This window comes from Helobdella robusta (assembly GCF_000326865.2).
Source record: "Helobdella robusta unplaced genomic scaffold HELROscaffold_1, whole genome shotgun sequence".
Taxonomy (NCBI): domain Eukaryota; kingdom Metazoa; phylum Annelida; class Clitellata; order Rhynchobdellida; family Glossiphoniidae; genus Helobdella; species Helobdella robusta.
Genome location: NW_008703570.1, coordinates 2,857,607 through 2,927,559, shown reverse-complemented (window position 1 = coordinate 2,927,559; position 69,953 = coordinate 2,857,607). Strand labels below are relative to the sequence as shown.

Sequence of the window (69,953 nt, the reverse complement as noted above, 5' to 3'; positions counted from 1 at the left end):
TATTTCAATATTTTATTGATACAAGGTAACATTTCTTCATATTTTACATTTTCATATTTCTAATTTTCTAATTACAACGTCATAATTTTATTTCTTGTACTTTTCATTAAATTTCTTGATTTTAATGTTTAAATTATAATTCAATTTTTGATATTTCGTAAAACCAGGCTCTGATGATGACTGTATGTCGAAACAACGTTGTAAGCCTAGGATGACACATAATGATAATAAATATGAATTAAAACAGCTTCGTGTTGCCGAAATCCATATTAAAAAATTAATTGATGCAAAATGGGCAAAAATATTTAACGATATTTGCATCAAAGAAAACCTCGTTCCAAAATATATATGTATATATATATATATATAATATATATATATATACAATATTCTATAAAACCCACCCAATGTTTTGCGTTAATATATTTGTAGTTCGTTTTTTCGATTTTTCTCAATAAAGTTTTTTGGAGAACGTTTAGTTTATTAAAATTCAAAATAAACTTATTTTCCGAATTCTTGCTGCAAATAAGGCCATATTTGTTGATTTATATAGGGAAATATTGACTTTGTGAAATGAACTTAGATGGAAATTAGGTGTCAGGTTTCTTAATTGGCTGGTCATCTTCTTTGGTCTCCTTTTTTTCATCGATAGCATCATATTCTTCTTTGTCACTATTTACGATGCTAGTTTTTATTACTTCTTTGTTTTTGTTGTTGGTTAAGCGCCGGGTTGGAAGTGAGGTTGTCATTTTTTGTTGTATATTTATTTTTGGTTTATTGATGTCAATTAGTACTGCTTTTGCAATTTTAAGATGCGTGTAGTTTGTGTTCTGGTATATTACTTTGATGTTGCTGTCGAGGATTTCACGGCTTATAGTATTAAGTGTGTTGGGTCCAAAGGAGATTTGATAGCACTACTCTGTTTATGCATCGTAAGCCTTCTAGTCAGTGAGGTAATAGTAATCCCGATATATGATTTATGTTGACGTGCACAGCCGTCAATTGGGTTGGTTGGTGTGACATTATAAATAATGTCATGAATAATGGTTCCATCACTAACATGAATGATGTGACCTATGTAGCTGGGAAGATCTCTAATTCAATGAATGTACTTACTGATAGATCTTGTACATTGAATAATTTTGATGATATTGATACAATAACTAATCGTGACTTTTATTATTCTGATGGGTTTGATCATTAATATTCTATTTGTGAAACATGAGTGAAACATGGGTGAATAATGACACTTTTTATGGTCCCATACTTTCATATTTCCCTAATCATAATTTAATCCTAAATAATAAAGAAAGTAAAAGGGTTGGAGGTACTGGCTTTTTAATTGATAAGCGTTTAACTCATAATGATTTAAATTTCAACTTTTTCATAATTTGGGGTTTTTTGAATGGTCAGGCTTCTGGTTACACTATGTTAACAAAAAATATATTTTCTTGTGCATTTATAGACCACCCATTGACAGGCTTGCTGTTTTTTTTATGTATTCTATGAATTTCTTTATAACCTTTTTAGGTGTCATTCCAGAAATATTGTATTCATAGCTGGTGATTTCAATATTAACTTGGCAACAGAGGGCCAGGTATCCTTTTCATTCTTGAACCTCATGGCCCTTTTCAATTTGCATCCAATAATCTTTCAATCAACTAGGATAACGGATAATCATTCATCTACAATTGATAATATTTTTACAAATTATAATAATAGAAATTGTTTAAGGGGAATTTTATATAGTGATATTTCTGATCATCTGCCAATTTTTATCTGCTGTCGGTTGTCAAATGAATCAATTAGTGGCAAATCCTCTTGCATTAAGACCAGACAGGTAAATGCAACTAATCTGAAAAAAGCAAATGATTTGCTTGAAAGTACTCATTGGAACAGCTTTTATGCTGAGATTAATTATGAATTGAGATTTGAAATTTTTTTTAAAGGTTATTTGAAAAGCGTTGACTTGGCATGTCCTTGGTGAACAAAAAAAACCGTTTTTGCAAGGTGTGGATGAAGGGTCCAGAAAAGAGCAACAAAGTCGATCAAGGCCTGCAAACATATGAAATATGAAGATCGTCTAAAATTTTTGAGCTTGCCAACACTGAAATACAGACGCATTAGAGGGGATCTCATCATGATGTATAACTTGTTTAGATAAAAAAAAATTGAATATATCCCAACCTCACAAATAGCCAATGTCACATAAAGTATCATTTGCCCTCCAATCATACATAAATCTGGCAATCATAAGATAAGTATCCAACTTTTTTTTAAATCATTCACATTATCAGCATTCACAACATCGACACCCAGATTGTTCCAGATACAAATTGATCTATTGATAAAGTATTGTTTCTTCAAGTTCTTATGGAATGGAAGAGCAGTCAATTTCATTTCGTGTCCTCTTGTTCGTCCCCCAGCTTTCATCATTACTGGAAGGTCACGTCGATCTTTAGCTCTAAACAAGTTATACATCATGATGAGATCCCCTCTAATGCGTCTGTATTTCAGTGTTGGCAAGCTCAAAAATTTTAGACGATCTTCATATTTCATATGTTTGCAGGCCTTGATCGACTTTGTTGCTCTTTTCTGGACCCTTTCTATCACCTCTGTTCCCCGTACTGTCCACGGAGACCAAACACAAGTTGCATACTCTAGTTGAGATCTGACTAATGATTTATAAAGCATTATAAAAATATGATCACTAACACCTTTAAAATTTCTAATTATTAAACCTAACAAAGAATAAGCTTTTTTAACATTGTTATGAATATGATCAACAAATTTTAAAGAATTATCAAATATTACACCTAATTCCTTAATACTATCGACATTATCCAATGTATGATGACCAATTTTATATTGAAAATTATTTTCAGGTATGTTATACCCATATTTCATTGCCACACATTTTTTTTCATTTAATTTTACATTACTCTTTGCACACCAACTAGTCAAGTCATTTAACCCATTTTGTAATACCATTCTATAAATATCATCATCTGAGCTAACAATTCGACCTGAAAAAGGCTTTTGATGTGATTGACCATGAAATTTTGCTTCGAAAATTGTTTAAATATGGGTTTCGTGAAATTGTTCTTGATTGGTTCAGATCTTACTTAACTGATCGTAGTCAGTATGTTTCTATTGACAATGTTGTGTCGTCCCCTTTAAGGATTCTAACAGGTGTCCCTCAGGGTTCCATATTGGGACCTTTGTTGCTTATAATATTTGTGAACGATATCTTTTCTCTATCCGATAGATGCACTGTGATGCTATTTGCTATATATTATAAGAAAACTTGTATAGCGACTTTTATAGAACTATCCAAAGTCGCTATCCAATATAACCAAAAAAAAATTTTTGTCCATTTAATTGATCAAACACATTCGATAATAGCTTGGCATTAACATTATCATTTCTTTCGACATGCACGTTCAAATCACCTAATAATATTACATGATCACTCAATAACATTATGTTCTCCAAGATACTGGTCAATTCTTGAAAAAATGCTTTAGAAACCAACTGCGATCCTGGTCGATAAATGGCAAATAGTACAACATTAACTGTCCCTACTGTCAATATAACCACAATTGCTTCAAATGTTAATAATTCCGGCAAAGCTATCCTTTTGTGTTTAAAGAGATCACGAAAGTAAATGATTAACCCCACGTGATATGGATCCTCTCTTCGCAAACAACAAACCTGAATCCATGGGGCATAGCTAGTTTAACCGAAACATCATCTGGTGAACCATGCCAGGTTTCTGTTAACACAAGAATATCTAAGTCTTCATGTAATAATTCATAAATAGTATCAGTCTTTGAAATCATTGATCTTATATTTAAGAGACCTTGACGTAATTTTTTCAAATATCCATCATTAATATCATCAGTCTTACCGCTATCAACTCCATCATCATCCCCGTCACAGGTAACATTAATTCGACCATCATCAATAAATCTACCATCACGTCTATCATCATCACCAGGGTCATCATCATCACCACCACAACCACCCAATTGATCATTCACCATGTTACTTTCCCTATAGATAGATATATATATATATATATATATATATATATATATATATATTGGTACGAGGTTTTTGCTTAAGCAAATTTCGTTAAAGATTGTTGCCCATTTAGCATTTATTAACTTTTTTATAACCGATTCAACAGAACGCAATTTTGCATAATCATATTTATTCAATAATTGTGTCATAGCTAGGCTGACAGCTGTTTCGGCAAAGATGCCATCGTTGGAGCCTTGGGTAATTAAACAAAGTATATTAAATTGTAATTGTATAAAATCAATGCGTTAAATGTAATGTCAAATTGAAACAAAATGGAATAAAAGATAACCTTGAAATTGAGAATTCAACGGTAATAAAATATATATTGTTATAAAGGAAATAAAAATTAAATTTGTTAACTAAGAATCGTATAAAATAATTAAATTAATTAAAACAAAACAGTAAATACTATAAAACAAAATTTTACAATAACGAAAATAAGAAAATTTTAAGTGGCTATTGTACGTATTACAAGCGGGTGTCTTGTGTACATTCTATTACCATGATATTCATCTCAAACGGTTGGTATAGTGCTGTATTGTAATTGTAGCGATGGTGTATTATAGTGTCCGTTAAACTATATATAACTAATATATATGACTATATATAATGAAGATGACTGAAATATATAAATGATAGGGAAAAATATATAAATTAGAATTATAAATATTGTCTCGTTAAGGAAATTAAAATATATAAATTAATAAAATAATATAAAATAAAATAAATAATTCAGGCTTAATAAAATATAAACCAAATTATTATTGAAAATGTTAAATATTAAAACATTAAAATAAGAGATCAAGTGACGTGACCACCATGGACCGGCAACGCTGCGTCAAGAATTCCGTATTAATTGGTAGGAATTCATTTGTAGTCATTCGAAATTCATGCCGTTGTGGTACGATATAATTGCTGGGGTTGACACCATCGGCCGGCATAGGGATTGTGAAAATAACTGTAATGTATGCTCGAAGCTATTAAATTGTTTATTGATTGAAGGTTTGCGTAATACAAGGCCTCTTTGATTTTGAGACGGACTGGATTGTTTTCAAACTCGAGTATTGTCGTATTTGGGTCTAGTATAGCTCTAGTGAGAGGCCTACGGTGTTCACTTTCCATGTGATTTTTAATGGCACCGTCTTGTACGTGTGTGGTCTACGAGAGAGGCTAGTTCGCGTGTGACCAATGTAACTTTCCACAACACTGTGTGGCATAGGACATATGAATTGGTACACGAGGTTCGTCTTCTCTAATGTAGAAGAAGGTCGGTTATTGCTGTTTTTTAAAATGAGGTTGGACGTACGATTGGTGTTGTAGTATATTATTAATTTAAGTCGATTATTGTTGTCGCAGATCGATATGTTGGATTTAATGATATATATATATATATATATATATATATATATCATTAAATGTATATATATCATGTATATATATATATATATATAATATTTATCAATAATTGCATATATATATATATATATATATATATATATAATTTTTATTTAACACAACTGACCAGAGGGCCCAACGGACCAGTTACCAAATCAGGAAGAAAAAAGAAATGTTATAAAGCTAGGCAATTGGCAGACAGATAAAACAGTCAACACAAAAAAAAAATACCAAAAAAAGAAAACATTAAACCGAAAGTTGCATAGTTATACCCGACATTGTCATTAATACATAGATCGAAAAATTAGTAATTTTTAAAACGATCGGTATTTTTTGAAATATTAATACATACGAACATCAGATAATGTATAAAAAAACCATTGTTAAACAAAATACATAATATATTCCATCAATAATTGATTGTTATATGAAAACAAAAATCAAAAAATTAATTCATTGATCAATTGTTAAAAAACGCTTCAAGTCAACAGAGAGTAGTTTGCGTCTAAAAACATCATAAGTTGGAGATGAGACAACTTCATCCGGTAGTGCATTCCACACTCGAACTACTCTGTTGAAGAAGAAATATTTGGTAGTATTATCGCTTGAGTTGCATTCACGAAGTCTCTTGCCATGACCACGAGTTGACAAATAATGATATGGAACAAAATTATCTTTCAAATGTTGAACAGTGAGATTGTTAAGTATCTTGTATAACAAACATAAATCAATCGGCGTTGTTCCAATGTTTGTATTTTGACAAAGTGTAAACGAGACAGATACGGAAGATGGTAGATTGAAGCAATGGCCTTAGTGAACTTTTTCGACATTAATAATTTGATATTTATATTGAGGACACCAGACAGTTGAGTTATATTCCTGTAGAGGACGGACATAAGTGCAAAAAGCCTTGTTGATCGAATCATTATCCTTGGATGTAAAGCATTTAATAATAAGACGAGCACGGGTAGAAGATCTATGCGCAATGTTGTTAATATGATGTTTAAAACATAGTTTATTATCAAATATTACACCTAGATCTTTAAAATATTCGACAGGTGTCAGAATGTGATTATCAATCACATACTGATTTATGGCAGTAACATTTTTTGAACATGGTAGAAATGAGCAAAGAGAACATTTGTTAGGAGAAAGCGGTAGTTGCCATCTTGTTAATATCGTTAAGGACCTGTTGCAGTTGGAATGAATTTGATGAACCGGCATACAATTTGATATCATCAGCAAAGAGCAGCATAGAGACATGTTGAGATGAAAGGCAGTCTTCAATATCATTGATGAAGATGAGAAACAGGGTGGGTCCCAGAACGCTGCCTTGTGGTACCCCACTTGTTACTGCAACTAGACTGGACAGTTTATTTTGAATCTTGACTAACTGTGAACGGTTATATAGAAAATCTGTTAACCATACGAGCAAATTTCCGCCGATGCCATACGCTTTTAGCTTACAGATTAGCTTTGTGTGTGAGACTGAGTCGAAGGCCTTTTGAAAGTCGAGATTGACCGTGTCACATCTTTCCTTTCTTTGGCGAATTAATAACAGATCGCTTAGAAATCTGAGGAGGTTAAACCGTGCTGAAATTTGGATATTAAATTGTTATTTAACAAATAAGATATTATATTGTTCTTGACTATTTTTTCCATAAACCGACAAGATGAGCAGGTAGTGATATTGGTCTATAATTGCTGGGGTAATTGGTTGGACCCTTTTTATGGATTGGAGCCAGACTTGAAGCACACATTTTGAGAAACCTGTTTGGTATTCCATCCGGGCCCACTGATGTTGTATTTTTTAATTTGCGCAGAGTGAGATACACAATCTGTGGAGTGAAGCAAATGTCATTCAATGATTCTGTTGTACGATTTGATAGAGAACAATTGCTTTTATCATCGATGGTGAAAACGGAGGAAAAATACTCATTGAACATATTTGCCATCACAACAGGATCAGTAGTTACATTGCTAATACCATCATTAATATTGTTGTTAATTATTAAACAGTTATTGTTGTTATTGTTGTAACTATTATTAATGCTACCATTATTATTATCACTACCATTAGCAACAATTTTATTATAACTAATTCTATCCTTAAAAATATCAATACCAATACCTACATCCCTGTATTCATTATTATTATTAATGTTAATATTATACTTATAATTATTATCAACTCTGTTATTATCATTATTACTATCAATATTATTGTTGTTATCATTACCATTATTATTATTATCATCGACATTATTAATATTTTTACTACTATTATTGTCAATACTAATACCATTATTATTATTATAACTACTATAGACACCATTACTAATACCATCGTTATTATTACTATTGTTATTACAATTACTATTATAATCACCACCACTACTACTATTAACACCACCACTACTAACATCACCATTACTATCAACATTACTATCAGTATTTTTATTACTATTATTATTTTCATTATCGTTACAATTATTTTCACCATTATTTTTGCCATTATTATTACCATTATTATTATCATTACTAATATTATCACCATTATTACTCTAATTATCATTTTCATTACCACTATCATTATTATTACCACCATTATTATCATCACCACCATTATTGTTATCATTATTGCAACCATTATTATTACCATTATTGCTATCATCATTATTAATATTATAACTATTGTTATCATTACTATTACCACTACCATTATTATTATCACTATTATGATTAATGTTGTTGCCGTTATCATTACTATTGTTATTATCATTATTATTATTATTGCTATCATTATTATTGTTATTACTAAAACCATTACGATTATCATTGCTAAAATTACTATTACCATTATTATTAGCATTATTATTACTATCACCATCATTATTATCACCACCACTTTCATTTTTATTTTCATTATTATTACCAGTACCATTGCCATTACCAATATTATTATTACTATCAATATAATTATCATTACCATTATTATTACCGTTATTAACATTATCATAATTATCATTATTATTACTATTTTTATTAATAATTATTAATAAATTATTATTACTAAAACAATTACGATTATCATTACTAAAATTACTATTATCATTATTATTAGCATTGTTATTACTATCACCATCATTATTATCACCACCACTATCATTTTTATTATCATTATTATTACCATTACCAATATTATTGTTACCATCAATATAATTATCATTACCATTAACATTATCATAATTACCATTATTATTACTATTTTTATTACTATTGACATCACCATTATTATTATCACTATTATTACTATCATTATTTTTATTATTAATATTATTATTCTCCCCACTATCATTATTATTACCATCACTATTATTACTGTTATTAACAACAACAAAATTATTATTATTATTGCTGATATTACTATTTGTATTGTTGTTATTATTATTGTTAATTTGGAGGCTGGCTATCAAGGGTTTAGAAAACAGTTTGTTATTGACGTAGCGATAAAAAATTTTAACATTCGCTTTAGACAACAATTGGTTTTCTTTATTTTTGTGGTGTAGATTGGCTAAGTTGGAGCAGTAACAGGAAATCCTCAAATATTGTTCTTTATCAGCTGGATTTGAACTTGTTCTCCATTTCCTCCAAAAATAAAGTTTAGTTTTGTATAATAAACGAAGTGCCCTAGGAGCTTGATGTTGAGACGGTGATTGACTACGTCCAATTTTGGGAACAAAAATCGATATTGCGTGGTTGATTATTTGTTCGAATGTGTCACAACACATATTGACATTAAAACAGGGCTGAAAATGATAATTCCAATTTATATTAGACAAATAATTATTTATATCATTATAATTAGCACTGTTAAAATCATAGGAGTACGTTTTGATGAATGAGTTGACGTCTGGTGGGTTGTTGAGGAAACAGTTGATTTGAAAAAGTGATGATGTTGTGATCACTTGAGGCAAGCGGACTGATAATCTCCAACTCAGCAAACTGGAATAATCAGAAAGTACCAGGACATTTTGACCTCGAGTGGGCTGATCAACCAGTTGTTACAGACCAAGTTCATTGAAAAGTTGAATAAATGAATTATAAATTGAGTTATTTGGTGAAGAATAATTGGTCCAGTTGATGGGTGGGAGATTGAAGTCACCTAACAAACAGTTGACATGACCTCTACACAGCTCTCTAATGCATTGTATGCTATCAGTGGCATAATCATCAGCCGACCTTTCAAAACCACCAGGGCGATAGTAGGATATGAAGCGGTGATGCGTAGATGATATGGTAATATCAATAGATACTATTTCGATGTGCGAGTATTTAGTTGGTATTATGACCTCTTTGAAAGATATTGAGTTTTTAATGATAAAGCCCACGCCTCCACCACGTGATCCATGATCTTTTCTAACAAAAACGTATCCGGGAGGTAAAAACAAACTGTCACAATCATCTGGAGAGAGTCATGTCTCAACAACTGAAAAAATATCCGAATCATAATCCGATAAAAATAAAATTAAGTCATTCTTTTTATTTTGTAAGCTTCTGACGTTAGTTGAGGCCAACCTAAGAGGCCTGATTTTAACGAAAGGGCTGTTCTTTGTCAGTCTCTTCCTCTTTCGATTTGTGACCGGCTGATTTGGCAAGGCGTCGTGCCTGGCGCTTGATGTAAGCTTGTTCTGCCTGTCTTTTTGACAAATCAAAGTTTATAAAAATATTCCTCGTATCAGGCTTTGAATGTAGGATCCTACTGCCGATGGTCCGGACAAGGTAACACATAGTTTTGAGCTGCCAATACGACGTGTTTTAACGACCTGTGGTTTGATCGCCAGACGTTTCTCACAGAGATCCAACACAATATCTCTGTCATTGATTCCTGATTGCTCCACAAGACCAGAAATGATCACGTTATTGGCTCGGCGTTCCTCATCTTTACGCTCTCGTTCAACTATCCACAGAGCCTTGGTCATCTGCTCAATCATTGGTGTCTCGTTGAGCTTCAATACCTGTTTCTGACACTCAGAGACACTGTGGTGGACAATGTGGACATAGTATTGTGAAGTTGACACATCGAATCAGTGACGGCGTCTGACATACTTTTGACTGCTCGCTCGAAGCTATTACTGAGGGCCTCCATTCGCAGCAATGTTGATTCAAAAAGTTTGCTCATTAAACCCTCCGAGTTAGCCAGTGATTTGCGCAAATTTTCGTTTGACTTTTCAATAACCAACGTCAGGCTGGAGTCAAACTTTTCAAATATCTTTTCAAGACTGTTGTTGGACAGAGTTATGACTTTTTCTAGGTTTTCGTTAGATTTCTTAAGCAGATTATCGAAACACTTCATAGTGTGATCATTTGACTTGTCTAGTATTTTGGCCAAAATACTTTCAAATGACTCGACGGGGATTGATGTTTGATGTTTAGTCGATGACATGTTGATACGTGTCAAAATTAGGATATTTTAAATAATATTTTTAATGGTAAATTATTTAGTTCAATTTAATAGTCGTTTTCGGAACTAATTCGCTGGGGAATACAACTCTACCATACTAAAAAACAACTTTTTATAAAAAAATTATCAAAATCTTAACTGATCCTTTAACTATATATATATATATATATATATATATATATATATATATATATATATATATACATAGTTGCGTTAACAACAGTCTGTTACCAAAATTTATATATATATATATATATATATATCAAATTAACAAATTATAATGCAAATATTATAATTTACGACTAGCCGAATCAATACTCATAGAACAAAGACATCCGATAATAAATATTTTAACAATGGCAATTGGAATTCTTCCTACCAATGAATTTAGAAACAGAGGAATCATCGATAATGAAAACACGTAAAAGTGTTATATTTATCGGTAATGAAAACACGTAAAAGTGTTATATTTTACGACGTTGAAGATTGTAAAACTAAATATTCACTTTGAACAAACAAGGAACCAATAAATAGGCACAGTATAAAAATAATTAAGCATCTGGGCACAACATATCAATTTGAACACCGAAGATGGTATAGGAATACCAAAAAAAGCTTTACTGTTCCATCATGCATTAAACAAAAATTTTGGTTTAGAACTAAAGAAACTTGAAAATGATTTACGATGAACCGTTAGAAAAATCGAAAAATTAAATTGGAAGTTAACTAACGCCGAACATGCTGTGATTTTTATCAATAATTGCATTTCTGACAGTCTTAATCCAATATATATATATATATATATATATATATATATATATATATATATATATATATATCATCCATCTCTCACCCTAACCAAACGTTTTGGGTTTGTTTTTTCCAATAGTGCACACCCTTCCTGAGATACAATCTTTGTAAACATCATGCTATTTTTGTTGTGCCTCATACATAAGTTAAAATTTAGACAAATAAAAACATAAATTTCAATATATAAGTTGTAAGCGGTGACTCTGGCTCAGAAGTACGCACGACAGCGTGGATGCAGTTTAATGTCATTGAGGCTTTTGTTTGTGTATGTCTAAATTTTAAACTTTTGAGGCATAACAAAGAAGACTGAAGCCTGAGTGGTGCTCGACAAAGAGGTTTGAAGAGTGTCTCTGGAGGGGTGTGCACCATAGGAGAAACGCAAACCCGAGGCTTCAGACCCTGGAGAAGCCCTAAATGGGGAGTAACGCCTATAAACGCTGATGCTGGTGATAAACATATTGAATTATTTTTACAAATGTTCAATGGCTAAAAAAGTTCATAAATTTTCAAGTATTTACAAATATGTATTCGGCAATATTGAAATTAGAAAGGTAGATTACAAGAAATCATTTTAAAACAATATCTGACAAACAAAATTTGTTTTCAAATAAATTTCTTTCTTCCTTGTGAATTCATCGATAGTTTTTGCAGTGTCAACACGATTGAATGTTCCTTGTTCTATGTACAAAATTGCTAAATTATTTAATTGTTCTCCCCCATTGTACTCCTTAAACAATTTTTAATTCTCTTCAAAACAGAAAAACATTTCTCAAGATGCATTTGATAAATGAATAGTTAGAAAAATTAAGGATGTTCAAAGAAAAGTCACTGTAGCTAATGCACCGCATATTTAAAAATTTATTTTATTATTTTATTATTCACAAGCACAAAAAAGTGAACATGTACATATTAGATATTACAGTACAGAGCAAACTGCTAATGTTGCAAACGCTTATTAACGTCGAATTTAGTAAATAAATTGAATTTTTTTAGTTTTTATGATATTTTAAAATTTATTTTAATTATCTTTATAAATTGATTTTTTTGACGGGCTCTTTGGCCAATAAAACAAATAGTATTAAAAATAAATAACTTTTTTAAATTCTATTTTACTAAAAAATTCATTCAAGTTAATTTTTAAAAGAAAAACTTTCCACATGAAACTTAGTCTGCTAAACGTTAGATCCGCCACTGTGTACTCTCTAGATAATAACTGTGAACGCAGTTATTATCTAGAGAGGCATTGAATAGTGATTTTGACCGAAGGCCGCAAAGCCAAAGGCAGAATACTAAAAAACCCAAATTTTAAAAATATGCCTTTTTTGAAATGAATAAGAAGCTATTGAAAAAAATAGTAGAAGGTTCATGTCTATCCAGAAATTCTTCACTGAGATAATATTCAATCTCTTGTTCAATTTTAAATGCTCCAACAGCTACGATGGCCAAAACAAATTTCCGCTAATAGTATCAATAGAGATTCCTAGAATCCAGAAAAAAGTTACGGCCTAAATGAAAGTTGCAATAAATTTGGGTATTTGGCTTTTAAAATGGCCAGAGTCGAATATCAAATTTCGGCAATTCGTCTCCACTGAAAATCAAATTCAACAGGAAATAAAAATTCGTAATGTATAAATTTTAAATTATTGGAAATTGATATCAGATCATTCCATGGGACTAGTCCTCTGCCAAGATGTAATTATGATTGCAAAGTCTGGCCACTACATCAGCAATTGTCCACATCCATGGATAATCTCGGAAGTTTGCACATTCTATTAGTTTTATTAAAAATCAGTATGTTTTATTTTAACGTATGTTTATAATTTGCCATGTAATGCTAAACAAATTTTTTAAATGTTATTTAGCAAAGTTCAGAATATTTGAAAACTTCTACGACATGTCATCAGCTTTGTTGTGTGCACAGTTGATTGACGAACTAGATAGAAGAGTTAGTGGAGTGCATTTTAATTTCATAATTCGAGTTATATATTTCTTGTACATAAATTTTATATCAAATTTTATTTTAAATATCTTGTGGGGATAAATCTTGTGGGGATTTTAATAATGAAACTTTAATTTAGTTAACAAACATAATTTTGAATTTTATATTCTTGCCAAAATTAGTTGAAAGCTTATGATGATTGTTCGTCTAAAATTGTTTCAACTGATATCATTGTTGGCATTTATAACTTTCAACACATATTATTGATTTTAGATGCCAAATGTCATCACTGCCACATATGACCTCAACAGATGACATCACTCCATCACTTGACTCCAACAAATGACATCACTCCATCACATGACTCCAACAGATGACATCACTCCATTATATGACTCCAATAGATGACATCATTTCACACGACTACAACAGATGATATCCCTCCATCACATGACTCCAACAGATGGCATCATTCCATCTTGTGACTTCAACAGATGACATCACTTCATCACATGACTCCAACAGATAACATCACTCCATCACTTGACTCCAACAGATGACATCATTTTACGCGACTACAACAGATGACATCACACTTCATCACATGACTCCAACAGATAGCATCATTTCATCACATGACTTCAACAGATGACATCATGCCATCACATGACCCCAACAGATGACATCATTCCATCACATGACTCCAGCAGATGACATTACATTTTTGCTGCCAAGCTGTTTTAAGATATCAAATGAAATAAATGATTAAAACATGTCGCAAAATTTTTATCACTGACTTAAAGCAATGTTGTTTCGTTTTTATGCCATAACATTCTTACACAAAATGCGTGTAAGTTTCAGTTGTTGTATTTGAAAACCTCTTCAGACGAATTTAATATTGTTTCATAGTTGTTATTTGAAGTTTGCGTAATTCGTTATTCAATTAATGAATAATTTTCTTGGTGACAGTACAGTAGCAATCCTCCATCATATAATGTATGGCCTGATGTTGTGGAAGCTATCCGACATGTTTACATACCTAACCCTCTCAAAGGTAGAATTTATGCAATTGTACTCAGAACAAATTATAAACGTATTAAATGTGGTCAGGTTACTACAAGTACTTCAGATACCAACGACAAATAACCTTACGAGGGCTTTGTGCTGATGATTTTCAATTAATAGATGATTAAACGTGACATTATATTTTGTTTTGTGATCCGCTTGACAGTCAGATCTAATTCTTTGTGCAGAAATTGTGAAGCAAAAATTGCTGTTGCTTCCTACGAATAAGCTAGTTGTGTATTCAATATATACATTATCGTCAGCCAGTACATAAGCGGTAGATAAGGCAAAGATGACAAACGATGCTTAGAAAAAGCAGGTGAAACACTTAGTTATTCTTGACCGAGTTGGCTATGGAGCATTGTAAAAGTAAAGTGAGAACTTTAATATGCTATCATTTGAGTTGTTTTGCGTACTCTTTTCAAGATAATTTTGTTCTGAAAGTTATCAAAGTTTATTTAGTCGATTGCTTTAAAATTCATGCTAAATTTTATAGGACAAGTATTTATTATTGATTGAAAATTTCTTGCACGGAAACTTGATATAGAGATTTAATTAATTGCTTATTAACTTTTGATTGATAGCGGAATATGGATCATTTTTTGACAAGTGGGTAAAAGATACAAGCAGATATGTAAGAAAATGCAGCACAAGTATGAAAAGCTGGTTGCGGATGATGAGACACAACAATGGCAAGGCTCGGCCAATGTTCCTCTTAACGTCTGCTTATCAGGATTTCGCTGAAGCGACGTTGAAATTTGTTCTTGGGTTGGTTTCAGTTTTTATTTTAATAATAAATTTTTTATTAGTTTTGTTTGTATATGACAAAAATTCAATGAATGTTTAGTTTTTTATTTTTTACCGAAAGGGTGTTGAAAGTTTGTTCTGTGATCCAAATTACCTGTTTCTTTTAGTCTTTTTTCTTCTTTTAGCATTCGACATCAGCTGGCTGGTTTTCCTTTTGGCCTTGATTCATTTAGTTTGATGTTCTGTCTGTACGGGATCATATTTATAAAATAAATAAATAAGGTAGCCAGACTATCCTAGCCACCCCCTTCATAGTGCTCAACAAATTTCGTCGTTTAGATTATGTCAAAATTTGCATTTAAAATTATTCACTTTCAACTGAAACTGTAATGATAAAGCTTTGAAATGATAAAGTTTTAAATTTTTGTACAACATGTTTAATATTTTGCGAGCTTCTTGTTTTAGAGATCTGAAGTCCTGTTTGTTAACATTACCTTTGAATTTTTAGTACATGGGCTAAGGCATTTTTATGTAGCTGTATACAAGAGAATTTACTGCTGCACGCTTTTAAACTTCAACCTGATCTGCAAGTAGAATTTTAACAGTCCTAAATCTTTTCAACAACACAGAGCCTTGAAACAATACATTTCACATTTTAATAGGGAACGCTGGGAGGAGTTTTTTGATTTTTCAATTTTTCATGCTGAGAAGCCCATGTTCTTCAACAAGAAAAATCCATTCTATTCCACATGTGAGTTTGTTTGTTTGTTATTTCTTGTTATATAAGATAATTTTTAGACAATTATTTTTTGGAGGTCATAAGCTAACGCGATCTTCTATGCATAAAATTTTTGAAGACGGCAATTTAATAATGCAATCTTATCAGTATTATATTATTTTTGCAAAGGCATCTTTCAATTACCTAAATTTTCTTAAACTATTTGAAAATTTTTTTTCTATATTTTTTATAACAAGCTTATGAGCTTTGCGTTTTTACCATATTGACGTGCCCGTGTTCATTGAAACAGAGCAACAAGTTTATTTCTAAACAAAATTGAGAGTTCTATAAAATTTTACAATCTATCCAAATAACAATAACAAAATTTTACAATCCAAAAGTGTTGAAAAATTATATTAATCTTAACGTAAATGAGTTCGCAATTTCTAGAAAGAGGCTTCAACTGTTTTTCCTTTTAGCTTTTGAGTAGTATTATGCAGTTATAACTTTATTCATTTTCAGTCATCATAATACAGTTAACCAGTTTAAAAATTAATTCAATATTCTATTTCGCATAGCGTTCGCAGACTGGCACATTAGCATCGTAAATTAAAACACCCGCAGCTGCGCAGCTCATTCTAAGGCATGTATGCGACATGAATATGTTTTTTCAAAATTTTACAAATCACACACAAAATAAGCAGTTGACTGCAACACAAAAGTGGTTGCTGATCAATTGGAGGGCAACAGAAAGGTTCTCGGTGGAAACTTCACACAGCTTGATAAACATCTTCAACTCGTTACTGGAAAACAAAATCCCAAAGTTAGATTTGGTTTAGTTATGGGCTTTATACTTAACCAATGTACCGAAAAATATCAATGCCGACATGGGTAATGAAATTTTTCAGTGCCGATGCCGATTATCATTTAACCTAACTGAAAATGTACGATTCAACGATAAAAAAAATCATCATTTTAAAAATTCATAATAACAAAAGGCAATGATGACCAACAACGATGCATATATTTATGTGGGCATGTTTATATATGCTTTTGCGGTTTGCATGATTATTATGAATTATTATTATAAAAATAAATTTGCCAGTGATAGTTAAAAATTTCTCAAAAGCCTCATCACGAAAATTACTGAAAAACGCAAAATGACGTGAAAATGACATGAAAAATAAAATTAGAGTTAAATAAATTTATTACTGTTTTTCGCTTCAGCTAACTCACTGATATTAAAAGCTGGAATGTTTACGAGTTGCTGTACATTGTTCGAAGGTTGTACACTGGTTTGCGCACGGCCAGGGTTGGTAACAACACCAAAAATTGTATTGGCAATACCATAGCTCAGTTTCAAAAGTATTGCTAATCAATACCAATACTTGCGTCATTTTTAATCAGTGTCACGTGAAATTGAATGCTAACATCCATGAATAATATAACACAATTCAACAATTTTATTCATGAGATAATGATAAAAAAAATTGGAAACTACTTAAAAGGTCAATTATAATTAAGAAATATTTATAAAAAGAATATAATTTCAAATGATCATTTAATAATTATTTTATTAATTAAGAAACCATGTTTAACATCAGTTGTGTTATTGTCTCAAGGTACCCCATACGTCTCACTGTAGCCATTCATTGTTGTTTCACTGTACCCCACAAAGTCGTTGACAAAATTATTCGACGTAGTACCAAAACCAATTGGAATAAAAATTTGGCTTCTATATGAACTAATTCCTTATTGATGCGTCAAACTTTCATGTAGGAGTGATCACAGTATCATTACAAATAATTGAACAATTACATTCCAAATCAAATATTAACATGTCTAGAAATGTGTCAAAAAATCAAAAATCAGAGTTAAAAAACGCAACTCACGATTTTCGTCGCAGAAAATTATATTGTAAACTACCGGTCCTACTAAAATACAGATTAAATTAACTGTATAGAAAAAATTATGTACGGCTAAACAATTATTAGATTTTCTCACTGTACCCCCATGCCTCAACGTACCCCACCCTTCCCTATAACATTTTGTTCACACATTTCGTACTATATCACGTTATATCGTGCTTATAGACGCCAACATGGAGACGAAGCAATTTGTTTCGTGGAGTTTATTTATGTAATTTTGAAAGCACGGAGTTTTCGACTTAAGAGCCAGTTATTCAAATTTTTGATGGAAATAGAGCAGCTTATGCTAGACAACGCAACAACGATGCAAACAAGGTCAAGATTTTCGAATTCTACAAAGTTGATATTGACCCAGTTGATTGTATATCGAAAGATGCAAAGCAGTCAGTTGAAGATGCTACGTTTTATTGAATTTCCCGATAATTGTAAAGTTTTTAAACACATTAATGTGTTTTTTGTCTTCTGCTACAATTATAATTCCTTCGTCTTTTGTCACAGCTGAGCAGTCATTCTCGGGATTTTGAAGGTTAAAAACCTGCCTGAGATTGACAACAGGACAAAACGACTCAATTCTACATTGATTTTTCCTTTCCACAAGGATTTGGCGAATGAAATAGGCTTGGCGTTATTATTGATAAGTTTATTCCAAAATATGAAATGAAAAAAAACCACTTTTTATATGTGAAATTTATAATAAAATCTGATTAATATTCTGGTTAAAAGGAATAAAACGTTAAAGTCCTTGTTTTGTTTCTCCTTTTTTTATTAAACGTTTAAATAAAGAAATCTCACGAGATTGCAACTGTCGTGTTATAACTTAATTTATTTTTTAAATTTCACTATCTATTTTCAATATCTAGGGGAGAAGGTGGTAATATGGACCACTTTTTTGTCTTGGGCCAAGAAAAAATTTAGACAATAATTATTGGACCCTTAGTCTACCAAACAAATATGTATTTTATAATATTTTATGACTAATTTTGGTAAAGAATAAAACTTCTCCTTGATAAACATTTTTTTGTTAGCATACCTCGAAAAATGGTTTTTGGATGTTGGGGTGGTAAAATGGAACAAATGTAGAAATGAACAAAAAAATGTTTTATTTTCAGAACAATCTCTTTTATTCTTACATATAATTATAGTTTTATACTTTTAAACATAACAAATTGTTCTTATCAATGAAATAAAAATTATAAGTAATAAAACACATTTTTATGAGTTCTTACAAACAAAAGTCACAGATGAAAATATCTTGTTCACATCCACTACATAACATATGAGTCCATTTTAGACATATCACACATTGCACCCAAAGTTCTCCAGATTTTGATGTTCTGAATGTCTCACCACAAAATAAGCAGTCTGCATCATTATCTTCTGGAACTTCCTGTCCAATAAAATATAATGTGTTGGAGCTCCAGGATGAGATAAGACTTCCGATATCTTCTTCATCGTTTGAAGTTTCATCTTCATTCTCACTTTTTTCAGAAATTAGACATTGTTTACTTGTTCCTAGCTGATGCTGATCCACCTGCTTTTTATTGCTGGTGGCTGCATTGTGATGTGGTCCCCTTTTTTTTCTTCGAAATTGGTTTAGCTGATTTTTATCATTTGATGATTTCAAGGCAGCCTTATATGGAGAACTGGTTATGATAGTAGCTGATAAGGCTTTTCTACCTCTTTTTGATGTTTTACGTTTTATTTGTAACTAAAAATTCCGATCAATTTAAGCTTATTGAAAAACAATTTTCGGACTAAATTATTAACAACAAATTTGTAAAAGGAAACATGCTGCCCCCTCCCAATTATTCTATTAAATTAACGCCTTTAAAAATGTTTATGAAAAACTTTCTTGTATTTGTTACTAACGCCGATGTATTGAACCTTTGGTTGTGTGCACATAAACATTTGCCATACAAACTTATATTTTTTGATTTATCAGTAAAACAAGAAATTTGCCTAAGTATCTATTTGCCAAATTAGGAAATTTTAAAATCATTTACTTACCCCAGTTTTTTAGTAAACATTCAACCAGTTACAACGGTAATATAACATCGGTAAATACCGATGCATCGGTACCGGTAAATTACTGATGCCAATATCGGTATTATTTTTTCAATGCTGATACAAGTGCTTTGGTACTGAATTTTAAAGATACCGATACTGATCGATGTGAGTAATGCCCATGGCTAATTTTGTTTGAATTATATAGCATAAATAGCAGCGATAAGATTCAATTTGCTGAACATCTTTGTTAGCTAAATAATAAATTTTATCTAGGACATTGGTTCTTGTATCCTTAATAATGTGCTTTTAATCAGTTCAACGAATTTAAGAATTTATTATTTTGCTGTAACAGGTACTGTTCTTCGGAGACAGTTTAAGGTCCGACATCATCCCTGCTAAACGGACAGCCAAGTGGGACACCGTGTTTATTCTCGAAGAAATGATCAGTGAACAGTGCTTTTACAAACACAGTCAGGATAAACTTCAGGCCCAGGCTCGTCAAATTTGTTTGCAAAATTTTTTAAGTCACATTGTCACATGTGTTTTTTACCTTCACTACCATTCTTAAAATTTTTCATCATTTGTACAATTTAAAGTGCAGACAAGACATGCCGTGGGGATCAATATTTATAGATGGTGAAGAAAAGGATGTAATAAAAGAAACAATGCTGCATTATGTTATTCGAATACATGCTGATATTGCTATTCCCAGTCTGCAGCTCCTTCTAGGTAACTTGTTGTTTTATGATGAGCAGCTTACTAAACAATTTTTGGCTTCAACCGTTAATTTATGTTATAAATTTTATTTAACAAATTCACAAATTTGTTTTAAATGACAATAAAAACCGAATAAATAAAGTAACTTAAAATATTGATTAATTGACAGATTATTCACTGGATTACAAATTCAAAACATTTAATGCATTCAACCATCTATCGACAAGTGGTTTCCAGCCATCCATTCCAGAAGCTTTCAGACGCATGTATAGACGTAACACGTTTATATGAACGCAGTGTCTACGAGCGAAATCTTATCTCCTACTCTATAAAAATAATTGATAATTTGCGAAAAAAATTTAATTTATTGCGACAGTTTTTGCTCAATTTCTTTTTGAAAAAGTTCGAAATAATGAACGAGAATGATTTTAGCCTGCTCTCTTAGTGTTTAGCCGCATTTGATTTGCTTTGCTTTTTTTATTTTTGGTTATTTTTTTATTATATTAATGATTTTGGACTTAAGCTATAAAAGATAAATTTCTGTTAATTTGTGTATTCTTATACTCCTTTATCATTAATAGTTTTTGATTCAAATTTTCCGTTGCACGTTGTGTGGCTATCGTTAAACAAGTTTGTTTGAGTGGGGGAAAAATTTTTTTCGGGGCGGGCAACTTTAATTATGACTTATTTCACATTCATATTGTTTTCTGCTAAATATTAGTAACAAAGATAACTGTTGATAATTATTATAAAAAATAATTTCATAAACTTTCTGTTTTTCAGTTTAAAATGGATTTAGACGATCAACTCAATAATCAATCAATATTTTGCTCGAACTACGATGAAATAGACTGTATGTGAGTTTCTGATATAACATGTTTGTAAAACCCAACTCTTGATTAATCTAATGCAGCCATTGGTGCCCGCAGATTGTCTAAATTTAATCTAATTGTCTAAATCATAAATTTTCCAGGAGGGGGAGGGATAAGCAAGAGTGTCAGCTGACAAATTTTCTTGAGGGTGGAGCAAAATATTCTTGGTGGTGTTTTCATGCAATTTTGATTTACAGAGCATATTTTTTAAGCATTCGTTCAGAGAACTAGTAAATAAAAGCACAAAACATTAATAAATTTTTTATTATAACAATCACATAGTCAATACAATAATGAAAGTAAACAAATAATTTGATTTAGGAAGAAACGTAACTGAAAAGAAATTTATTCTTTGAACAAGAATTGGATTCGTCTGTTATCGCTACTAAACATATCAACAATTTTGTCCATAAAAACTTTTTTGTTGCAATTCACCTTGTCTCTGTGTACGATCAACATGCTCAATCTAGACAAACGATCATGTGACCTTATAGATCTAGCCCATGTTTTTATTTTAGAGGACGTAAGGTGCGGAATGATCGTTCCACTGTACAAGTTGTAATTGGTAATGTTAACAAATCAGCAAGGCACACTTGACAGCCGGATAAAACTGTGTAAAAGTGTCAATGAAATCTTCACAAGTTTTGAACTCTCGCGTCTTCCAAAAATCATACCAACTCAAGGCTTCCATTTCAAAGTTATCAATGTTGTAGACCTGGTTGATCAGAAAGAGTTTGTCAATAAAGTCTTGACGATTCAGTTTGCACAAATTAAAAGGATGCAGCAAGACTAAGCTAAATTGTGCACTATTAGATTCAAAAAATCGACTCTCCAGTGAGCTAATTATGAAATGTAAACGGTTGGTCTGAAGTTATCTTCAACATTCATTGTCCCAGGATTGCTTCGATGCTTTTGTTTTCCACAGTCTTGGGATAGTAAGCTCAATATCTATCTTTTGTGCAAGATCTACTGTTTCATCTCTAAAATAATTTGTGGATTCCCCAAAATCCACAAAATCTGTGAAGTTTAACCACAGTGAGCAAATTTTGTACTTGCAGTTGGACTTCTGGAAGATCAACTTGAACAGCTTGAAGAGCCTGAGAAACGGGTTCCAATATAGCTGAATACTGAAAAATAAGAATGCTAGATTTTGTCGAACAATATAGTTGATGAGCAGCCTGGCTTGTATTACCACTTGAATGCATTGAAAATTCGTTAAGTTGAAAAAATACGTTATTTCAAATTTATTACTAAAATTTTGAATACTTTTATATCTGCTTGTCCATCTGGTCTCACAAAGAAGAGATATATTTAGAACAGAAAACCTCCTTTTTGGATTTTCACGAAAAAATTATGTAATTGCTCTAAGGGGCTTGGTGTTATAAATAAACTAAGAAAAACATTTCCACAAAAAATTTTATTAAATTTATATTTTACATTAATTTATCCTTATTTTATTTATTGCATCATCGTTTGGGTTAAAAATACAAAATCACATATAATAATCCTTACTAGGTGTCAAAATTATTTTATAAAAATAATATATAATCTTCATATGTTTGATCATATAACTTATTTTTTCAAAAAATCTGGTATTTTATCAATTAATTAGTTGTACATTTTAAGAATCTTAATATTTATTTATAAAATGGTTAAGTTAAAAATGTATAGTTATTTCCATAAATTTATTATTAAATCTAACTCAATTGTTAAGAGGCAAACTAGACATACCCCTGAATTTTATGTTCCAACTGTAAGAACTGATCTGCTCTCTAATTCTTTATTTATTTATGGTATTAAATTATGATCCTCCTTATCTTCTAATATAAAATTATTGTCTAGCATAATTAAGTTTAAGAAATCAATAATTATACTGTTAAATTTTGAATATTTTTCTGCTGTTTAATTAAATATATAAAACTTAAGTTTATGTTAAATATCATTTGTATTTCATCAATATGTTTTCATGACACTGTTTTTTATATTATGAACATTAAAATTATATTTTAATTGATTAGAACTTTAATTTTAGTGATTTTCATGTTAAAGTAAATTGAACAATTTCAGTTTTGCAACATCTCTTTTTGCTAATTATGTTATATAGTGTTTTGTTTATTTCTGGTCATATTACGTTATGTTATTTTTTTTTTGGATGTGGCCATACAAGCATTGCTTCAGGTCTCCATTAATAAAAATTGTTAAATTGTAAATTGTAATTGTAATTGTGCCAATAGTATTCTGTATAACTGGATCACAATTAAGATCATTTACCACCAGATTCAGCCTGTGTGAGGCCCAATAAAAGATGACAGCCTTGGGGTAAATATTTTGAATTTTTGCCTGGTTACCATTTTCTTTTCCAGCTATTGTAGAATAACCATCATAACCCTGACCCAACAGATTATTAAGAAGACAGAATGTTTGACAATTTTTAATTACACCATCAGATATTGTGGTAGCATGCATATCTTTCAGCGGTAAAAATCCAAAAAAATTTTCACAAATCATATCCTTCTCACTTGATGCATTTACAAACCGCACTCCCAATGATAACTGTTCAGTTCCGGAGATATCTGCGTTTCATCAGCTAAAATTGAAAATTCAACAGCATTATTAGCAGTTTTTCAATGTCTTCTCTCAGAACTTGTTCAGACAATTTGATCAAATCATTCTGCGTTCAATGTGATGTGTAACGAGCATTTTCAGTTGCTTTATCTAAATGACTTTTTAAAATAGTGTCTCCTCCCTCAATTCTATAGGCATAAAGTTGTTCTATGTTTCCTGTTGTACTATCCTTCTACGAAGTGCCAAATCATTTGTTCCACAAAACAAGATTGTAGAAATAATGGAATATAGTTTTTTTCTATTTTTTTCAATAGTTCGTTTAACTGAAATATTTATTTGACAAATAACATGCTTATTTGCATCATTTATAGTTGATATGAAGTACACTTCGTTCTCTTTTTATGCGGTTTTTTTATGCGGCTTTAGAGTTATGCGAGGCAAGAAAAAAAAATTTATTCAAATTTTGAAAATTTAATTTTTTTGGTGATTCACTTTTTTTGAAAACGAATAAGAATTACAACTATATACAACTCTACTATTACGCAATCAATACAAAGAAAGTATTTCTCCTTAGGTATATGCAAATGTTTACCTTAAACTTTTTTCTTTTGTTCCTTAATTTTTTTCTCTTGATTTGTTCTTAAAAACAAAAGAGACAAAAACAAAAATACCTCGTTAAAATTTCGTGTTTTTATGCTGCATTTTGCATTGCATTTTGTTCTTGTATGAAATAATTAAAAAAGTCTGCATATTGGAATACATTAGAAAATAAAACTTTGTGAAAGAATGTTACTACCGAAAACCAAAAGATAAATTTACTCAAGTGAATTGTAAGTTTTTTTTTTAATAATTTTACTGCGTAATTGTACATGTTAAGTTAAAAAATGAAGCGGCAATAAGAAGATCAGTCACATCTGGTACAAATTTGAGTTCTAAAATTTCATCATATTCAAGAGGCACTTTAATAGAAAAAACAGAAAAGGCCCTCGTAATTTGGATTGAAGATTTAACTCAAAAAAGAATTTCGTTAAATGGACATTTAATCAAGGTGAAACACCTTAAATTTTACAAGAAGTTAAAAGAATCAGATGATGATTTTGGCGAGCATGATATAGAAGACTTGCTTGTGGACAAAGCCCTAAATGATGATGATATTTTGGAAAGTATGGTAGATACTACTAAAGATTTCGAAACAAGAGATAGCGAACCGGAAGATGTTATTCCACTGGACGAAAAATTACTTCGAGAAGGCCTTCAACTTTTTTTTATTCAAAATGATAATAATGTAGAACGCGCATTAAAATTCCAACGTGATCTGAAATTTTGTATGTCTGGCTACAGAAAACTCTACAAAGAACTAGTCAAGCCATCACAGCGTTTGATTACTGAATACCTTGTCAAAGAAAAAAAATCACTGAAGTTCCTGAAGAAGCATTACCATGTAGATTTGATGACTTTATTTTATCTTCAAGTGAAGAAAGGCTCTTGCACCAATCCACAAACGGGTTCGCACATTATCAAACCAGACAGCAAATAATGATGAAAACATTCTTAATATGATTTTAAACGAAGTTGTGTTTTTTTTTTACATATTAAGTTTTGTTTTTGTTATTAACATACATATGTGCCTTGCACCAATCTACAAACGGGTTCGCACATTATCAAACCAGACAGCAAAAAATGATGAAAACATTCTTAATATGATTTTAAAAGAAAGTTGTGTTTTTTTTACATATTAAGTTTTGTTTTTGTTATTAACATACATATGTGCCATTTATTAAAATATAATGAAAAAAATTTAAATCTTATTATTTATAAATTTTATATGCGATATCTGGTGCATTTCAAAAAATTATTTAGGTTTTATGCGATTTTTCATAAATGGAACGTATACATCATTTTGCATATAAATGTATGTCTTTTTTGTGCGATTTTTTTATATGCGGATTTCCCTGGAACGCATCTACCGCATAAAAAAGAACGAAGTGTATTCATTGTCCTGTTGAGCCCCACAATGCCATGTTGATACGAAATGGTTTCTGGCACATTCATGAAAAATTTTTTATTTATTTTGTATATTATATTAAGTAAATTGATTAGTAATGAAGGCACCTTAAATTTCTCTTTGAACTGGTTGAACTGGAAAATAAAACGCTTGACCAAATTAAAATGTGGGCTTGTAGATGCAAGATCCGCTGTCAACAACGCCTCTCTTCTGAACAACGTCATATGTGAAGATAAAATTGACATTCTCGTCGTCACCGAAACCTGGATACCATCTGATGCCCCACGGGTTGTTTTATAAAGTTTGGCTCCCTTGGGTTACTTAGTTTGTCATTCTCATCGTGGTAAATACAGTCACAAACGTGGTGGCGACTTGGCTGTTGTGTACAACTTACTGAGGGCAACACCCATCAACAATAGTGCATTTTTTTGTAACTTTGAAAGCATTTCAATAAATATTCAACACTTTCTCGTCGTCATTCATTATCTCATCAATTCACGGGCCACTCACTCCTGTTTCAATAAGCTTTCTTGATGAATATACAGATCACCTAGATTTCATCATTGGCCATAATCTAACGTTTATCATTTTTTCAGATTATAACATTGTGTGCTTCAACTCAACGCTCTTCAAACCACCAACGACAATCATCCACAGCAGCTTTCGTCGTTTAAATTACAAGTCATTCAAAAATGATTTAAACAGAGCAACAGAGCATTTGATGAATTGCTCTCACAAAGTTTGGAGGTCGATGAGTTTGCATCAGCTCTAAACTAAACTTTAAAAAACATCGTCAACAAACACGCACAAACCTACCATTACTCGTTTCGTGAGAGCTCCCATCATTGTTGTTCTTTATCCCAAGAGGCAGTAGCTGCTCAAAGAAATTGTCGTCGTATGGAGCATCACTACAAATATGAAAACTCGGCGCTCAACTTCGTCAGCTACAAATATGCTAAACGTGTTGCTCGTGATGCCATAATAAGGTCTAGGATCTATTCTATTAAAAACACTCTCAACAACTGCAGCAACTCTCGTGATTTCTGATATTCTCTCAACAACATTCTTTACAAACACTCAGATCATCATTTTTCTGATTTTGAATCTCTTACTCTTACTTTTGTATCTTCTTTTGCTAACTTTTTTAAGGACAAAATAAACTATTCTTTAATCTATTGCTACAACAATTGCTTCTTCTAACATTCCTTCTTCGAACAATAGACCTCATCAGTAAAAAAATCTGACTTTGATCCATCTGATTCTTCCAGCTACCGTCTTATTTCCAACTTTTTAGCCTGGATTTCAAACCTGCTCACAGTACTGAAACTTCTTTACTCAAAATACACAATGATATCCTTCTCTCTAGTGACAATAGTAATCTTACTCTTCTTCTTGCTCATGACTTTTCCTCGGCTTTTGATACTGTTGATCATACTATTCTCTTGAGGCTGCTACATCCTTCTTTTAATATTACTGATTCTTGTCTATCTTGGTTTTCTTCTTATCTCTGTAATCGTTTTATTTCTGTTGTTCTCAATAATTCTATTTCTAACTCCTCTACTCTTACTTTCGGGGTAGCTTGGGGTTTTATCCTTGGCCCAATTCTATTTATACTCTATACCTCTGAACTACTTGTATTATTAAGAACTTTTCTTTCTATAGTAAACTATATGCTGATGATCATTACATTTATACTTCTTTTATATCTAATCTCAATAGTGTTCTTCATAATCATCTCTCTGTCTTTCTTCAATTATCGCTTGGTCTGACTCTATGTGTCTTAAACTTAATCCTTCTAAGTTTGAATTAATTTGTTTTAATAAATTTAAAAACTCTATTACTATTCCTCCTATTATCTTACCTGATTCTAAAACTCTTGATGTCTCTCACAAGTTTCGTAGTCTAGGTTTTATCTTTGATTCTACTATGTCTATTTCTTCTCAGATTAATAGTGTTACTAGAAGCTCTTACTTTCATCTACGTAGAATAAAAAAACTTTTGGCTTTTCTTGATGATCCTACATTTCTCCTTCTTGTTACTTCGTTAGTTTTATCTAGGATTGATTATTGTAACTCGCTCTACTATGGTCTTTCTGACTCTATACTCTATCCTTTAAGTAAAGCTTTTCGTCTAGTTGCTGATGCCCTTTTCTTTTTTTTCATATATCTCCATATCTTGTTCTCTTGCACTGGCTACCTATTAAATAAAGAATAATTTTTAAAATTTGCACGTTTATGTATAAGTCTAAATCTAAATTATTTCCTAAGTATTTATCAGATATATCAAATGAACCAAAACGCCTCGGAGAATCAAAACGTGGAAGCTGAAAAACAATATTCATCGAGAAAAATTTCAACAGATTGTCGCCAGTACAGATTGGAGTACATACAAAACAGTTTTGATAAACGCTGCAACTACAGTTTGTGGGAAAACTGGTAAAAAACGTCAGCATGAACGTGACACTTGGTGGTCGAATGACAGTGTACAAAATGCAATAGCTGAAAAGAAAGTTGCATACAAGCAATGGCAAAAATCAAAGTCTGTTGATGACCATACAATTTTCCGTGAGAAGAACAACTATGCAAGACGTCAAGTTGCACTGGCTCGGACAGATCAGTGCAGAGAGTGGCTCATTAAAAGCAAAGGTGAACAAATGAAATCTCTGTATCGTATAGCAAAACAAGCAAAGCGTACAAAAAAGACATAGTTGGTGCCTCATGTATCAAAAATGACAAAAATGTGATGGTTATTGAACAGGATGAGATCAAGCTACAGTGGAGAGAATACTTCAACCGTCTGTTAAACGAAACAAATCCCATCAATGTTAACTTTGACGCTCCACCCATCGAAAGTCCGATTCCAGACATCACTATAGAGGAGCTTACAGAAGCTCTGAAAGCTATGAAGGATGGAAAGGCAGCAGGGCCCTCTGGACTCACAAATGACTATATCAAAGCATCTGGTGCTGCAGGTATCCAAACGTTACTACAACTTTGCCGTGAAATCTGGAGAAATTGCTCAATGCCGACTGAATGGAACTATAGCATGACAGTCCCGCTATACAAAGGCAAAGGTGATCCATTGAACTGTTCATCATATCGGGGTATACGTCTGTTAAAACACTCCCTGAAAATTGTCGAGAAAATCATTGAGAAAAGATTAACATCGTGCATCACAATCGGAAATTATCAATTTGGTTTCCTAGCGGAGAAATCAACAATTGATGCAATTCACATCCTTCGGCAACTGCAAGAGAAGTACCTCGCAAAGCATCAACAAATATCACACAATTTTGTTGACTTTGAAAAAGCATTTGATCGAGTTACCCGTGAAGCAATCAGGTGGAGTCTACGTCGACAACTCGTCACCACAACGGTTGGAAACACAGATGCCTTTGACATCGGTATTGGTGTTCACCAAGGCTCGATCCTCAGTCCACTGTTATTTATACCTGTGATGGAAGAAATCACTTAACCGATACGCACTGGTGACATTTGGAATCTAATATATGCTGATGATATCGTTTTAACAGCCACGTCTGTGCAGAATGCAGCACAGATGTTTGAAGATTGGAACACCAGACCCGCCGATCATGGATTCAAAGTCAACATCAGCAAAACCAAAGCAATGAACACTGGTGAACCCATCCAATCCACAGCTACTGGACGATGGCCCTGTTCAAGTGTCAGCAGTGTAACCAGTGGTGTCACAAACGTTGTACAAAAATAATTGGTACTTTATCTAAAGTGTCAAATTTTGTTTGTCCTGCTTGCATCAATCCACAACAACAAATTCGAAATAGCAATATTTTTAGGCCATTGAGGTAGAGAAAGTCACATCGTTTCATTATCCAGGAGATGTTCTAGATTGTAATGGAACAGCTGAAGCTGCTGTTCGAGCCTGGAATAAATGGCATCTCCTTGCCTCTATATTGATGCGGTGTGACATCCCACTACCACTACAATCAAGACTTTATAAATCTGTGATACGTCCGGTGTTGTTATATGGTGCAGAAACATGGCCAATGACAACCAAACTGGAACAACAACGAACCGACATGAAAATGCTCCGATGGATGCAACGAATTAGTCTGAAGGGCCACATCAAATCTACCAAAATCATGCGTCGTTCTGGCTTAGATGATATAGGGGACGAATGCCGGCAACAGTGGCGGTGGTTTGGTCATGTCAAACGAAGTGGAAACAGTGCCATAACTTCTCTTGCAGATGTTGAAGTACCTGACACACGTCCCAAAGGCTGTCCAAAGAAGTCCTGGTCGCAAACAATCGAGCAAGACATGAAAGCTCTAAATTTAAATGAAATGAATACAACTAATCGCAAAACGAAGGTTGATTGATTGATTGTAGCAGTAAATTCCCTTCTAACTTGCTTTCATGAAATTTGCTGTATAAAGTTTGTAACCTTTTAAATAAAATTCATTTTCTGAATAATTATGAATAATATGTTATGCATTTGTCTCAGTAAAAACAATAATATCACTCAAATTATTACAACCATCCAGCCAATATTTAATTTCATTCATTTTTGTTTGTGATACAATCCACATTTTAATAATAAATATTAACATCAACACCTACCAAACTTAAATAATTTTTATTTTTACAACTCATATTTGTAAGAGTTCTCTTTACCAGAAACTGGAATTCCCCCGTTACTATCAGCTTGCAACTTTTTAGCTTCTATGACCAACTCTTTCCTTTTTTCCCGCTGCTTTTTGTTTAGGTCATAATTAACTCCAATGCACCTCAAACTACTGCTCAATCCTTTAATTTTCTTAAGGTTTTCCCTGACAATATTTCTATTTCTTTTGTCATAAAATTTAACAATGACTGGTCTAACCTTATCACTTCTTACACCAAGTCTAAAGATAGACTTTATGCTGCTCTCTTTAATGTAACCATCAGATAACTGAGAACATATTTCTAAAATCTGCTTTCTATCATGTCTGTTGCAAATAACCTTATCATTGTCTTTACATTCCTCCAGCTGATATATAATAATGTTATGCATTTTCTCCTTCAAATGATTAAGAACAAAATTCCAATTTATCTCAAACAAATTTTATAAATCAATCGCTTTTTTGAAACACTCCGGAGAGTCACTGATTTTTTTTACATCAATAGTTAATTTTTTGTGATAACGAAAAAATTGGAAAATGGTCCAAAAGATCTACAATAACTACTCCGCTCTTGTGAAGTCATACACATTGGTTAAAATGTTTTCAAAGCAGGATTCTGAATTTGTTGACATTCTTGTAGATAAAGTAATTAGTGGATGAAAATTTTAATTAGAGAAAATATTTTCAAATAATAAACAATTGTTGAAACTACTGTTAAAATCAATGTTAAAATCACCTGCCACACAAGTAGGGAAATTACTACTTTTCAATAAAATATCGAAGCTTACTAAAAATATGTTAAATTTATATTATATGGTCTGCATAGAGCAATAATCTTCAAACTTTGCTGTTTAAGTGTATTTTGAGAGAAATAACTTCCAACGATTCAGTTTCAATTTTGTCTGTTTCGCAATTTTCATAAATTTTTATTTACATATATTTCCACTCCGCCACCCACAGTTCCACTGCGGTTGAAATATTCAATGTAGAAAACATTGTGAATAGATATTAGCGAGATCTTTGTAAAAATATTAAATTTGTGCTAATTCTGGTAATGCAAAGGGATTGTTGAGGAAAGCTTTTGGACCAATCGTCAAAAGATGGTATTATTTTTAAAGACCGTGCATCTCAAATAGCAAGATAGGCTAAACATTATGTAGAACTCTATCAAACAAAAAGTGTTGTTGCCGCAGCTGCGTTGTCAAAACTTCAAGGTTTGCCAACTATCAATCAATCAATCAATTAGCTTATAAAGCGCTATTTCCGCGATGTTCAACAGCGCTCCTCAATGAATTTTGAAAACAGATGGGTCTTGAGATCCGCTCTGAACTTCGCAAGTGATGAAAAAGTAGTCAGAGAAATAGGTAGAGAGTTCCAGAGAGAAGGACCAGAAAAAGCAAAAGCAGGTTTGGCAAAAGAGTGTTTAACACGAGTTAAGAAGAAGCGAGAACAAAAAGACGATCAAAATCCGGGGTGTTTAGGTTCAATTAATATATCTGATAAATACTTAGGAAATAATTTAAATTGAGACTTATACATAAACGTGCAAATTTTAAAAATTATTCTATATTTTATAGGTAGCCAGTGCAAGAGAACAAGATATGGAGATATATGAGAAAAGAAAGGGGCATCAGCAACTAGACGAGCAGCAGAGTTATCTATCCTAGATAAGGCTAACGAAATAACAAGAAGGAAAAGAGTAGGATCGTCAAGAAAAGGCTAATGTTTTTTCATTCTACGTAGATGAAAGTAAGAACTTCTATCAACACTATTAATCTGAGAAAAATGAGATATAGTAGAATCAAAGATAAAACCTAGACTACGAAACTTGTGAGAGACATCAAGAGTTTTAGAATCAGGTAAGATAATAGGAGAAATAGTAATAAAGTGTTTAGATTTATTAAAACAAATTAATTCAAATTTAGAAAGATTAAGTTTAAGACACAGAGAATCAGACCAAGCGATAATTGAAGAAAGGCATAGAGTTAGATTATGAAGAACACTATTGAGATTAGATGAAGGAAAAGAAGTATAAATATAAGAATCATGAGCATATAGTTTACTAGTGAAAGAAAAATTAATAATAATACGAGGTAGTTCAGAAATATAGGGTATAAATAGAAGAGGGCCAAGAATAGAACCTTGAAGTACCCGAAAGTAAGAGTAGAGGATTTAGAAGTAGAATTATTGAGAACAACAGAAGAAAAGCGATTACAGAGATAAGAAAAAAACCAAGATAGACAAGATTCAGTAATATTAAGGGAATAGTATGATCAACAGTATCAAAAGCAGAGGTAAAGTTATGAGCAAAAAGAAAAGTAAAATTACTATTGTCACTAGAGAGAAGGATATCATTATGTATTTTGAGTAAAAAAGTTTCAGTACTGCGAGCAGGTCTGAAACCAGGTTGAGATACAGGTAGCAAGGAGTTAGAGTTTAAATAAGATGATAATTGATTATAAACTACTTTTTTTTTATTATTTTAGAGATGAAAGTAATATTAGTAACAGGTCTATAATTAGAAAAAGAGGAAGGATCTAAAGACGAGTTTTTAAGAATAAGAATAACGATAGAATTCTTATAAAAAGTAGAAAGTTTAGAGGTGGAAAGAGATAAATTAACTAATTTGAGAATGATAAGATGACATAGAATTAATAATTTTAGTAAGTTCTAGAAGATTTAAATGATTCAGAGAAAGATTCAGTAGTAAGTTTAGTAAAGTTACGAGGAGAAAAATTAGAATTAAATGTTCTTAAAGAATTAATTTTATTTAAAAAAGTCATGAAATTGTTGAGTAGAAAAAACAAACCACCTATTTTTAAATGTTGAAGCAGATATTATAGAATTTTTATGAAAAGTAGAGTGTTTAGAAAATAGTAGATATTTATAATCAATCAATTCAGATTCATAGATAGAATAAAGAAAGCTAGATGGATTTAACCTATAGGCTTTCTCCAGTCTTTTAACACTTTTCTTAGCTAATACACAAGCATAGTCGAACTAAGGAGCCTTACGAGAATAGAGCCTATAAGTAAAAGATTTAAGAAGAGTAAGCTTATCAAGAATAGAAGTAATGTAGATATTAAAAGCACAGACAAAATCGTCAACATCTCAGAAAATAAAGAAGTATCAAAAATAGTTTCAATAAGAGATTGAAGAAAAATATCTTTATTAAGAAAAAACCAGCATCTTTTAAAAATAGACATAGATGAATTAGAAGGAAGAAAATCTAATGAAAATACAGATTCAATAAGGAGATGATCAGAATAAGAAACAGAGCTAGCAGAGATATTAATAGGCTTAGAAAAAGATGAAGCTATAATAAAATTAATAGTGTTATCAGAAGTATGAGTAGAAAAAGAACAATATTGTGTTAAATTAAAAAGAGACAAAATATCATTAAATCTTCGGGTGTAAGAACAAGATAAATTATTGAAGTGCAAGTTGAAGTCACCGGAGATATTGAAAGGAATAGATAAAGAGTAGAGAGATTCAGCGAGTCAGTAAAATTCATCTAAAAATGTAAAGAGAGAAGAAGAAGGAGGTCGATAGATTACAACAATATAAAAAGATAGAGAAGAAGACTTAAAGGGTACAACAAGACGAAAAAAAATTCAATTAAAAAAAATTCAAAAGAAAAAACATTAAAGAAAATATTAATGGAAGCAATAAATAGAGATTTATAGAATCAACAGACATCCCCATAAGAAGAACGAGAAGATGAGAGAAGATCTTTTGGAGGTCTAGAGATTTCAAGAAAGTTGTAACCATTAGGAATAGCAAGAATACGAGAGGGAGAATTATAGTCTTCGTGTCAAGTTTCAGTAAGACTAAAACATCGGGTAAGGAGGAAGAGATTGTTTGCTGAATATAGAGCGATTAAAAGATCTTATGTTAATATTAAATAGTGAAAATGTAGAAATAGGTTGAATATTGTTACCTTTAAATCTAGCTATATTATTTAAATTAATAGAATTGATATTCTTATCATTAGTATTAATTACATTAGAGTAGGATTTATTAAATTTATTATGTTTGCTATTAGTATTATTATTGTTACAAACTATATTTATTTTTTTGTTTTTCGTGTTAGAGTTAGATTTATTTCAATTATTATTAGCTTTAAGATTAAAGTAAAAGATTTGCTGCCGAACTACTCTCGTCGGAGACAAAGAAATATTAGAGAGGCTTAAAAGAAAGTCTCTAGAATAAGAAAAAAATAATCATAGTAAAAAAGAAAAGAACTCACCTGTTCAGAAGCAAAAAACAAGAAACCACCCAAATTACAAAACCACCTTGGCAAATGCGTGTCTAGGATTTGGGTTTGCCATAAGTCTTACCAAAACCGAAATACTTGCCCAAGGTAGAAACAAATTACCGGTAATCAACATAAGTGATCATACACTTTTAATGTCGTAAATCAATTTACTTATCTTGGGTCAACAATTACAAGCAACTTAAATCTGAACATAGGGTTTCGAGTTTCCAAGATGAATTACAAAGACCTCAGGATTCGTGGCAAAACTCGCCAATTGTTTTTGGGAAAATACTAAAATTACTACAGCTATCAAAATATTTGTCTACAGCACATGTCTTTTGAGTACTTTGCTCTATTATTGTGAGAGTTGGTCAACTTAAATATTATCAAGAGCATAGATTGAATAGTTTTTACATGCGCTGTCTGCTACGCATGCGCATCGCATAGAAAAATCGTGTGTCAAATCAGAAAGTGTTAAAAAACCAATATGTGCAGCATCTATGCTCTTCTGACGTAGAGAAGACTAAGCTGGCTCGGACATGTATACCGTATGTCAAATAGAAAAATTCCTAAAGATACCATATATGCCAAGCTGGTCAAGGGTGAAAAAACAATCGGTCATCCAAAATTAACCTACAGAGATGTCTGCAAGCGAGACATCAGGTTTTCAGACAATAACGAAGACCTGTGAGATTGCCTAAGATCGAACAGCATAGAGACAAAGAAGAAAAGCACCGCCATCTGTCCATTCTTCAGAAGATTTCTATTGTTGTCCAACCTGTGATAGAGTTTGTAACACAAGGATTCGTCTGTACAGTCACAGAAGATCATGCAATAAATGAAGAGGAATCATAAAGTGTAATACTGCTGACGCATCCATTGTCTTTCGAGACAGAAAGGAGCCCTATGATTTGAAAAACATGTTGTTGGATCCCTCTGATCATTCAGCCACGTCTTTTAAACTACAATCCCGGTGAAAAGGGAAAGAACTATGAAAAGTTTCATAATTTAAAAAAAAACTTCTAGCATCCAAATTTAACAGTGAAAATTTTATTTTTGTTGTTCTTCAGCATAGCAACAATTAATAGTATTGATATTTAATAAATTAAAACTGTAATAACCACAAGAATTAAAAACATTGTTAATTTCAGGATCAGCAGACTTATTACTAACATCATTCAAGTTATTGTTCAGAAACTGGTTGTGAAAAAATTTTATATCATTTATTTTTATTTTTATCCTGGTCATTCTTTCACTCAGGTACTATACGTTGTGGAATAATCTCGGGGTTTTTATTTTCGCTGCATCTATTCTTTCAACGCAAACGCGAAGCATGTTAGATTCAATATCATTCCTGTTTATATTGTCGTCTTTGGGAGCGTCTGATTTTCTTAAGACAGGAAAACATGATAATACGGTCAAGAATTCAAACACATGGTTTCTGTGACATCTGCTGATGTTGCCCATTAAAAAACTGCTTTTTTAATTGGTTTGTCTGCTTTCAAGTTGCAATTTTCAGAGATTTTGTCGCCGATTATTTTTGTTGTCTTTTTTGGTGCTGTTGCTTTGGAGACGTCAGTGATGTTTTTAGTCGAAAGTTGGTCAACGGTTGGAGGGCTAACTTCGACAAGTCTTGGTCGTTTTTTGTTTTTGAGACCAGAGTAAACGGAACTTACTCAGTTGGAGTAACTACAACGTCCAACCATTTCGGTTCGTTTGAAATTTCTTTTGTAACATTGTTAACAATGTTATTGTTTAATTGAGTTTTTACAGCGAGTGTACAGCCTTTTTTATGAACAAATTTATTTAAAATTGTTTTCACAGTAGAAATTTTGCTGGTATTTCATCCAATTAATTCAGACATATGCACCTGTTTTTTGGAAAACATGTCCATTATTTCATTTTTAAGAATTTTGCTGGAATTTAAACTTACAAATATAGTAAATTTATCTATCAAATTGTTATTCAAAGAGTATTTAATAAAAGAAATACAATCTAATAACTTTTCTTTTTTCGAAGCTCAACGCGACAAAATTTTTCAGTTTTATCAAGTTTTAATAATTCCAAATTATTTCCGAACAACTTAAATGCATTAATTAATTTATCGTTTGTAAAAAATTTTTGCAGTTTTATCGATAAACGATTCTTTATTAAAATATTCAGCACTTTTTATTTAAAAAATACAATAATTTATTAATTATTATTTGTCTGCAAGCCATGTTGAACCAATCCTATCCTATACTTTATAAGTGTTAAAACATTATTCTAATTTCTATTATTATTATGTATGTATGCATGTATAATGTATGTATGTACTTACGTACGTATGTACGTACGACGTATGTGAGCCCTTGGCTAAAATAGCCATTAAAACTTTATCATTTTGACCAAACTCCTTTACTTTATGATATTGATTGTTGGTTTTAGATTTTTGCACAACCGCTCAATTGGCATATTTCCTGACACACACACAAAAATTAAATTTTGCAAAATTTCGATATAGTATTAGTAGTAGTAATAGTAGTAGTAGTAGTAGTAGTAGTAGTAGTAGTAGTAGTAGTAGTAGTAGTAGTAGTAGTAGTAGTAGTAGTAGTAATAGTAGTAGTAGTAGTAGTAGTAGTAGTAGTAGTAGTAGTAGTAGTAGTAGTAGTAGTAGTAGTAGTAATGCTGTTCTAGATATTTGTTGATTGATTGTTGTTCATCCAACAATCAATACCTGCTTTAAATTTGTTCATTGATTGTGCCTCAACAAGTTCATTTGTAAAGAGTTCCAAGTACTTGCGACTCTATTGAATAAGTAATTCTCTCTTGTTAACTCTTTAAAACCTCGGGTTTTGGTTTTGACTATGACTATCAACTTTGTCAAAATTATGCATGATTTTAAACAACTCAATCAAATCTCCTCTTTTTCTTCTTTCCACCAAGGTTGTTAATTTTAAATTTTTAAGACGATCTTCGTAACCAAAGTTTCTTATAAATGGAAGCAACTTTGTTGCTCTGTGTTGGACTTTATTGATTACCTCGCTATCACCCTTTAGATCTCGGGACCAAACTGATACTGCAAACTCCAACAGTGGACGAATAAAAGTTAGGTATAAATTACGAAGTGACTTATAATCAAATTTCCCAAAAGATTTTTTTATTCGACCAAGCATTTGGTTTGCTTTGTTTGATGCTGTGATGGCTTGATTTTTCCATTTTAAGTTATTTGAGAAAATCACTCCAAGATCTCTCTCGAATTCAGATTCAGCAAGAAGTATTCCATTTATATACAGTAAACATTTTTTATTACCTGGTCAGTGGTGCATAACAGTGCATTTTTCAATGTTGAACCGTAGAAGCCAGTCTTGCGTCCATTTAAATGCCTCATTCAAATCAGATTGAAGTTCGACAACGTCGTTATCTGATGATATTGCTCTTATAATTTTGGTATCATCTGCAAAGAGTTTTGTTGTATTCATCAGTTTTGTTGGAAAGTCATTGATGTAGAGAATAAAGAGTAAAGGACCAATAGTTGAGGTTGATATATTTTGTTCAAAATAAAATTGAATCTTTTGAATCTTCTGAAACATTAATTATTTTGGTGCAAATATTGTAAAATAAATTTTGTGCGGATTTATCGCTGAGGCTAAACGTTTATATGCAAATATAACAATATAATATATACAATCTTGTACCATCATTCAAATCATTGGCTGTTTTAATGACGGTAGAGCCGGATTTAAAAGATATCTAGGAAATGTATCTATTGACCAACCCATCGGAAAGATTACATGCTTCGTCAGACAACGACTTTAGACCGCGGAATAAGTGTGTAATCATTTGTCTGATATTTTTTGGGGGGATCAGGCCTGCAGGTTCCTTTACGGCTGGTATGATAGCATTCTGAAAAAATCTATGCCAAAAGTTGTTTCATCAGATCCGCACAAACATTTATACTCCCGGTTTCCCCAGTGTCAGGTTATCTTTATTAGCTAAAGTTCTACAGCTAAAAATGAGTGATAGCAATGATATAACAAATTTCAGGCTTATCTTGTCGTTTTCATCAAAAAAAATTTAAAAACGAATTGAGACCTCATACGAAGTTTGCAGTCAAACTTGTCAGAAATTTGTTTTAGCGGGCTAAGGGAGGCCTTTAAAAAATATAAGAACCTTGGGATAAACGCAACCAGAGTAGAGACAAAAAAGCAGAAGGCTCAAAAAATCTTCCTGTTGCATGCCCTCTGTTGTCTGTTGATAAAATAGTATTAAGGTATAAAATAATGTAAAAAGGAAAAAATAAGTTGATATAACCGGTAGAAATTGTATATTTCAGAGAGGTTTCCGAGGATGTGGTCACATCGGAGAAATTTAAAAGCTTTGAAGAATTCGTGTTTTAAAAAACTTTCATCCTCACCCATGTTACTCACAGAGCTTCAAAGAGCGGTACTAATTTTTTCCAAACAAATACCGGGCAATCCTAGGAGAGAAAATGCCGTATAACAACAGATTGATGAAACCTGTAGCGGCATTGACAGGCTCCATGGTTTCTAATTTGTCATGAGTCAAATCATTCAAATGCTGTAGAGTAAGGCTATCCCTTCCTCCGGATGTTCTTCTTGAAAATTTGAAAATTCATAGACGTTCTGTTAATATATAAAACTTTATGTAATTGTATTGAACGGTGACATTTTGTGGATACATGGTACTTATGTTTATATCTTGTATATGTATGAAGTTTTCGCAAGCAATTTATTTCTTTCATAGCAAAATATTTTTCTTCTTTTTTTGTGCAATTTAAGGTAGCTGTACTCGGTGAGTCGCTTGGGGCTCTTTGCAATTATCCTATACTGTTTTTATTTGGTCAAATAGAATCAATTAAAAAAACTGAGCAGCAACTGTTGATTTTTTTGTCCGGGTTTGTTTACTTGTCAGAAGGAGCTCCGGGATTTTTCAGGATATTGTGTTTGCCGTGTTTGGAGCCATAATATCAGTTGATGATAATATCCTCATCCTCATGGCGTTTCTGATGTTGCCTTGGTTCATTTTACTTTAACCAATATACTTAATTTTGGCTGACGGTTTTTTTTGTTAACTTTTGAAATAGCCTAGACCAAATTAAACATTTCCTTGAATAAACTTTATGCCAAAGCATCCAGTCTGTTACTGATTCTGACGCTCCTTACGGAGAACCAAGGGAGGAAAAAATAGCAGCCTAAAACACAAATGAGCATGCGAAGGATGATCAAGAATAGCTTTCAAAACATTGGTCAGAGTATGACTGAATTTGACACGTGATTGCCTTGGCCTGTGGTCAATCAACCGATAATAGACAACGGTGTATGAATCTAAGTACGTACGAACATATTCGGCGTTGTACTTTCTCATTTTATAATGAAGACACGTAATTTATATTATACTTCACATGATAGGTTAGTTAATAATTTAAAGTAACTTAAATTGGAACAATTAACAAACTTGTAACTTGCCTGAATAACATTGATATGGATGTCAAACAATGGTTTTAGAATAAATCAGCAGAAGTCAAAATTTGTTCCAATACGTACATGACAGCAGCTGATGAAACTTAATATTGATTCAGTTAAAATAGGAGATGTTAAAATAGAATTTAGTGATAAAGCAACTAATCTGGGTTTCATTCTTGATTCTAGATTATCGATGCATGATCATATAAAGGTGATAACAAATTTATGCTCCGGACAGATTCTAGAACTCTATAAACTCCGTAAGTCATTAGATAAATCTGCTATTCATACCTTGGTGCATGCATTTGTTCATTAACGATTGAACTATTGCAATGGCCTGTTTGCGGTTTGCCAGATAGGTCTATTTCTGCAATTCAATCCATTCAGAATAGAGCAGCCAAATTTATTGTTGGAGTTCTCAAATTTAACCATGTTACTCCAATTTTTAAGGGCCTTCATTGGTTCACTATAAAAAAAAGAATTAAATATAGAATATGTATTTTAATGTATAAAACTGTACATGGCTTGTTACCAAGTTATTTGATAGATAAAAAAGTCTGTAATGATGAGTGGTATGAACCTTAGATCAGATGATGAATGCATTTTACTGGTTGTACGTGATGTCAATCTGCAGATAGCATCAAGAGATTTTGCAGTATCTGGACCAATGGTTTGGAACAGCTTACCGAGATCTTTTATAACTAAAGATTTGAAACTTGATGATTTTAAAAAGAAACTTAAAATTTACTTATTTTCGCTTTGATTTTGTTGTTAAGTGAATAATTATTTGTTTGTTACTACCGCCATTGACTGTACTTTTTTCTTTTTTGACTTTTTTTGACTATAGATAGCGCTTTTGAGAACTTTTTGATTTTAAAAGGCGCTTATAAATGTTTCATTAATAATTATAATTAAACCAAATCAATTAGTTTGTAAAGCGCAATTTCTGCGATGTTCAACAGCGCTCCTCAATGAATTTTTAAAAACAGATGGGTCTTGAGATCCGCTCTGAACTTTGTAAGTAATTGAGAAGTAGTTAAAGGAGGTAGAGAGTTCCAGAGAAAAAGGCCAGAAAAAGCAAGCGCAAATTCAGTATAAGTGTGTTTAACATGAGTTAAGAAGGGAGAATGAGAAAATAATAAACCGGGTCGTTTGGGTTCAATTAATACATCTGAAAATTACTTTTAAATAATGAAGATTAAGACTTGCACATTAATGAGCAAATTTTAAAAATTATTCTATATTTTATAGGTATCCAGTGCAAAAGAAGAAGATATGGAAAATGGAGATATATGAGAAAAGGTATGGACACGAGCAACTAGACGATCAGCAGAGTTTAAAGCTTCAATTAAAGAAGACCATAATAGAGCAAGTTACAATAATTAATCCTAGATAAAACTAATAAAGTAACAAGATGTAGGAGAAATGTAGGATCGTCAAGAAAATTTAAAAGTTTTTTGTTCTAGATTTAATAGACGAAAATAAGAACCTTAAGCGAAACAATTAATCAGCGAAGAAAGAAACATGTTAAAATTAAAGATAAAGCCTAGGATACAAAACTTATGAGAAACATCATGAATTTTAGAATCTGCTTAAATAATAAAAAGAATGATAACAGATTGTTTAAAATTATTTAAACATATTAATTCAAACTTAGAAGAATTTAGATTAAGATGATAAATAAATGATAATATTAATAGAAGATGGACTTAGAAATAAATTACGAAGAACAATATTGAGAATAGATAAAAAAAGAAGTCTAAATATAAGGAATCTTCAGTATAGTTTACCAGTGAAAAAAAGTTTTAATAAAAGTTCAGAGGTATAGAGTTTAAATGGGAGAGGGTCAAGGATAGATTGTTGGGTACTCCAAAAGTATGAGTAGAGGAGTTGGAAGTTTTATTAAGAACAACAGAAGAAAAAACGATTACAGACAATGTAGTTAAAAAGCTTAATTAAATTTGCAGGTTTTGATAGATAAGCCTCGATTAATCAACCCCTACAAATAAAATTTATAAATTCAAATTAACACCTAAATAGTCTTGAATTAATTAACAAGTTTATAATGAGCCTAGATTAATTAACCCGTTTAAATAAAATTAATAATTTCAAATTAACACATAATAGTTTTAAATAAATTAACACAACTTTTTCCTTTCAACACTGTCCAATAGCAACGTATCTTTCTCGTAACAATTGTCAAATTCAAGTTAATCAATAGATCAAAGTAACTTGAATTGAAACAAGATCCAATGTAGTTAATAAGTACACATTAGTTTATAAGGTTTTGATCTAGGTAAGCTTTATTTATTTGTCATAATAAAATAAAATAAAATTTCAAATTAGCAATTAATAGGTTTAAATTGATTAACTAGTCTATCATTTAACGAAATTTTTCTTGGTGATTTCATTGAATTGAAACAAGATCTAATGTAGTTAATATGCAGAGATGGGCAGTAATGTAGTTAAAGTAATAAAATTACGTAATTTAAATTACAATTGTGACTTGTATCAAAATTACTTTTTAAGTAATTGATAATTTGTAAATTAGTAATTTCATCCTTCATGTAATTTGGTAATTTCAAAGTAATTTAAAATTACATTTTGACTAAAAAATATAGTTTATATGTGAGTGAACAGATATACTTACACAAATTATTATTATTATTGAAACTTTTTTTTTCTTGAAATTCTAAAAAAAAATTTTAAATTCTACTAATTTATTTGATTAAAAATTTCATTTGCTACTTTGAAATTTTATGGTCACATAGCTACATCAAAGAAGTTAACTTTTTTGATGTTTGACGCTTCTTTTTTTCTTTCTTTTTTTCTTTCTTTTTTCCTTCTTTTTTTCCTTCTTCCTTTCTTTTCTTCTTTCTTCAGTTGTTCATTAAACGTTGATCGAAAGAAAGTAAATTAATAAAAAAATATGAAAATGACATCAAAGAATATGCAAAATCAAAAGTAGTGGCGAATAGTGTCTTTCTTTCTTTAGTCATTCGTTAAATGATTGCACAGATTGTTGGTAGAAAGCAAGTAACTTAATATATGAATATAAAAATGACATCAAAATGACATCAAAAAAATTCAGCGCAAAGAAAAATCAATGTTTAAATAACTTCAAAGAAAATTTTTTTCTTCATTTATTCAAAACTGTTTTGATGTAATTTAATTTCATGTAATTTGAAATTTATAATTAGTAATTTGGCTCTTTTATTAAATGTAATTTGTATCGAAATTACAATATTTAGAGTATTTTGTAATTTGTATCGAAATTACAATATAGTGTGTAATTTGCCCTTCTTTCATTCTTTTATTAATTTACTATCTTTCGATCAACAATTTGTTCAATCGTTTAATGAACGACTGAAGAAAGAAGGAAAGAAAGAAAGAAGGAAAGAAAAAAAAAGAAGTGTCAAATGAAATTTTAATCATTTAAATTTTTAGAATTTGAAATTTTTTTTAGAATTTCAAAAAAAAAAATTTCAATATTAATAATAATAATTTGTGTAAGTATATCTGTTCACTCACATATGAACTATATTTTTTAGTCAAAATGTAATTTGAAATTACTTTGAAATTACCAAATTACATGAAAGATGAAATTACCAATTACTTAAAAAGTAATTTCGATACAAATTACAATTGTAATTTGAATTACGTAATTTCATTACTTGAATTACATTACTGCCCATCTCTGCCATTGAGCCTGCTTTAGGCAGCTTAGTTTATTAGCCATGCGTGTTCCACTTACTTGATAACAAATTATCTTCCTAATTAAATAATATTTTGCTTCCATATTACTGACCTAGAAACAGCCTGCCTTCAAGTGGACCACACCATACGTTCCGCTGAGCCTGCTTTAGGCATTTCGGTTTATTAGCCGCTTGCGGCACACTAACTTGAGCCTGCTTTGGACAAACGTGTGGAGTTGATCTGTCTTAAAGATAAAACACCTGTAGGGTCCGTGTAGAGAACCTAACCCGCCGGAAGAGAAGACAGACCAGTGTAGATGCTTTCTCATAGTAGGTTTTTTTGATGCCCTGAAATGTTTTCCTAAAGGAAATTCGAGAGGTCTAGACGGGCTTAAAAATTTGACAAACTCCAAAATGGAAACCGCCAATCTGATCATCTCTTTGACTGCTTTCATATACTTTCGGTTGTCTAGCGTCGGCACGTCCAATGTAGTCCCTAACCAATTTGGAAGAAGGTTGGTAGCTCTGCAGAAAAAGGATGGCGACATCAGATCAATAGCTATTGGATGTACTGGGAAGAGTTTCGCTAAAACAGATAGCAATCCTCTCATTATTTAACAAACAACACTGAATAAATAACCCGCTGTTTCTTGGTTCAATTTTCTTCATGGGCTCAAGTCACTATAAATTTTGGGAGGGTAAATTTAAAGATTCAGGTTTATTTTGTTAAGGTTGACAATAATTTATAAGCATGACTCGTCATTACTAATTCAAGCGGCTCTTTTGCCTAGACATCTGTATTTTTTGAGAACATCGCCTGAACTTTCTAAAGAGCTATCATTAGATTTGATAATGCCTGTCAGTCTACCTTCATTCTGTTGGTTTTGAGTATTGCTACCTATAAGTTTGGGAGGTCTGGGATTTGGCGACGTGGCTGGCTCGGCACCCTAGCTTTTTTGTCTTCGGCTGCGGCCACAGCGTCTTTTTTTCAATATTCAATTTTTCTTACTGATGATGCTTATGAAGTGTACTAAGCAGCAGATGTGCAATGAATGGGTTTAAATTAACTTTCTGCGCGTGACCCATTAACAGAGCATAGCGGAACTTGACAATGATTAAAACCCACGGCTAGTTAATCAACGAATGGTCATATACATAATTGCGTATAGACATATACACATCCCTACATATCGACATACATACATTATATAAATACACACATACACGCACGCATACATAAATACATAGATATAACATAATCACGATGCACCAAAGTCAAAACTTTTTTGATGAAGTCTACAGAATTTGAAACAATAATAATTTTTTTTATTAATACTTTCAATGTTTCTAAATAAAATGTTATTTAGATTATTTAAATTTTTGAACAACGCACTATAATAACAGACATGTTTTTTTTAAATTAAAAAAATAAAATTTTAAACACCTTTAAAATACTAATGAAAAAATAACGCCAAAACTTTTACAAACTTAAAAAATATACATTTATATACACACATACATGACGCACTTGCAAATAATTAAATTAATTTTGATTATAACACGCACAACCATTCAACGCCGGGCTGATCATAATAAAAAGAGAAAAACGTTAAGTGAAGTGACAATAAAAAAAAGAAAATGATTCAATATTAAGTTCCATGTTTTGCTGCTGAGGCCTTCAAACAATGGCACATCTTCAGGACTGAAGAATGTCTTCCTCTGGTAGTTTCCCGTGAATGCTTGACTAAAAAATAGATAGATAAATAAATACACACACACACACACACACACACGTGCGCGCGCGCACACACACACACACACACACATATATATATATATATATATATATATATATATATATATATATATATATATATATATATACGTATTTAATAAAATCTACCAAATTTTTAGCTTTTGAAAGTTTACGGTTGAACTTTTCAATATTTCTAACAGTAATTTTATAGCTATTATCCAATTTATTGAAAGTAATAAGAAAATCATTGGCGTTCATGATTGTTTCTTTCACAAAGAACGGTCTATGTGAAAAAAACAAACAAAGGGATATATCTAAATAGAATAAGTGAGTGCACATAAAAATATAAACGCATTTTTAAATAGAGGATTCACATACTTCAATAAGCGACAGCGAGGCAGAACTAGCTAGAATCACCTAAGATCTAGTCAACAACAACTACAAAACAGCTGCCATCTAAGATACCATACAACATAACCAAACAAGGCGAGAATATAATTTTCTACTACAGAAACTACATGTCACCTGCATTTAAAACAGATGAATCTGTTCTAAAGAAAACTATAATTAAAAACATGAAGCCTAGAAATGCAGACGATTAAGTGTAAATCTGAGGATTCATTATCAAAATGCAAAAACGGCAAACCTGATAATAAAGACTAATTGTACACCTCCCCAAAATTCAACCCTGGAATGAAATCACCGAATATATGATTTTAAATGTTCTCTTGACGGATGCACTCGTAAGAAACACTCAATATAACTCATCTGGAAACCATACATCAAATGATCCCATCAAGAGAGATATTAGTAAACTATACTAGTATAAAATACGGTAACAAGAATCACAGTCATCTACGAATTGCTGAAGAGATCTTCCTTGACCACTGTCGTGGGTATGACATAAAACTGCATCCACGCTGCTTTGCGTGCTTTTGAGAAAAAAGGCTAGGCCCACCGCTTATAACTGGTGGTTGTTGTCAGGATGGGTGTCCGGATGTAAAAAATTTCCCCTAAATTATTCTATGCCATAACAAAAAAAACAACTCCTAGTCCCCAGCAGGCCTTAAGTGGTCAAGGGGTGCTAAGAATCCATGGGAAGTATGCAATAGCTGAGGGATGTTGCAGAAAAATTCAGAATGGCCCCTCTACAGTATCACTGACTTGCCGCAGCATGGAAATCGCAGAAATGCTCGAGCGTAGAAGGATTGACATCTGCTGCCTTCAGGAGACCCGATGGAAATCGAATGGTGTCTGTCATATCAACTCAGACAAAGAAAAATATAAACTATTCTGGAATGGTCAAAAGACGGCCAAAAATAGTGTTGGAATTTTTGTCAAAGAACCGCTAGCCCAAGAAGTACTGGATATTAAAAGGATTAACTCACGTCTCATGTGGATCAAGATTCGCCTAGAAAAGCAAACAATGACTATTTTTTTTGCATACGCACCACAGACGGGCGAATTAGAAGAGATAAAAAATGACTTTTGGGCTGCGTTCTCTGACACCATCTCAACAATACCAAAATCTGAAACAATCTTGATTGGAGGCGATCTCAATGGCCACGTTGGAGAGAAAACAGATGGTTTTGACAATGTGCATGGCGGTTTTGGCTATGGAAAACGGAATGAAGATGGCAACCGCATCTTTGAGTTTGCTGAAAGTCACGGGTTAGGTTTATTAAACACATATTTTAAAAAGAGGTTGGAACATCTCATAACATACAAAAGTGGACCATCAGCTACGCAAATTGATTTCTTCGCTGTCAAGCAACAATACCGAAGGCTATTAAAAAATGTCAAAGTTATACCTGGCGAATCATGTGTCGCCCAACATAGCCTCCTTGTGGCAGACCTGGTTGTCGAACTGTCAAAACATAAGTCTAAACAAATGCCTCGGAGAATCAAAACGTGGAGGCTGAAAAGCAAAATTCATCAAGAAAAATTTCAACAGATTGTCCCCACACAGTTAGACCACCAATCGCAATCCAGTATATATTGGAGTACAAACAAAACCGTTTTGATAAACGCTGCAACTACAGTTTGTGGGAAAAATGGTACAAACGTCAGCATGAACAGGACACTTGGTGGTGGATTGACAGTGTACAAAATGCAATAGCTGAAAAGATAGCTGCATTCGAGCACTGGCAAAAGTCAATGTCTGTTGAATTCCAGAAGTTCGCTGAGTTAGCTGAGTTGTATAGCTCTAGGCGCAGCGGTAGAAGAATGCTACGCCACACTAGTATCGAGGCAAAAAGATCCCATCTGCCGCACGTATGCGTTCACGAACGGCGGCATCAGCTGTTCCAGTACAATCTAGCATATCTCCCAAATACTGAAATGAAGTAACAGTTTCAATCCGAGTAATCGTATCATTATCTGGACTCCGTTGTCGCGGGTTGATGCCGGCGAGGCATACGCAATCAGTCACTTTCCTTAGTGAGTCGGTAATTCTCGAGCATCGTTTGTGACACAACTGCTGACATCGTAGGCATTTGATCGAGTTGCTTCCAACTCCAGCCCCACACACCAAACATTGCCAGTGACCAGAGACCACAGGCTCAGCGGTACCACTGGTGATTATAGTTTTTGTTTTGTCAAGGTTTACCTTTAGCCCGTGTTCGGCGAGCTGGATATTTCAGACCTCAAACTTTCTGGCTGCATCTTGTTCCAAGGCTGCCGTCAGGACGATATCAGCTGCATATATCACATTCCATATGTTATCTGAGCATATCGGTTCGGTTATTTCTCCCATCACCGTGATGAAGAGCAGGGGGCTGAATATTGATCCCTGATGGACGCCGACTTAATATCAAATTCATTCGTGTTGCCGGCTGTTGTGCTGACCAAAGTTTTGTGTTAGAGTACGTTGCCATAACAAGCCGAGCCAGATATTCGAGAACAAGTTGTTTACGTAGACTACACCTGATTGCCTCACGAGGTGTTAAGTCAAAAGCCTTTTCCAAGTCCACATAGACATGGAACAGTCGCTTTTGCATTGCCATGTATTTTTCCTGTAGTTGACGAATGATCTAGATAGCATCAATGGTGGATCTCCCTGCCATGAAGCCGCACTGGTAACCACCTATTGAAACGCATGACAACCGTCTTCTCTCAATGACTTTTTCAATAACTTTCAGGGGATGTTCCAGAAGACGTATACCCCGATATGAGGAGTATTTCAGTTGATTTTCTTTTCTTCTATATATCGGCACAGTTGTGCTACTGTTCCATTCCACTGGTAGTATCGATTTACTAGATGTGTAAAAGGGCTCTGAAGCCTGCCCCACCAGATGCCATCATGATATCATTAGTAAATCCAGACGGACCAGCCGCTTTATTCACCTTCATTGCCTTCAACGCATCCGTAAGCTCCTCAGCTGTGATGTCCTGAATTGGTCCTTCCACCGGAAATGCATCAAATACCAACCCAATAGGGTTTGTTTCATTCAATAATTGATCGAAGTAATCCTTCCAGTGATCCTTCACTTCATTCTACAAGGTTATTATAGTGTCTTTATTATTCTTTATGCATGTGGCACCAACTATATCCTTTTTCAGTCTTTGGCCAGATTTGCTATTCGGCATTGATTTGCACGAGCTATCGTAACCTGACATTTCGCTTCTGTGTTCTTTGATCGGTATGTCTTTCGATCTTCATCAGTCTTCATCTTTTGCCATTGTTTGAAACTGCTTTCTTACTGGCAATAGCATTTTGCACAGTCTCGTTCCACTACCAAGTTTCGCATATCAGTATTAAAAATGAATGCGATTCCGACACCCATACTTTTCAAAAACACAGCTTGAAGATTCATTTTTAGAATATAAATAACAAATGTAAATCAATTGATACTGAGATGACTGAGCAACAAATTATCCAGTAGAATTTCTAATTCGACGGAGTCTCCAAGGATGCCACCACACCTATTAATATTAAAAAAAGGATCACCAACAATACTCTCACGAAATATAAATTCACCAAAGTTTGTTCGATAGAACTAGACTAACAATAAGAAAACTGACACCAAATTTGATCGAGGCAGTAGTTGAGTGGTAGACTCAAAGAAGAAAATGTTTTACTTCAACGAATACCAATGATTTCTACCGATTTGCCCTTCAACTTCAAACGACCACAATTTCCTTCCCGTCTTGCCTTTGCAATCACTAAGCCCCAGAGCAATCTTTTTATGTTGTTGGTTTACATTTAGAAAAAGAGTGCTTTTCCCGCGGACAATTATATCTTGCTCACGAGTTGGCACACCTAAAAATCTTTATATTTACACACTTAATGAAATGATAAAAGACATTGTATAATCTTTAGCTTTCATTTAAAATTTATTCGTATTTCGATATTCAATTAATTATTAAATTAATTTAAAACACACTTTTTGTCATTTAGCACAATGCGCCTGAACAGCTATTATTTGTAAGGCGTTACGAAGTACGCCGGGTCAGTTAATTAATTAATTAACAATAATAATAATAACAACAACATGGAACAGCGCATATCCTTAAAAAATTTCTCGGATATCTTTTGGACTCAGATGGGCCCTTAAATCATCTGTAAACCGGCTTAGACCGTGTTTAACGAACAAAAAATAATAATAATATATAAACATAAATATATATAAAAAAATCGTTTTAAATCGATCTAAGCAGGATTTATTTAATTGTATAAAAAAGATGTTGCTACCGACCAATATTGCGAGATCGTGTCGTTGAGGCTATTGTATGCATTGTCCAGGAACGTTAAACGTGTAACGGTGCTTATTTCGTTGATAATGTCTTCAGTCAGCACTTTGTTCGTAATTTCATCTGTCACTGTGTAAAACTGTCAGTAATAATATAGAATCTTATGATACATTTGTCACCACAGCATAGGTAAGTTTTATATGCAATGTATAAATACTGCTGGACGCAAGATGTTTACGTTTTTATTGAACAAAAGCTATATATATATATATATATATATATATATATATATATATATATATATTAGGGATGCACCGAAGTTCGATCCCGGCTCCGGCCAAAATCCGGCTTTTTTTCAAATCCGGCCGAATTGGTGCCCGAATTTAGGGCCGGATTTAACCGTCTATCGACATTTAAAAATGTTATAAATAGAAAAAAAAATTTCATTGAATTCAATTAATTTTATGTCATTAAGTTCATTAAGTTAAAAGCTAAGCATACATAACACATAATAACAACAGCTGACCTTTGTGTAAAAGAACTTGTGCACGTGTAAATACTATATAATTGTATATGACGGATCATATAGCTACATACCATACATATATGTGTGTATATATATATATATATATATATATATATATATATATATTTACAACATTCTATAAATTCTACCGAATGTTTGGCGTTAATATGTTTGTAGTTCGTTTTTTCAATTTTTCTCACTAAAGTTTTTTGGTGAACGTTTAGTTTATTAAAATTCAAAATAAACTTATTTTCCGAATTAATGCTGCAAATAAGGCCATATTTCGATTCCGAATGAATCATCATCAGTGCTTTCTGCCGTTTATATAGGGAAATATTGACTTTGTCAAAATGAATTTAGATGGAGATTGACTTTGTCAAAGTGAATTTAGATGGAAATTAGGTGTCAGGTTTCTTTATTGGCTAGTCATCTTCTTTGGTCTCCTTTTCTTCATCGATAGCATCATATTCTTCTTTGTCACTATTCACTGTCCCTAATTAAGTTGTTAATGAAAACAAAGAAGTAATAAAAACTAGCATTGTAAATTGAACTTGGTGGGGTATTGTGTGAAAAGAAATGGTCAGTGAAGATGAAAGGGAGGGTATAAAAAGCATGTGTGAGAGCAGCGATGGTATATGATTGTGAAACTTGGGTGTTGAGGAGAGAGGAGGAAAGTGTACTGCAGAGGGCTGAAAGAGCTATGGTGAGGATGATGTGTGGGATTAAAGTGAAGGATAGGAGTAGTACAGAGCTGATGTCGATGATGGGACTGAATGAGGACATTGTGACATTGATAAGGAGATCGAGATTGCGGTGGTATGGACATGTGTTGAGAAGGGATGATAGGGTCGGGATTAGGCGAGCGTTGGAGTTCGAGGTTGAAGGAGTGGTAGGAAGGGGTCGTCAGCGGTTGAGATGGAGAGAGCAGGTGGAGAAGGACAGGGGGAAAGCGGGGTTGCGTGATACTGAGGCGAGTGACAGATGTGAATGACGTCGAGGGGTATTTCGGTTTCATCATAGGTAAAACCAAACGGCAACCCCCGATCTCGGAGAAAATGTCGTCTAAACGTGTGTTGTTGTTGTTATTTATATAGTATAATAATTTCAAGTGGTATATTTAGTTATCGGGTTATGGGCTGGTTTCGTTTCTGCTCCGAGCTTTTCTTGATTATCTAGAATTTTCATAATTATAACCGACCCCTTGAACTTGTAGGGTATGGTTATTTCTCTCTACGTAGATTTTTGACTCCTGAACAGACTTATTTCAGATGAACTTTATCAGAAAGAAAACAGTGCTGGCAATCACTTGTGTGTATTGCTTCGTTTATTCTCGTTTATTCAATCGTTAAAATCGTTAGAATACAGCACAATAACTAATCAACAGGTAAATCACGGGATAAAACTAATCGTCAATAATTAAGCTTCTCTCGTCAGATGTTTTTTGGCCGTAAATCCTCATTATTCGCTTCTCGGAAGATTATCGTAATTCCCTCTAGACCGCTTGTAGAACTCTGCGTGATAAACTTTTCCTCGGGCGTTATCGCTAATCTGCTTGCAGTACCCACACAAAATATCTCTGCGATAATAGGACTCTTTTTCCTGCTTGAAACTTCTTCTGACCTCTTCTTAATTCTCGTTCTTTTTTTTTCTCCCTGTGTGTTTCCCTCCCGAATCTTGCTTTTGCGTTTTTTATATAGCTACCGATCTGCTTGTAAATGTGTCACATGACGTGTCATATGAATTAACAACCATTCTAATTATTTACGTCTTCTAATTAATTTGCAAGCGGTTCACGCAATTTCTAAATATTAGTTTTTATCTCGATTTCACGTCTGTAACAATATAGTGGTTTAATTAAATTTGGTTGCATCTAATAGAAAAAATTTAGACAAAAAAATTTATATAATTTTTTTATCGAAATATATTATTTGTTAATTTTATTCCAATTTATGTTATTTACTTTAATTTAGTGGAAAACCTGATTTAAATAAGCATAGTAATAAAGTTGAAGTTATAGGTACAAATAGGATAGTTTACTACAAGTTGTATTTGTTTATTCATGCTGTGTTATTTCTGCATTGATTTCTTACAAACTGTATAGCAACTTTTGTAAACAATTAAACTTGAAATGAGTACACGTGCAAGGCCAAAACCATATTCGTTGAAAAACTTCAGCTGTATTCGTTGCGGTTGTGTTTCAAATCTTACGTTAATACCAGATGATGTGTACTGTTTCATTCAGAAGTATAATAATTTCAAGTGACTTTGTGATACATGTAACAATGTTTCTCCAGACACCAAATCATCAACGGAAATAAACACGGATCTGTTCGCAAAGACGGTTAAAAGAAATACAAGGAATTGGTGATTAAAATTGATGGATTGGCTGATGCCAATAAAATTATAGAATCGGAGCTCCGAAATATCAGGTGTGCAGTAAAATCGAATGATGAAAAAATAAGCAACATTAATCACGCTGTCGATGAGATGCGTACGGGCAGTGGTGGAGTCAGTACATCATGGGCCGATATAGTAAGCAAAGAGGTTAAAAAAACATTGATGTGATTAACGTTGAAATCAAGAATGAAATTGTTGGATGATGTGCTAAAAGGTGTTTGGCTCAGTCACGACCTTTCAAATGATCAGAGAGATGAGTTGAAGAAATTGATCAACGATGCAAAAAAGCAGAAATCTGTAAAGTATTTTTCATTCAGAGTGAAGGGGTCTTCGGGAAGATGGAAAACAGTCAAGTTTCGGAGGGAACAAAAACTGAAAGAAAAAGTTTGATAGAGAGAGATGGCACTGGTGGTTGTGATGATTTTGATAGAGTAAACGCTGAAAGTTGTTTTAGATATGCATGTAATAAACGTTATTATGGTAAGTGTCAATATAAAATCTAAAATCATGATGTGTGTGGTGGAAAAGGGTGTAAGTACTTGAGTCTCCAGTGTCCAGACCGTGTAAAACTGATGATGTAAATGCTGTATTTGACGTATTCAGTGACGAATTAAAGAAAATTGTTGATAAGGTTGTTCCTCTTGTACCAGTGCTGCCTGAACGCTATCATGTTGCACCGTGGTTTAATGATGATTGCAAGGCTTCAAAACGGAAATGTAGAAAAAAAAAGGATTTTCAGAAATAGTCATAAATTACCAGATAAAAATGAATGGATATTGGCCCTTAAAGGAAAAGCTGAAATTTATTCAAACAAACTTAAAGTATATTGAAAGAAAGTTGTCAATGAAAACAGTAAAACTCCAAAAAGCTTGTGGAGAGTGGTTAATAAAATTTTTCTAAACAGTCACTGTGAAGGCGCTAAACGCGAATTCAATGATCTTAATGCTGGCCAGTTCATGACTTTTATTGAAAAAATTAAAATGATAAAACAGAGGACTGACACTGAAAATCAGTCTTGTCTAAACAGTGATAATCATGGATGTCAGCAGTTGTTTTCGACTTTTCTGGCGATGTCTGAGGCTGATGTCAGAAAAGAAGTGCTTCTTTCACTTACAAAGTTCTGTTATCTGAATATTTTACCAACGCGTTTCTTTAAAATCATTTTGAATTGCTCTGTCCATTTATAACCAGTCTGATAAATTTGAGCATGAGGGTAGGTTGTTTCCCTACACGTTGTAAACATGCAACTGTTGTGCCGTTGTTGAAAAAAGTGATGCAGATCTAATTATCGACCTATCAGTAATCTTTTCTTTATATCAAAACTCATTAAAAGAATGGTGTCGAGACAATTGCTTGCTCATTTGAATGATAATAATCTTATGCCTGCACATCAATCCGGTTTTAGACGATTTCACTCCACTGAAACTGCCCTGCTACCTATATGTTCTCAAGGGTTTATGCTCAAAACCTTTCCTTGTTGGCATTTTTGGGCATGGGTTCGACTTTCGACTGTGTCAATCATGAAATGTCACTGCTCAGGCTGCGTCAAAGTTTTGGAATATCTGGAAAGATAATAAATCGGCTCAGAAGCTACCTGATTGGCCAAACATAGCAGGTTTCGTTCAACGGGAGTACGTCCTACGTCAGTGTGGTTTTCTCTGGTGTGCCGCAGGGATCTGTTATACATATGATGAGTTGAAGATACTTGATTCTTAAGATTTTACAAGCCATGCATATGCAGACGACATTCAAATTATGTTATCAGGTAAACCGAAGTTATTCCAATACGAGATTAAGAGATTCATTGAATGTATATCTGAGGTTAATCTGTGGATGTCGAGAAATGAATTGAAGCTTAATCAGGGTAAAACAAAATTTCTTCCTATTGATACCTGGTAACAGTTGGCAGGCTTGGGTATAAATTCTGTTGTTATGAATGATCAAAAAATAGATTTCTGTGAAGCAGTGTCGAACCTAGTTTTTATAATTGATTCAAAACCAAAAATGAAATCTCATTTAAAAATGATCTCTATATCATGCCTGGCACAAATTAGAAGAATGAAACAAATTCGAAAATCACTTGATAAAGACGCAATGCAAAGACGCAATGCAGACTCTGGCGTTGGTCACTCACTGCAATGGTTTGTTTTATGGACTCCCGGCCAGATCTATCAAAATTCTGCAATCGATTCAAAACCGTACTGCCTGCTACACCGATCCTGAATAATTTGCATTGGTTGCCTATAAATAAAAGAGTTGTTCTTAAAATCTGTCACAGTTTTTAAATCACTAAACGGTCTGGCTCCAAAATATTTATCAGATAAACTGAAATTAAAAGCGCCGACCGCATCTGGTATGCGTCTGAGGTCTGACGATTCGAACATTCTTGTGGTCCCTCATAGACAGCTAAAGATTGGATCACGTGATTTTGCTGTGTCCTATAGAACGGCTTGCCGTCAGCCCTCAGAATGCCTGGAATGAACATTGCTGAATTTAAAAGACAATTAAAGACATAACTTTTTTATTATAGCTCAAACCTTTTCATTCTTGCCATTTTAATATGAATATTGGTTATAATTTGATAGCGTTTGTGAAAACTGCTATAACGAACGCTATATTAAGTTTTTTCTTTATAAAAATAATATATATATATATATATATTATTTATAAAAATATATGTATATATAAATGAAAGTGTGTATGTATAAATGCATGTGTGTAATGTGTATATGTTTATATATCAGCTATGGACACCAAAATCGCTAAACAGATTCTAATGAAAATTACCGAATAGGATATAAAAAGGATGGTTTTTGTAAAATTTTGTGAAAATTCATCCACAGATTTTTGCTACAGACCAAAAACTAAATATGTCGACTTTTCATAGAAAAAAAATTAACTAATGCTTTAAAATCACACTCTGTTCTTTACAGTTGCGCCAAGATGACGTCATAGCATTGTTTTTACATATGTTTATATATATATATATAAATGTTGGTAATAGACCATAATTTTTACAATATTCTATAAATTCTACCGAATGTTTGGCGTTAATATGTTTGTAGTTCGTTTTTTCGATTTTTCTCACTAAAGTAACTTTAAACTCCGAATTTATTACAACAATAAAAAGACGAATTTATTACAACAATAAAAAGACGTCTCACCTAATACTGAAAAACAACTGCAGATAACTCTGAGTTAAAGCGTAATCACGTAATATATGAATTTAATTGCCCCTTTGACGGCTGTGCACGTCAACATGACTCATATATCGGGATTACAACTACCTCACTGACTAGAAGGCTTACGATGCATAAACAGAGTGGTGCTATCAAATCTCATTTGGACTCAACACAATCAATCACAATTAGCCGTGAAATCCTCGACAGCAACACCAAAGTAATATACCAGAACAGCAACTACACGCATCTTAAAATTGCAGAAGCAGTCCTAATTGACATCAATCAACCAAAAATAAATATACAACAAAAAATGACAACCTCACTTCCAACCCGGCGCTTAACCAACAACGAAAACAAAGAAGTAATAAAAACTAGCATCGTAAATAGTGACAAAGAAGAATATGATGCTATCGATGAAGAAAAGGAGACCAAAAAAGATGACCAGCCAATTAAGAAACCTGACACCTAATTCGCATCAAAGTTCAATTTTACAACACCAAAGTTAATTTTTACAACGTCAAAGTTAATCTTGACAAAGTCAATATTTCCCTATATATACAGCAAGGAGCACTGCCGATGATTCATTCGGAATCGAAATATGGCCTTATTTGCAGCATGAATTCGAAAAATAAGTTTATTTTGAATTTTAATAAACTAAACGTTCACCAAAAAACTTTAGTGAGAAAAATCGAAAAAACGAACTACAAACATATTAACGCCAAACATTCGGTAGAATTTATAGAATATTGTAAACATATATATAAATATATAAACATATAAATATATATATATATATGTATATATATATATATGTGTGTGTGTGTGTGTGTGTGCGGATTTTTTAAGTAAAAAATATTAACTTTCTACAGATTTTACATTTTATTCCCTTTGCACTCAAAAAGGATCGTTTTGGAACGTAGGTAGGAAACATTTTGATAAATTTCATGGCTGACAAACAGGTTACTTTAAAATATTGAACATATATACAGTAGGGAGCATGGACAAGCTTGTAACCCGCTCCGCTTTCGGAAAGGGTCGGTTTTGAAGGAAAGATTGAAATTTTTTCATAGATACTAAAGCTGAAAACTGAAATTTTGTATATAAAGGTTTTTAGGTACAGCGGAAAACTTGGGCATGCTTTTAACTTGCCCGCCCTTGGAAAGGGTCAGTGTTAAAGGGGAGGGTGAAAATTATTTAAAATTTAATGATAAAAAATAGATTGGTTTGAAATTTTGTAAATAAAGGTTTTTGAAAACCTTAACCTATGAAAAGGTTGATTTTCATTAAAAGAAAGTTTAAATTTAAAAAAAAATTAAATTTGGAAAACTACCGATCTAAATGGCTTTACATTTTGTGATTGACAAATATTAAATGCCATAAAAGTTACTAACATTATATAAAGATCACAATTAGCAGTTTGATGTTAAGTAGGGTAAAATTGCATGGTAAAATACTTGCAAAAAATGCATAGAAGTTTATTTTAAAGCTTGCATGTTACGTGTTAAGAAACGTGCAATAAATGTATGGTTTATTTTAATGTCTACTTGTTAAATCACATGCTAAAATACATGCAAATAATTGTATGAAGGTTTATTTTAATGCCTACCGCACTTAACCAGGCAAACATGTGAGTTTGCTTAAATGCCCATAATGTAAAGACTTTCTCTTTAAAAGCACACCTAAACTATGATGTTATCCCTATAAAATTATTAAATAATTTACGAAAGTTAAAAAGAAGTTTTAATTTATTAATTTTTTTCAACATTTTTCAGTATCTTACGTTAAAACCTTAATAATATCAACATTTTAATATAATTAAGTCTTAATAACAATTCCCTTTTATACATACTGTTACAGACGGGAGATCGAGATAAGAACTAATAGTTAGAAATTGCATAAACACATTTACAAGCAGATCGGTAGCTATATAAACAACGCCGAAGCAGGATTCGAGAGCAGAGAAGAGACACAAAAAGACACACACAGACAGACAGAGAGAGGAGAACAGGTAAGAAGAAGACGGAGTACAGTTGACGTAAAAATGATTAATGTGATTTTACGTAGTTATTTGGATTAATTTATTGTTTCTATTACTGCTGGTATTAAATAAACGTTCAACTTAGTTTGCGTTCAAAGTAGTTGTGTTCATCTATCGGAAATCTTGAACCTACGGATAAACGACTATCGTTGGAAGCTACAATCCGGTGTTGGAGATATAGCGAGTACTGAAGCAATAACATCGGTGTTGGTAGTTACGAGGTCGAGGAGGTTACAGCACTGGTGTTAGAAGTGGGATCTTCAGGAGATTACACACTGATGACAGAAGTAAGATTTTTATAGCGGGAAACTCACTTCAGTAAAGAATACCGAGACTAGAGAACTCAATGTAATTAGCTTGAAAAGAGAAGCTTAATTATTGACGATTAGTTGTATTCCGTGACTCACCTGTTGATTAGTTTTTGTGCTGTATTCTAACGATTTTAACGATTGAATAAATGAGTGATTGATTACAGCAATACACACAAGTGATTGCCAGCACTGTTTTCTTTCTGATAAAGTTCATCTGAAATAAGTCTGTTCAGGAGTCAAGAATCCACGTAGAGAGAAATAACCATACCCTACAAGTTCAAGGGGTCGGTTATAACAATATTTACACATTAACCATACCATCTTTTTCACTAATCTTTAATTTCTATTGCATTGAGGTATTAAGTTTTGCAGAAAACATTAATATCAGTACCTAAAGAGTAAACGTTAATGAATATAAATTTTCGAAAATTTTAATAAATTTGGTAAAGAATTTTAAAGGATGGCAATGTTAATCAATTGAACATTTGCAAGAACGCTACTAACCACCTCATCCTCTTTAGACAGGTACAGCAAAACATTTCCAAGCTTAGTTGGTTTTGTTATTAAATGATGCATCAAATAGGTACCTTGTATTCTGGCTTCATTCAGTAAATGATTTGGTTCTTTTCTTTAATTTTAGAAACACAAATGAAAATATATGAATTTTTATAACGGAGATATGTAAAATTAGACCATAAATAATAATTGAAAATGTGAGAATGCTCAGTAAAACAATTAAACAATATTTAATCAGTCTCCATCACAAATAAGAATCCGAGCAATCATAAAAATCTTACATTTGAAAAATGGAAAAATTCATGTAAAAAAATAATAATCGTGAAAACTAAATTTCATAAAACCATGGATAATTTTTTAATATATTATATGAAAATGAAATGAATCAGAAAACGCACATAATTGAATTCCATCTCATAACCTTGATTTCAATAAACTATTTCTACTTGATCATTATGATTTCAATAAATTTCCTTACCCTCATCGCATGATTTTAATAAACTATTTCCACCCGATCATTATGATTTCAATGAACTTACTCTGGCTCATCACTTGAATTCAATAAACTTCTACCTCATTGCATGATTTAAATAAACTTCCTCCACCTTATCACTACATTCTGTTAAAAAAATTTGCTTGAAACTCACATACGAAACTGTCAAAAGAACAAGCATAAATAAATAAATGCATATGTATTTATGTAATTAAATTAATAACAAAAAATACTTTTGAGAAGCATTCAAATTTCTCACAGCTATTATGTACATATGAAATCGTTCTTCTGGCTTAAAACCTGGTTGACAGTTCATGTTTTTCAACTTCTCTTGAAGACTTGTTTCTACGTTGAATAAAAAATAAACATATAAATAAATGCTTTGAAATGCTATTTCTGCTACGATATATATAAGTCATCTTAACATTTTACAATGATACAAGGTTGGCATTGTTCAAAGGTGAGTGAGCATTACCTTCGTAATCAGAATCAGTGACCCTGAACTATTGAAAATAAAAAATTAGAAGTGAACAAGTTTATAAATAAAATCCGTGTCAGCCACAAAGATGTCATTCCTAGCTCAAAAAAAAAGTCAAAAATTGGTAAATGTGAAATTGAAAGAGAAGAAAAAAGGGGACAAGAAAAAACATGATATAAACAAATCCATGATGATTACTAAATCACCAAACAAAATGGAAAATGATTTAGAAAAATAAGATCAGAAATTTTTTGAACCAAATAAATTGACAAAAGTTAAAAATGAAAATAAATAAAGGACAAAAATGACCTCAAAAGCGATAGCTCAGGTTTTAAAAATATTATTTGTTATCTTGATTGTTTGTTATCTTTGCTATATTTGTATTCTTTTGATTTTAAAAGTCTACCGTAGTGGCTGTATAAGGTCCTGCGGAAAAAAGTTTAGCAGCGAGGTTAGAAAGAGAGGTTTCCAGTGAGTTTTGATGCGATGTTTAAATTGTGATTTATGTAGTTACTTGACTTAGTTTAATGTTTCTATTACTATTGGCATTCAAATAAACGTTCAACAAAGGTTGCGTTTGAAGCAGTTGTTTTCATTTATCAGAAATCTTGAACCTATAGAATAACGAACACTTGACGATCGTTGGAAGTTACAACACTGGTGATGGAAATATAGAGATCCTTGAAGTTACAACATTGGTGTGCTTATAGCAACGAGCGTTCAAGGGTTACAACAATTACTTCAAGCTCTTACCAAGTCGAGTGAAAAATGCAAATTTCATCTAAATAGAAAACGTCTCACCGTTGTCCAAATAGGTTTGACATTATTCTGTTAAATGTATTTTAGGCATTTGCTAGCTGAAAAGCCATGAAATTTAAAATGAAGTTGCCAAAAGGTGTGAGAGATGCTTGATTTATCTGTCCATATGGTAATGGCTCGACATGCGCTATTTTGGACAGATGCTCCTTCAATATATTAATATGAAATTATGAAACTTTCGAGTTTTCATCTATTGGTATTTGCCAATATGCTTGTGAAAAATCTAAGGTAGTAAAAAATCTGGAACTTCAGCTTTCCAATTAAATTTTCAATATTAGGCATTGGGTAAGGAAAGGATCCTCTACAGTTATATTGTTAAGTTGTCAACAGTCGTTTTTGTGTTTGATAACGTTTGTTTTTCCTGGTGCATCAGAAAACATTTTTTTTGTTTATTAATTAAGTTTTTTGTTTTTTTGTTGTGAATATGGCAAGTTTGTTAGATTTATATAATGATGTGATTTCTTTTGTGTTATTTCTGTTGTGGGAATTTTATCTAAGTCACCTGTAGGTTAGAATAACAGTCCTGGGCATGACATAAAACTGCATCCACGCTGCCTTGCGTGCTTTTGAGCAAAAAGCTAGGACCACCGCTTATAACTGGCGGTTGTCGTCAGGATGGGTGTCCGGATGTAAAAACTTTTCCCTAATTATTCCTATTCCATCACAAAGAAAAACAACGGCCCATAGCCCCCAGCAGGCCTTAAGTGATGAAGGGGTGCCAAGAATCTCTGGGAAGTATGCAATAGCGGAGGGATGTTGCAGAAAAATTCAGAACGGCCCCTCTATGGTACTTAGACTTGGAACGCTCAATTTTTGATCACTGACTGGCCGCAGCATGGAAATCGCAGAAATGCTCGAGCGTAGAAGGATTGACATTTGCTGCCTTCAGGAAACCCGATGGAAATCGAATGGTGTTTGTCATGTCAACTTAGACAAAGAAAAATATAAACTATTCTGGAATGGTCAAAAGACGGCCAAAAATAGTGTTGGAATTTTTGTCAGAGAACCGCTAGCCCAAGAAGTACTGAATATTAAAAGGATTAATTCACGTCTCATGTGGATCAAGCTTTGCCTAGAAAAGCAAACAATGATTATTTTTTCTGCATACCCACCACAGAGATAAAAAATTACTTCTTGGCTGCGTTCTCTGACACCATCTCAACAATACCAAAATCTGAAACAATCCTGATTGGAGGCGATTTCAATGGCCACGTTGGAAAGAAAACAGATGGTTTTGGCAGCGTACATGGCGGTTTTGGCTAAGGAGAACGGAATGAAGATGGCAACCGCATCTTTGAGTTTGCTAAAAGTCACAAGTTTTGTTTACTGAACACATATTTTAGAAAGAGGTTGGAACATCTCATAACATACAAAAGTGACCATCAGCCACGCAAATTGATTTGTTCGCTGTCAAGCAACAACACCGAAGGCTATTCAAAAATGTCAAAGTTATACCTGTCGAATCATGTGTCGCCCAACATAGCCTCCTTGTGGCAGACCTGGTTGTCGAGCTGTCAAAACATAAGTCTAAACAAATGCTGAGAAGCAATATTCATCGAGAAAAATTTCAACAGATTGTCACAACAAAGTTAGACCACCAATCGCAAGCCGGTACAGATTGGAGTACATACAAAACCGTTTTGATAAACGCTGCAACTACAGTTTGTGGGAAAACTGGTACAAAATGTCAGCATGAACGGGACACTTGGTGGTGGAATGACAGTGTACAAAATGCAATAGCTGAAAAAAAAGCTGCATACAAGCAATGGCAAAAATCAAAGTCTGTAAATAACCATAAAATTTTCCATGAGAAGAACAACCATGTAAGACGTCAAGTAGGTATGGCTCGGACAGATCAGTGTAGAGAGTAGCTCACTAAAAGCAAAGGTGAACAAATGAAATCTCTGTATCATAAAGCAAAACAAGCAAAGCGTATGAAAAAAGACATAGCTGGTGCCTCATGTATCAAAAACGACAAAAATGAGATGGTTCTTGAACAAGATGAGATCAAGCTAGAGTGGAGAAAATACTTCAACCGTCTGTTAAACGAAACAATTCCCATCAATGTCAACTTTGACGCTCCACCCATCAAAGATCAGATTCTAGACATCACTGTAGAGGAGCTTACAGAAGCTCTGAAAGCTATGAAGGATGGAAAGGCAGCAGGGCTCTCTGGACTCACAAATGACATTATCAAAGCATCTGGTACTGCAGGTATCCAAACGTTACTACAACTTTGCCGTGATGTGTGGAGAAATAGCTCAATGCCGCCTAAATGGAACTATAGCATGACAGTCCCGCTATACAAAGGCAAAGGTGATCCATTGAACTCTTCATCATATTGAGGTATACGTCTGTTAGAACACTCCCTGAAAATTGTCGAGAAAATCATTGAGAAAAGATTAATGTCGTGCATCACAATCGGAAATTATCAATTTGGTTTCCTAGCGGAGAAATCAACAATTGATGCAATTCACATCCTTCGGCAACTGCAAGAGAATTACCTTGCAAAGCATCAACAACTATCACACATTTTTGTAGACCTTGAAAAAGCATTTGATCGAGTTACCCATGAAGCAATCAGGTAGAGTCTAGGTCGACAACTCATTCCAGAATATCTTGTTCGACTTGTGTTGGAAATGTATACGAATACTAAGACTCTTGTCAACACAACGGTTGGAAATACAGATGCATTTGACATCGGCGTTGGAGTTCACCAAGGCTTAATTCTTAGTCCACATTTATTTATAACTGTGATGGAAGAAATCACAAAACCGGTATGCACAGATGTCACGTCTGAGCAGAATGCAGCACAGATGTTTGAAGATTGGAACACCAGACTCGCCGATCATGAATTCAAAGTCAACATCAGCAAAACCAAAGCAATGAACACTGGTGAACCCATCCAATCCACAGCTACTGGACGATGGCCCTGTTCAGTTTGTAAATCTGCTGTAGGTAACAATTCAATCAAGTGTCAGTAGTATAACCAGTGGTGTCACAAACGTTGTTCAAAAATAATTGATACTTTATCAAAAGTGTCCAATTTTGTTTGTCCTGCTTGCATCAATCCACAACAACAAATTCGAAATAGCACTGTTTTTGAAGCCATTAAAATAGAGAAAGTCACATCGTTTCAATATCTAGGGGATGTTCTGGATTGTACTGGAACAGCTGAAGCATACGTGCAGCCTGGAATAAATGGCATCTCCTTGCCTCTATAATGATGTGGCGTGACATCCCACTACCATTACGATCAAGACTATAAATCTGTGATACATCCTGTGTTGTTATATGGTGCAGAAACATACCAATGACAACCAAACTGGAACAACAACTTCAACTAACTGACATGAAAATGTTCCGATGGATGCAACGAATTAGTCTGAAGGACCACATCAAATCTACCGAAATCCTGCGTCATGCTGGTTTAGATGATATAAAGGACGAATGCCAGCAACATCGTCTACGGTGGTTTGGTCATGTCAAACAAAGTGGAAACAGTGCCATAACTTCTCTTGCAGATGTTGGAGTACCTGGCACACGTCCCAAAGGCCGTCCAAAGAAGTCCTGGTCACAAACAATCGAGCAAGACATGAAAGCTCTAAATTTAAATGAAATGAATACAACTAATCGCTTAATTTGGCACAAAAAATTGATGGCAAAGAAATCAACATCCTACCTTGGGAGAACTGGGTCTCTGGACGCTAAACGATGATTGTATATAATATATGTATAATATACCCAATATATAGTTTCCTTTTTTATTCAACATGTGATGGGTAGAATGTATAGTTCCTGTTTTTTAACTTAATGTGTAATGCTCCCAACTTATAGCTGTTTTTTGGTGTGGTGAGAATGTATTGCACCCAACTTTTAGATTTAGCCATCTTTTATTTATTTTTATATAAAATTTTTAAATATATATAGTATACACAAATTATAATATTTATAATTTATAATATAACTATTTCAATATTAATTTAATATAACATTCTAACCAATTTCGTGATTTAATAAATCAAAAGGATCACACAACATCCGATTCACAATGTCCAAACAAGCCTGTTCAATGTTCAAGCTCTTTATCCTTTTTAATAATAAAAATTGACAGACCAAGAAAAAGAAAAGGCAATACCAACGCAAACACATATTATAATTATATAATTGTAGATAATTTTATTAATTTATATTATAATATAATTGTTGATTATAATTTATAAATTAATAATTTATTTTATATTTTAATAAATTTTAATCAATTGATATGATGGTTGATTGACTATTGAATTATCATTAATTATTTTTAATAAAAATTGACACTTAATTTAAAAATACAAAATGTATATCTTTTATTTATATCATAGTAACTTAACAAATCGAAAATTTATTAATTTTAACACTTCCTGGTCAATAAATAAAACAGAAACTAAAAAACTACAAAACTACGCACAAAGTAAATTCAATTCATAACAAACCAACCAAAGATAATAAATGCTACACACGTTCATTTGGCATTTTCAAACAATATAACAAATATTTTGTCATTATTAAACAATACGACAAATGTTGTCATCAACAGTAGCTTTATTCTACATATATGAAAGTAGCAAAATAACCTTTTGCATATTAACTTTATAATATAAGAAAACTAAATTCAAATTAAAGGAAAATTTTTAATACATTTTTATCATGTACATTCTTTAATAATATTTATGTAGTGTAATATTATTAAAAAATGAATTTGTGTTAAACAGTCTATAAAAAGTTACTTCAAAACTGTGGGGAGGGGTAATGAATAATGTATACGAAATTCGTAGGTATATCCGATAAATGTTCAATCAATCAATCAATCAATCAATTAGCTTGTAAAGCGCTATTTCCGCGATGTTCAACAGCGCTCCTCAATGAATTTTGAAAACAGATGGGTTTTGAGATCCGCTCTGAACTTCGTAAGTGATGGATAAGTAGTCAGAGAAATAGGTAGAGAGTTCCAGAGAAAAGGGCTAGAAAAAGCAAAAGCAGATTAAGCAAAAGAGTGTTTAGCACGAGTTAAGAAGAAGCAAGAACAAGAAGACGATCGTAAACAAGGCGTTTTGGTTCAATTAATATATCTGATAAATACTTGGGAAATAATTTAGATTGAGACTTATAAACGTGCAAATTTTAAAAATTCTATATTTTATAGGTAGCCAATGCAAAAGAACAAGATATGGAGATATATGAGAAAAGAAAGAGGCACGAGCAACTAGACGAGCAGCAGAGTTAAAAGCTTTACTTAAAGGATAGAGTATAGAATCAGGAAGACCATAGAAGAGCGAGTTACAATAATCAATCCTAGATAAGACTAAGGAAGTAAAAAGGAGAAGAGTAGGATCATCAAAAAAAGGCAAAAGTTTTTTATTCTACGTAGATGAAATTAAGAGCTTCTAGCGACACTATTAATCTGAGAAAAAAGAGATATAGTAGAATCAAAGATAAAACCTAGACTACGAAACTTGTGAGAGACATCAAGAGTTTTAGAATCAGGTAAGATAATAGGAGAAATAGTAATAGAGTGTTCAGATTTATTAAAACAAATTAATTCAAACTTAGAAGGATTAAGTTTAAGACACATAGAGTCAGACCAAGCAATAATTGAAGAAAGACATAGAGATAGATTATGAAGAACAGTATTGAGATTAGATGGAGGAAAAAAAGTATAAATGTAAGAATCATCAGCATATAGTTGACTAGAGAAAGAAACGTTATTAATAATACGAGGTAGTTCAGAGGTATAGAGTATAAATAGAAGATGGTCAAGGATAGAACCCTGAGGTACACCGAAAGTAAGAGTAGAGGAGTTAAAAGTAGAATTATTGAGAACAACAGAAGAAAAACGATTACAGAGATAAGAAGAAAACCAAGAAAGATGTAGCAGCCTCAAGAGAATAGTATGATCAACAGTATCAAAAGCTGAGGAAAAGTCAAGAGCTAGAAGAAGAGTAAGATTACTATTGTCGCTAGAGAGAAGGATATCATTGTGTATTTTGAGTGAAGAAGTTTCGGTACTGTGAGCAGGTCTGAAACCAGATTGAGATACAGGTAGCAAGAAGTTAACGTTTAAATAAAATGACAATTGATTAAAAAATCTTTTTTCTATTATTTTAGATATGAAAGTAATATTAGTAACAGGCCTAATTAGATAAAGAGGTAGGATCTAAGAATGAGTTTTTAAGAATAGGAATAACAATAGAATTCTTACAAGAAGTAGGAAATTTGGAAGTAAAAAGAGATAAATTAACTAATTTGAGAATGATTGGATATAATATTAATATTGAAAAAAATTCTTTAATTAAATTAGATGGAAGTAGATCTAGAGAACAGGTTGTAGACGACATAGAATTAATAATTTTAGTAAGTTCTAGAAGATTTATTGGAGTAAATACAGAAAAAGATTCAGTAGTAAGTTTAGTAAAGTTATGAGAAGAAAAATTAGAATTAGATGTTCTTAAAGAAGTAATTTTATTTACAAAAAAATCATGAAACTGTTGAGCAGAAAAAGATGAGTGAGAGGATTTTTTATGTAGAAGTTTAGATAGAACAGACCACCTATTTTTAGATGTTGAAGCAGATGTTATAGAATTTCTAAGAAAAGTAGAGTGTTTAGAGAATAGTAGATATTTATAATTAATCAATTCAGATTCATAGATAGAATAAAGAGAGTTAGATGGATTTAACTTATAGGCTTTCTCCAGTCTTCTAACACTTCTCTTGGCTACTACACAAGCATAATCGAACCAAGGAGCCTTACGAGAATAGAGCCTATAAGTAAAAGATTTAAGAGGAATAAGCTTATCAAGAATAGAAGTAATGTAGATATTAAAAGCATAGACAAAATCATCAACATCAGAATATAAGGTAGTATCAAAATTAGTTTCAGTTAGAGATCGAAGAAAGATATCTTTATTAAGAGAAAACCAGCATCTTTTAGAAATAGACTAGACATAGATGAATTTGAAGAAAGAAAATTTAATGAAAATACAGATTCAATAAGGAGGTGATCAGAATAAGGAATAGAGCTGGCAAAGATATTAATAGGCTTAGAAAAAGATGAAGCTATAATAAAATCAATAATTTTACCAGAAATATGGGTAGGAAAAGAACAATATTGTGTTAAGTTAAAAAAAGACAAAATATCATTAAATCTACGAGTGTAAGAACATGATAAGTTATTGAAGTGCAAGTTGAAGTCACCAGAGATATAGAAAGAAATAGAAAAAGAGTAGAGAGATTTAGTGAATAAGTAGAATTCATCTAAAAACAAAGTGAGAGTAAAAAAAAATAAAGAAAAATGTTGTGTTATGAGATGTTTTTCTGCGCGCAAACAATTAAGGATAGCAAGCATTTCATCCAACATTGTAGGACGTAAATAATTTTTAATGCGCTCCAAACCATATAACTAGAATAACTAGAAAAACCTCTCGGCCGAACAGATTGTAGCAGAAGTGCAAAGGAACGACTTGCGATGTCTACACTCGGATATACACACCGCAACTCATTAGCTCTTATCCATTATTTAACTTTCAACAATTGGAGTGTTTGGAACTAATTTTTGGTTTAATAACAAATAAGGTTTAAATGCAACAGTTCAGAATTTAAGGCGTCTAAATCAATGGGAAATAACGCATCAATTAACTTATCTTCGGGATCATTTCATTCTTCTTATGAAATTGATCTGCACTGTCCGCCGACTGAAAAACTCATTCATTTTTTTCGTACTATCCAAATCCGTTCTGGTACTTCCGCGATTTCGCATATTTACTCCCACTTAATCTTTTTCTACCGTCACTCATTTTTACCTTCTTTTTTGAAACTACAAATATGTAGTCGACATGACCAGATAGCGAATGAAAAAAATGGATCTATCTAATATTCTAATTGAATGATTGGCTGATCAGTTTATCAGAATGAATGTCAATTTTTATTCGATTTTTAAGAGTTTTAATTAATTAAAAACCACTATTTTTTTGTAGAGTAAAAATTTTAATAATAATTTTTATTTAACTCAAACATTTTTGAAACATTGATTTTCAAAATTTACCGCCCTTCAAAATTTACCTGCTGTCAATATGTAATTTATATTTAATTATTTCCTCGATTGATTTAGGATCTTTTTCAATTCTGCATCACGTTTTTCGTTAATGATGAGTGAGTAAAGGCGCGGTTGACAAACGCTCTTGTTGTGCTGATTTTAAATTGATCGGTGCCATATATATAGAATACATATATGGGAAATCAACATTATATAGAATTTAGCGGCCGATAATATGAAGGGCGACCGGGGGCCTTAATAATGCAGAATTATAATTTTGAGAAGCATAGATAAAA

General features: G+C 32.4%; 9 protein-coding genes across 9 annotated transcripts; 6 read left to right on the top strand and 3 right to left on the bottom strand.

The window, feature by feature from the left end:
* Positions 1-10,074: 10,074 nt before the first annotated feature.
* Positions 10,075-10,927, bottom strand: HELRODRAFT_158635 (hypothetical protein; the record flags this gene model as incomplete). Its single annotated transcript, XM_009010644.1, has 3 exons — positions 10,075-10,281; positions 10,350-10,521; positions 10,587-10,927. The coding sequence occupies 3 exons, from the start codon at positions 10,925-10,927 to the stop codon at positions 10,075-10,077; spliced, it is 720 nt and encodes a 239-aa protein (XP_009008892.1).
* A 2,496-nt stretch (positions 10,928-13,423) lies between these two features.
* On the top strand, positions 13,424-18,145 carry HELRODRAFT_158634 (hypothetical protein; the record flags this gene model as incomplete). The annotated part of the gene is made up of 6 exons (XM_009010643.1): positions 13,424-13,513; positions 14,664-14,748; positions 15,344-15,527; positions 16,136-16,257; positions 16,926-17,047; positions 18,071-18,145. The coding sequence occupies 6 exons, from the start codon at positions 13,424-13,426 to the stop codon at positions 18,143-18,145; spliced, it is 678 nt and encodes a 225-aa protein (XP_009008891.1).
* Positions 18,146-19,374: 1,229 nt separating this feature from the next.
* On the bottom strand, positions 19,375-20,060 carry HELRODRAFT_158633 (hypothetical protein; the record flags this gene model as incomplete). The annotated part of the gene is made up of 2 exons (XM_009010642.1): positions 19,375-19,860; positions 20,001-20,060. The coding sequence occupies 2 exons, from the start codon at positions 20,058-20,060 to the stop codon at positions 19,375-19,377; spliced, it is 546 nt and encodes a 181-aa protein (XP_009008890.1).
* Positions 20,061-23,396: 3,336 nt separating this feature from the next.
* On the top strand, positions 23,397-25,850 carry HELRODRAFT_158632 (hypothetical protein; the record flags this gene model as incomplete). Its single annotated transcript, XM_009010641.1, has 2 exons — positions 23,397-23,501; positions 25,191-25,850. The coding sequence occupies 2 exons, from the start codon at positions 23,397-23,399 to the stop codon at positions 25,848-25,850; spliced, it is 765 nt and encodes a 254-aa protein (XP_009008889.1).
* A 5,088-nt stretch (positions 25,851-30,938) lies between these two features.
* On the bottom strand, positions 30,939-31,349 carry HELRODRAFT_158631 (hypothetical protein; the record flags this gene model as incomplete). Its single annotated transcript, XM_009010640.1, has 1 exon — positions 30,939-31,349. One exon carries the CDS (start codon positions 31,347-31,349, stop codon positions 30,939-30,941), a length of 411 nt encoding a protein of 136 aa, XP_009008888.1.
* Positions 31,350-31,494: 145 nt separating this feature from the next.
* Positions 31,495-32,624, top strand: HELRODRAFT_158630 (hypothetical protein; the record flags this gene model as incomplete). The annotated part of the gene is made up of 3 exons (XM_009010639.1): positions 31,495-31,602; positions 32,237-32,363; positions 32,539-32,624. 3 exons carry the CDS (start codon positions 31,495-31,497, stop codon positions 32,622-32,624), a joined length of 321 nt encoding a protein of 106 aa, XP_009008887.1.
* A 14,681-nt stretch (positions 32,625-47,305) lies between these two features.
* HELRODRAFT_152533 (hypothetical protein) lies at positions 47,306-47,704 on the top strand (the record flags this gene model as incomplete). The annotated part of the gene is made up of 1 exon (XM_009010638.1): positions 47,306-47,704. A coding segment is annotated over one exon (399 nt), but the record flags the coding sequence as incomplete, so codon positions are not given.
* A 2,473-nt stretch (positions 47,705-50,177) lies between these two features.
* On the top strand, positions 50,178-50,339 carry HELRODRAFT_63553 (hypothetical protein; the record flags this gene model as incomplete). The annotated part of the gene is made up of 1 exon (XM_009010637.1): positions 50,178-50,339. A coding segment is annotated over one exon (162 nt), but the record flags the coding sequence as incomplete, so codon positions are not given.
* A 7,586-nt stretch (positions 50,340-57,925) lies between these two features.
* On the top strand, positions 57,926-61,002 carry HELRODRAFT_158628 (hypothetical protein; the record flags this gene model as incomplete). The annotated part of the gene is made up of 5 exons (XM_009010636.1): positions 57,926-57,962; positions 58,043-58,092; positions 58,844-58,936; positions 59,181-59,253; positions 60,845-61,002. 5 exons carry the CDS (start codon positions 57,926-57,928, stop codon positions 61,000-61,002), a joined length of 411 nt encoding a protein of 136 aa, XP_009008884.1.
* Between the last annotated feature and the right edge of the window lie 8,951 nt (positions 61,003-69,953).